At 45.7% G+C, this 60948-nt stretch overlaps 1 non-coding gene and 1 pseudogene across 1 annotated transcript; both read left to right on the top strand.

The window, feature by feature from the left end:
* The first annotated feature begins 246 nt into the window (after positions 1-246).
* Positions 247-31642, top strand: LOC141220299 (uncharacterized; annotated as a pseudogene).
* LOC141220326 (U5 spliceosomal RNA) lies at positions 26181-26298 on the top strand. Its single transcript, XR_012288638.1, has one exon. It is a non-coding gene; the product is annotated as a U5 spliceosomal RNA (small nuclear RNA).
* Positions 31643-60948: the final 29306 nt, after the last annotated feature.

Below are 60948 nucleotides of genomic sequence, written 5' to 3'. Positions count from 1 at the left end.
ACTTTTTGTATGTAAAAATGGCTGGAATCGAGAACGTACCCCATGTGCCTATACAGTGGCAACCCCCCACAAGGGACACCATTTTTGAAGATAGACCCCTCAAGGAATTTATCTAGTTTTGTGGTGAGCACCTGGAACACACAGGTGCTTCACATAATGTTATAATAAGCCGAAGACGAACAACTCCCATACAACAAACTATAATAATTATGTTATTGAACATATATTAAAAATACAACAATTAAAAACAAAACCAGAATTAAAAAAGGGAAATCTGCTGCAAATGAACAAGTAACAGGTAAAAAAGTTTTACTTATAGTTTATGCCAGATGTGAAAATACATATATAGATCCATATGGAGAAATATCTAATAAACACTAACTATATGATTACTTCATACATATAAATATAAAGTGCATAGTGCATGTATGAGCACCACATATCTGTTAGTAGGGTCAGTTCATTTTTTAATGTCTCCCCCGAGTGGGACCATATGGAATCTTATGAAGACTCCAGAAATAAAGATATTTGGTCTCATTCAAAATCCATCACGGCTAGTTGCTAAGGTTATGCTACACAAATACAAAATTATTATTATTATTATTTATATAGCTCCATTGATTCCATGGTGCTGTACATAAGGAGGGGTTACATACAAAATACAGATATCACTTACAGTAAACAAACTAACAATGATAGACTGGTACAGGGGGAAGAGGACCCTGCCCTTGTGGGCTTACATTTTACTGGATGATGGGGAAGGAGACAGTAGGTTGGGGGATTGCAGTAGCTCCGGTGTTGTTGAGGTGGCAGCAAGCAAGGTCATGGCAGACTGTAAGCTTGTTTAAAGAGATGTATTTTCAGGTTCCATCTGAAGGATAAAAGTGTGGTGGATAATCGGACGTGTTGAGGCACAGAATTTCATAGGATGAGGGATATTCGGACGAAATCTTGGAGGCGATTAACCTCCACCTCTAGAGCCGCCACCACATATATGGTTGGTAGAGACTAAATCCAAGTCGACAAAATACAACTAGTGCTGTGATAGGGTAACAAGAGGTACACAATGTATTCAGGTATATTAATAACTCCTACAGAGCCATCTATAATTGTTTAGCACAGGCTTTTGCAGAGTCTTTGTACTACCAGTAACGTGGAAGCCCCATATATTTCCATTGACAGAAGACGCACCTGAGCGGGGACTTGCATTTTTTGTAGATTGAATTGAAGCATTTTTTGAAAACATTTTACATAACATTTTCGATCACATTTATCCTGCGCTCTACGCTGAGCACTTACATTGGGGTTTCCATCTACAGTGGGGGAAATAATTATTTGATCCCTTGCTGTTTTTGCAAGTTTGCCCACTGACAAAGACATGAACAGTCTATAATTTTAAGGGTAGGTTAATTTTAACATTAAGAAATGGAATATACAAAAAAATCAAGAAAATCACATTGTATAAATTAGATATTTTTTTGCATTTGGCAGTGAGAAATAAGTATTTGATCCCTCTGGCAAACAACACTTAATACTTGGTGAAAAACCCTTGTTGGCAAGCACAGCAGTCAGACTTTGTTTGTAGTTGATGATGAGGTTTGCGCACATGTCAGGAGGAATTTTGGTCCACTCCTCTTTGCAGGTCATCTCTAAATCATTAAGATTTTGAGGCTGTTGCTTGGCAACTCAGAGCTTCAACTCCCTCCATAAGTTTTCTATGGGACATGAACCTATCTATCTTCCTTTCAGTAAGGTGAAGTCATCTTGTCCCCTTTGCAGAAAAGCACCCTCAAACTATAATGTTTCCCCCACCATGCTTCACGGTTGGGACGATGTTCTTAGGGTTTTACTCATTCTTCTTCTTCCTCCAAACATGGCGAGTTGAGTTAATGCCAAAGAACTCAATTTTTGTCTCATCTGACCATAGCACCTTATCCCAATAACTCACAGAATCATCCAGGTGTTCATTGACAAAATTCAGACAAGCCTGCACATGTGCCTTGCTGAGCAGGGGGACCTTGAGGGCACTGCAGGATTTTAAACCTTTAAGGTGTAATCTGTTACAAATGGTTTTCTTGGTGACTGTAGTCCCAGGTGCCTTGAGATCATTAACAAGTTCCAGCTCATGTAGTGTATAGCCTGATCTCTCACCTTCCTCATGATCAAGGATACCCCACGAGGTGAGATTTTGCATGGTGCCCCAGATCGATGTCGATTGACAGTCATTTTGTATTTCTTACATTGTCTTACTATTGCACCAACAGTTGTCTCGTTCTCACCCAGCGTCTTACTTATGGTTTTGTAGCCCATTCCAGCTTTGTGCAGGTCTATAATCTTGTCCCTGACATCCTCAGAAAGCTCTTTGGTCTTGCCCATTTTGTAGAGGTTAGAGTCTGACTGATTAATTAAGTCTGTGGATAGTAGTCTTTTTCAGGTGACTATATAAGACAGCTGTCTTTAATGCAGGTAATGAGTTGATTAGGAGCGTCTAACTGGTCTGTAGGAATCAGAACTCATAATGGTTTGTAGGAGATCAAATACTTATTTCTCACTGCAAAATGCAAATAAATTTAGCTAATTTATACAATGTGATTTTCTTGGATTTTTTATGGATATTCTATCTCTCAATGTTAAAATTAACCTACCCTTAAAATTATAGACTGTTCATGTCTTTGTCAGTGGGCAAGCTTACAAAAACAGCAAGGGATCAAATAATTATTTCCCCCCACTGTAAATCTCTGAGTGACATGATTCAGATAAAACCCATTCACTATAATGAGGCAGCAGAGTTACTGTGGACTCCATCTCGTCTGTGTTTAGCGTTGTCTTTTTTTCAGAAGTACACAAAACTTTGGTCTATTGCGCTTTTATGCACGCTTAAAAATATGGACACTGCCAAATCATAGGACAGACTTGAGTCCACAGTGTCTTAATCTGCCCTATTATAGGGAATCTTCCACCGGGGGTTCCATCTGAATCACATATTTCAGAGATCTACACGGAAACCCTGATGTAAGCGCTCAGCGTAGAGTGCAGGATAAATGTGCGCCAAGCCTTATTGCGATCTTTGGGAGGAAGAATGAACAAATCAACAGCAGGTGAAGAATAGTTTTTATTTATTTTTTATGCCATTCCTCATGTGGTATAAATGATTAGACGACTTTATTCTATGGGTCGGTGCGATTACAGCGATACCAGATTTATATTGTTTTTTATGTTTGGCTGCTGTCACACACTAAAAGATCCTTTTTTTTTTTAGAGCTATAATTTTTCATTATCTCTGCCTACAGAGTCATTTAAGGGCTTGCTTTTTGCAGGACGAGTTGATGTTTTTATTGGTACCATTTTCGGGCACATAACATTTTTTGATCGCTTTCTATTCCGATTTTTGGGAGGCAGAATGAACAAAAACAAGCAATTGTTTGGATTTTTTTATCTTGTTCCGCGTGTGCTAAAAGGCAGCTTTATTCTTCTGTTCAGTATGATTACAGCGATACTACAATTATATCATTTTTATGTTTTGGCGCTTTTACACAATAATAACAATTTTATAGAAAATTAATCATTTTTGCATTGCTATATTTTGACAACTATATTTTTTTTCTTCTCTGCTGACGGAGCTGTATTACAGCTTGCTTTTTGCGTGACAAGATGATGTTTTTTGTGATACAATTTTAATTTAAATTTAACTTTTTGATGGTGTTTTATTTCACTTTTTTGGCGGCTTCATGAAAAACCATAGTTTTTTGCCACCTTTTTTATTTTTTACACTGTTCACTGAAGGGGTTAACTAGTGTGACAGTTTTATAGATCAGATCGTTCTGGATGCGGTATTTGAGTACCAGGGGGTGACAGTACGAGAGACATAAACAGTCCGTGATGAAAGCACTGGAATTCTGCCTGATCAAAAATTTATTTTTATTCAATAAGGAGTACTTCCACCAGCTCAGTGGCACCGCGATAGGCAGTCCGTGTGCACCATCGTATGCCAACCTGCTCCTGGGCTAGTGGGAGGAAACTATTGTTTTTGGTGACACTTCGCAGTGCCCTGAGGAGAGTATTATCATGTGGCTCCGCTACATTGATGATATCTTTGTCATCTGGAAGGGCACTGAGGAGACGTTCAAGGATTTTGTCAAGAAACTCAATGTCAACAATATTGGGTTACATTTTATGTATGAGTTGAATTCATCTAGCCTGGCCTTTTTGGACATTAAAATTGAGATCAATTCCAAGGGTGAAATTATCACTAAGACCCTTAGGAAAGAAGCGGCCACAAATTCCCTCCTGAAGTGGGAGAGCAACCATCCGGCGCCCCTCAGGAGGGAAATCCCCAAGAGACAATATTTAAGAATGCACCAGAATTGCTCTACCTTGCGGTCCTTCAAGAAGCAGGCAGATGACCTCAAGATAAGGTTTAAAGACAGAGGTTACCCCGAAATAGCCTTGAGGGAGGCATACAACGAGGCCTTAAAAAACCCGATCAAAGTGAAACTACACGATTCGTCATGAGATATTGCAATAGAGAGGAGGAGATTAGATCAATCCTCCAAAGGAGCATTAAAGATGGACACAGACATGGATAATGAGATCACACCTTACCCACAAATCACATACCGAAAAGGTAAATCTTTGAGGGATAGACTAGTGCGTAGCCAGTATCAGCTGAGAACCACCCCAACTTGGTTGGACAGAGGAATCAAAGGGTGTTTCACATGTGGGGTAAGATGTAAGATGTGTGAATCGATCCAGTCAGGCAGAGTTCAGAAGCAATGTTACTGGTATCAGGTACTCCATTCGGCACTTCATAAATTGTCGCACTAAGGGCATCATCTATAACGGCACATGTGAGTGTGTGGTGGCGTATGTTGAAAAACAAGAAGAGAATTTCGTAGGAAGGTGGGGAAACATATACGAGATATATGGAATAAAAGAGACACACTGGTCGCTAATCACATCAACCTACTGCATCACGGGGATGTAAGGAAGATCCTATTTATGGGGGTCGAGAAAATTACATCTCCGGTGAAAGGAGGTAACTGGGATAGGTCGATTTTACAGAGGTAGACCCGTTGGATTTTCAACCTCAGAACGGTACACCCGAATGGCCTGAATAAGCAAATGTCCTTAACTCCTTTCTTTGAAATAGAGGTGTCATAGGGACATATAGTTAGGGACCGCCGCCGATGAGTGGGGGCGCCATTGCGCAGGACAGGGTGCCAACCTCCACGTTAGGTAGGTGTGCTGATAGAGAGGGAAACGCTAGGGCATTTATAGATCTTTTCCACCTATTCTTTGGCTGTTTGGTTTGGTAGGGCAGTTCTGTATTGACTAGACACACTTGCCCACACTGTAACAAAACCCTCACTGGCGACAACAGTCGCTGATGGATAGCACTCTCTCTAATGTCTCCAACATCGTTGACAGCCATCATTTCTGCTCATCATGAATCGATTTTAACCAATGAACAGCACTGAAGTCCACTGTTCCCTCGTCCAGCGTAGATGCTACCTGGTCCATGCAAGTCGATGACGCCTGTGCCTGGTGGTGTGGTCAGGTACCCTAGCAGACCACACTGATGTAAACTGTTTCGAATGGTCTGACATGACACTTGGGTGCCTCCAGTTGTGTGGCGTTCATCATCCAGTTCCGAAAGGCATTGTTCACAATGAAGCAGTCATCAGTGTGGAGTGTGGCCAAAGAATGTCCACTTCTCTGCCTTTCTGTGACTTTTCCACTCTCTCTGTATCTCTATTGCAACCTGCTGATGATGACACTCTGTGACACTCAAAGCTCAGTGACCACTTTCATCTAAAAACATCCTGCTTCAATTCTAACGCCTAAATTTTTTGGGCGATTCATGGATCAAACACTTGTTGTGAATTTTGCCATTAAGCTCCTTGTTAGAGAACAGCAAGTTGTGCAACAAGTTCTGTAGGGTTTCTACTCACTCAGCTGCGGTTGAGGAAGGCACCAGTTTCATTAAAATGTCCAGGCTAGTTTATTAGAACTTCATAAACCACTCAGCATAAGCTAACAAAAAGACGCCCTTTTCCGACACAGTGAAAAACAGAAAGTAAATAGTTCAGACAGTGCTGTGGGTTCGCCTACTCGGGTCAGTGTCCTTTAGCAAACAGCCTGGAGGTCTCCACAGTTCCAGTTACAGACACTGAATGAGACACTTGGTCTTCATTTTATCTGCCATACCACACCCCCAGCTGGGACTATGTGAGCCCCACTCTTTGACTGCTCGTAAACTCGGCCCTGATATGCCCTATTAACCCTCAGCACTATCTGTCCTTGAGTCTGCTTTCCAAGGCTTACATCACCAAAGCTACCAACCTCGATGATATATATCTCCCCTCAAGCACCTGTGTTACATGCACGCCGCCTAAGCTCAGATAGGGGCGAGACCGATTAAATGAATTCGTTGGAATTCTGGGGGAACAGTTATTCCGGGCGACCATAGGCTGCAGCTTCTCTGAGGCACAGGACAGATTAAATTGCTGACCAGACACATTTGAAAGAGTCCTCATAAACGGTAGAACAGTAACATTTAATGAGGCATGGCCAATGCAATGTACATGTCTCTTTGAGCAACAGGCTCCAGTAATAACAGTACAATCTTCTTTGCAGCACAGCAGTACACAGTCTATTATCCTGTAGCACAGTACAGCACAGTTTAAATGCATACACAACCACAGGCTTTTCCTTCACAAGGACTCAATTGTACACAGCATTCTTTATCCTGCATGGAGAGGGGGGGGGGTTTGATGAGGGAGACGATCCCTATGACAGGATTCCTTCCAGTCCTTATCTTCCTGGTCGACAATACTCCACACTGTTAGCTCAGGGAGTCTATCTGACCTGTGTTTAGCTTCCCTCCTGACCTGAATTCTGTTTTCTTGCCTTCTGTGAGATACAGATCATAAGCCACCTTTCTCTTTGGCTCTGGACAGACAGTAAACAACTTCCCCACAATCCCCCTGGAGCTTTCTAAAACACTCCCCTTCTCCTGTGACTGTGTTAACCCCTCTAGTTGCTGGATGCTTCTGGAGCACAACACTTCCTGTCTCCTGTGATTCTGTTACTTCTAATAGTTGCTGAATGCTTTTAAAGCAACAGCACTACTTCTGCACGTCACACCTGTCCGGCGGCCATCTTACAGTACTGAAACATTGAACAGTTGGACATGTGTATCAAAACATTAAGAGATGGTCACATTAAAGAGGTTATCCACTGCAATGTGTAGTTGTCAGATGGATTTAAACCTAGGAAATAAGGCTTTCTTCAAATACCTTGTGTTTCCAAATGTGCCTGTGAGCGGCGCTATCGTTGTCCTCTTAGCACCATCATGTGACCCCCGGCTGCAGTTGCCTCTGATGTCTGGTGACTTCACGTCAAGTTCCGGAATTGATTGACTGGGCTGTGGGCAGCGTTTCACCACATGTCACAGCCCAGCATCGTGTGCGCTCTCTCTTCACTGCTTTCATTAACAGAGTGCCGCAAGCCCACGAGATGCTGGGCTATGAAGTGATGAAACTTCGCCCACAGCCCAGTCAATCATTGAGACTGGGACATCGGTGATGTCGGGTCAACTTCCAGTTCTGGGAGTTTCCATTTTTGCCCAATCTCTTTCTTATGGTGGAGTCATGAACATTGACCTTAACTGAGGCAAGTGAGGTCTGTAGTTTTTTGGATGTTGTTGTGGGGTCTTTTGTGAGCTCTTGGATGAGTCGTCGCTGCACTCTTGGGGTAATTTTGATCGGCAGGCCACTACTGGGAACATTCACCACTGTTCCATGTTTTTTGCTATTTGTGAATAATGGCTCTCACTGTGGTTCGCTGGCGTGTCAAAGCTTTAGAAATGGCTTTATAACCTTTTCCAGACTGACAGATCCCAATTACTTTGTTTCTCATTTGTTCCTGAATTTCTTTGGATCGCAGCATGATGGCTAGCTTTTGAGGATCTTTTAGTCTACTTTACTTTTTTAGGCAGGTTCTATTTAAGTGATTCCTTGATTGAGAACAAGTGTGGCAGTAATCAGGCCTCTATATGGCTAGCGAAATTGAACTCCGCTTCCCAAAGATGTGATAAACCACAGTTAATTTATGTTTTAATGGGGAGTTGGGGGGGCAATCACTTTTTCACACAGGGCTCTGTAGGTTTGGATTTCTTTTTCCCTTAATAATAAAGACCTTCATTTAAAAACTGCATTTTGTGTTTACTTGTGTTATCTTTGTCTAATATTTAAATTTCTTTTGTGATCTGAAACATTTAAGTGTGAAAGAATAAGAAATCAGGAAAGGGGCGAACACTTTTTCACACCACTGTTGGTTTTATTAGTAGATGTAAAGGAATCTAAATACTGTACAATAATCTCTTCATGTGTTCCCCTTATTATTCCCAGTAACTGTATTACACAGGATTTTTATGATGTTAAATCGGCTCATCATCTTCTCATTCTGGTCTCTACAATATCGGATCCTCTTAGTGAATATCTTCTATATAAGAGAATTTTCCTGAATTACGCATCAAAGATGGATATGGACAGAGACAAGATGGCTGAGAAAATATTACACCTCACCCTAGAGATCCTCTTCCGGCTTACTGGAGAGGTGAGAGATTCTGATGACGTCACATTACATCATTCTTATCTATGGGAATAACAGATGGACAGAACTGGAGAGGTGAGGACTCTGGAAATGTCTGTAGTGAGATTTATTAATGTGTCTCTCTATAACCAGAATTACACAGTAGTGAAGAAGACCTCCAGAGAGCGCTGTCAGGACCCTGTGTCTGAGGGATGGGGAAGATCCCTGAGCCCAATCACAGAGCCTCCACCTCACCCCCTGATACATGAGGACATCAATGACCAGAAGATCCTAGAACTCACCTACAAGATGATTGAGCTGCTGACTGGAGAGGTGACACTGCTGGGAATGCTGGGACATTATACAGTAACGCTATGAAGGGATCGGGGGGATGACGGTATCATTGTATGTGTCAGGTTCCTATAAGGTGTCAGGATGTCGCTGTTTATTTCTCCATGGAGGAGTGGGAGTATTTAGAAGGACACAAAGATCTGTACAAGGACGTCATGATGGAGGTTCCCCAGCCCCTCACATCACCAGGTAATAGACAGGACTGAATACACACGGCCTATAATTATCTGTATGTAAAGAATGAATTCAGTCCCTGTATGTGTTTCCTCCAGATCTATCCAGTAAGAGGACAACACCAGAGAGATGTCCCCATCCTCTTCTTCCACAGGACTGTAAACAAGAAGATCCCAATTTTCCTCAGGATCATCAGGTAGATGGAGAGAAGGTGTCATGTGATCTCCCCTATGATGTGTAGACGGTTGTGAAGGTCTTGTGCTCAGTCTTGTTTTATCCACCAGTATTATATGTTTTATACTTGTGTAATGAGAACGGTGGAGATGGCAGGATTAGAGCTGATCATAGATGTGACTTCTCCATCTGTCTGTGACTTTTATAATATTTGTTTCAGGGTGAAGATCTGACCCATATTAATACTACAGAGACATATGTGAGGGGTGATGAGCGGTGTAAAGAGGAGATTCCTACATATGACTACCCAGGTGAGTAGTAACCACTAAATGCAGAGAAGTCACAGATTCTTCTCCGTCACCGTCTGTGGCTGCTTTATCAGTGGTGTAGTCCGGCCGTATCACAATCGTGTGATCACCATTTTGCCTCTAGACCACAACATTCTCTTCCACCCAAAACTGTTTGAATGGCTTTGAACATTGAAAGACCTTTTCCATAGAACTTACAACCTGGAGGATCCACCTACCCCCTGGGATTAGGAGATGCTGACCGTTACCTGCCCAGATCTGTAAACTACAAAGTAAAATGACAGCGTATGTAGAATGTGCTGACAAGTGAGAAAATCACTTGAAGAAAAATATTATGATGGGCCTGTAAGAGAAAGCGGAGGGTAATGATGCTGTTGGCTTCCTAGATCCCTGATATCTTATTGGATGAATCTACCTTCTCTCCCTTCTGTGCTGCTGAATGTGCTCATATGGTCCCTACAAGACCAGGTCCAGTCTCCCTGACCTAACTTAACTTTTATGATTGAAAATATTAAATGTGCAGTGAGGGCCAAGTGTGAATTTCTGTACAATAATAGGTGATTTACCCTTAATCCTGACTTTTCAATTTCTTTTAAAACCGACTAACTTCAAACCAGATTGTGATAAACTATACAGAAAACATTACACCTGTGCCATGATATATCTCTAAGCTGTGCGTGGCTGATGGCTGTAATATACATTTATTCACGTCTGCAGGAGATGTGTGGCCATGGCTCGAGCCCTGGTTTCATGGATTTGTTGAGGGAGGGCAATAACCCTTCACGGTTGACCAAGTGAGTGTCAAATTATTATGTTGATTGCAATCCACAGAAAACCATACGAAAACAATGTTCTGTATTGGGAGGATTCAAAGAATCTCTGATCCCGTTTATTTTGCTTAGCATTTTATATTGTTTTGAGCATATCAATAGCCAATCACCTACAGTCATACTACAGTACTACAGGCTGACCAATGTTAGTACAATTATTACGGAAACACATATATGGTCATATTAGTTCGAAGCACGATGGAATTTTACAAGGTCAATCCTGGCCTAAACTAGTTAGATAACAGGAGCGGAATGTCTGACAAAATACAAAATGTTATTGTGAGAAAAGTTAGTGTGGGAAAGATGAGGCGAGAGAAAAGAAGGAAAGAATGTATGTTATGCAAGGAGTGATAATAAATGATTTTAAAACAAGCAGACAAAATGGAGTTGCTATAGCATGAATATCAATATGTCCTTTACATTTTCCCCCCTAAAAATTATGTTATTATCAACATTAGAGGTGCTTTCCCAGGGTCATGCTTTGAGCCTGAGGGACATTGGTCTTCACTCAATTAGTGCCCTTGTTACCAATCGAGGCTATCGCGGCATGTCCATCCCCCCTTGTTGGTTGATATAATCATAAAGCTCTGATCTTCAGACGTGAGGTTGGTCGGGGCGTGCGGGTGAAGGTCATCATTCCCTTGCCGTCCAGGTCCTCAATGCTGGTCACATCTGGGAGGTCCGTGTACAGTAGCACTGGATGTCTGTTAACAGCATTCTCCTTGCTCTCTGATGACTGGCAGGTTTTCCTCATGCAAAATGGGATACAATAAAAGACTAGTTTTAGTAAGACATATATTAACAAGATGCAAGCAGCAATATGCAACACTCCTTGTAATATTCCAACAATCCATCCACCAATCCCTTTAAACCAATTAGCAGGATTTAAAAAGGAGAACATATCAGACCACCAACTGTCTTTGGTCAATTCGTTATGTTTGTTATATTCTTCCCTGAGTTTCCTAATGTCTTCCATTTTAGTCTTTAACCATATGGTAGAGCCGGGGTCAATATAGTGACAACAGGCTGGGCCTATAACCTGACACATCCCTCCTTGAGCTGCTGTCAAATAGTCCAGCACTAAAGTATGTTGATTAGCCTCTATAATAAGTTGATTCTGCACCTCAACAGTAGTATTAATTACTTCCAGCACACTCCAAATCTGGTCATCTAAGTAGTCAGTGACTTCCACTAATTTGTCCCACATTTGTGTTACTATAGGGTAGAGGAAGACAGTACTGGCTATCTTATTGGGCATACTCATTTGTACTAAATGAGGTCTTACTGATGGGCGTGGAGTGTTGTCCTTGGCACATTTATAGATGGTATGAAGAGGGATGGTTCTCATATCTACTTTACTATGGGGAATAAGATAAATGGCTGGAGTTAGCCGGGCCAACGTACAAGTCCCCCCTACTCTGACTAGGAGCCATTTATACGCATTATTCCCACAGACCCAATTTGTGGCTGATGGCAGATCCCATAAAGCAGAGTGCAGTAATACTAATTTATGTACCAAATCGATAAAAACTGTGTTATTTGATAACATACACCATGAAGGCATTTGTCCCAGGGGGCTACAGTATCCAATATCCGGATTGCCACATGTTGGATCACTAGGCTTATATTCAGAAGATTCATTGCAAGGGATGTTACCAGATATTTTATAACATGTATCATTGGTACCTTTTATAAACAGATTTGCATGTACCCATGAGTGATTATGAATGTATCTTTCCAACAATGACGGTTTAAAAGCATCTGCCGTACTAGGAGTAGCATTAAAACTAATTTGTAGACCTTCAGTTGGTATGAAGCCTAAATTAGTCAAGGAAGACTTGTTTCTGGGCACCCATTTGTTTCCTTTAAGGGCAAGACATTGTAGGTGTCTACTGGTGGCAGTAAGATTTCCTTGCCACCAGGGGAGATACAGTGGTGTTCCATAATCTACTAAACTTAGTAGCGTTATTAGCAAGGGCGTCGCTACAATTGGGCCAGTTTAGTATTTCTTCCAGAGTGACTGGGACCGCAAGAAAAGGCATACTAGTGGCTGAAACTGGTGAGTGAGTACATATCCAACAGTCACTGATCGGGTTGTTCTCTAATTGACTCAATTCTTGTACCAAAATCTGGTGGTGAGTAATGAACTTGTTATTAAAAGGGTCAGTACTCTGTTGTAGGCTATTCCAGGTATTGATTAATCTAACCATACATATTATCATAACACATCTCAGGATGGTTGACGTTTGCAATGTGAAGCATGGATCCATGTTGACCTCCCTTCAAGTTTTACTGCTGTTGGGGTTGTAAGGAGCACTTGGTATGGTCCGTCATACAATGGTTCTAGTCTGTGTTTCCGTACATGCCTCTTCACATACACATAATCTCCGGACTTGAGGGTTATGATAACCTTCTGCATCAGCTGGATCTGGAATAGAAGATGATACTAACGCATGGGTGTTAGTTAAGGCTTTGGCAAGCTGAATCACATATTGCACAACATGATCTGTTTCTTCTGATAATTGTTGTGGGGTAAATCGAGCTATAGCTGGTTGTGACCCAAATAGTATCTCAAAGGGTGACAGTTTGTTTCCCTATGGGGGTGGTGCGTATGTGGTATAGTGCAATGGGAAGGAGTTCAGGCCACTGGGCCGTATCCTCCTGCATCATTTTGGTCAATTGCCTTTTCAGTGTGCTATTCAATCTCTCCACCTTGCCGCTTGACTGAGGATGGTAAAGAGTATGCAGCGCCACTGTTGATCCGATCATGGTAAGTATTTCTTGATATGCGCATGAGGAAAAGGCTGGTCCCTGATCACTTTCGATAACTTCTGCGACTCCATACCGGCAAACATCTTCAGAGACCAGCTTCTTGGCAGTCATGTTTGGAACGGCGAATGCTTCTGGCCAGCTGGAAAACATATCCACTACCACTAAGCAGTATTCATATCGTCCTGCTTTAGGGAGAGTGATATGATCAACTTGCAATCATTGGAACGGATACTCTGGTTTAGCAATGTGTTTTGTCGGTACATTCTGTAATCTGCTTGGGTTGCAGCTTTGGCATATTGAGCAACCTTTCTTTTGTGCGCTCAACACGGTGGAAATTCCTGGGGCCCAATAGAGTTTCTGTACCAGTAGCAAAGCTTGATTCTTCCCTCGATACACCGGTCCATGGGCCCAGGCTGCAACGGCCTGATATAGGAGTCGAGGCAAACAATACAGTTGTCCCTTTTTCCATAGCCCATCTATCAATTTAGCACCCGCCTCCTTCCATGACTGGTGTTCTTCTTTAGAGACTTTTTGCTATGTGCAGCGTAGCTTTGTGATTGGAGGGACCGGTTGATGATTTTCTACAGGTTGATCCTGGGTTGGCACGGAATTTAGCTGTTTGGTCTGCTGCCGCGTAACAGCCATGGACATGGATGTTGGAAGAAGAGCTGCTTGCATAGCATGGAGATCAGCAAGTGCATTACCTCTTGCTTCAGGGGCATCTGGTCGGGTATGAGCTTTTACCTTTACAACAGCCAACTGTCTTGGTAGTTGTACCGCTTCCATCAATTGTCTGACGCTTTCAGCATTTTTCACAGGAGAACCTGCAGTCGTGACAAAGCCTCTCCTTGCCCAGATCTCCCCAAAGTCATGTGCAATCCCGAAGGCGTATCTCGAGTAAGTAAATATATTCACACGTTTTCCTTCGGCCTGTTGACAAGCAGCAATCAGAGCTTTGAGCTCTGCTTCCTGTGCTGACATACTGGGAGGTAAGGCTGCAGCCTCTACCAATGTATCTTCAGTTGTGACAGCATATCCAGTATGAAACCTGCCAGAGGTGTCAGCATATCTGGATCCATCCGTATATAACGTAAGTCCTGGGTCATCAAAGGGTACTTCCCCCACTAAAACAAGTGGAGTTGACTCCGCAGTAATTTGTTCCAGACAATCATGTGGTGGAGCATCTTTCCCCTCTCCTTCAGGTGCTGGTAGCAGGGTGGCCGGGTTGATGGTGGTGCACCAATGTAATTTCACATTTTCTGTCAAAATCAACGTACACTGCAGCCGTAGGTGTCTCAGTGTGCACCGATGTTTAGGTTGCTGTAAACCCAAAACAGCCGCAATATTGTGTGGAGCATAAATGTGAGTCTCATGTCCAAGGATGATGTCCGCCATTTTTTCAAGTAACTGCTGTGTGGCGTGAACCGCTCGTAGACAGCTGGGGGAGGCCCTGGCTACCGGGTCCAGAAGCGCTGAGTAATAACCGACCGGGCGCTGCTTTGTACAGTGTCTCTGCGTGAGTACTCCGGCTGCATGCCCTCCTGTCTCGGAGACATACAAATGGAAAGGTTGAACATAATCCGGGTTTCCAAGGGCAGTGGCTGTCATTATCCTTGATTTTAGTTGCTCAAAGGCTTGTTGCAGCAGTTCTTGGTGGTCCTTGTTGTTTACACCAGCCAGAGTGTTTTCTTTTAATGCATCATATAGGGGTTCCATCAGACGTGAAGCGCCTGGGATCCATTGTCTGCAATATGTACATAGTCCGAGGAACCATTGCAGCTCTATGGGATCTTTTGGGAATGGTAGTAGGTAGATGGTCTTTCTTTCTTCTGTGAGATGTCTGGCACCCTGAGTAAGGCAGTGGCCTAAGAAAACCACTTGACCGAGGCAAAACTGAAGTTTCGAGGCTGAGACTCGACAATTCAGTTTTGCTAGATGCTTGAGGAGGCTAACACTGGCCCTGATGGACACTTGCTCCGTGGGGGCACACAAAAGAAGATCATCAACGTATTGTAATAGTACTACCTCAGAGTTGTCCAGCTGCCACGGCAGCAGACAGCTAGACATGTTCTTTGCAAACTGATTAGGGCTATTCTGCGCTCCCTGCGGCATCACCGTCCAAGTCAATTGCCTGCCCTGATATGTAAATGCAAACAGAAACTGACAGTCTTTATGTAGTGGAATGCTGAAAAAGGTGTTTGCTAAATCAATTACTGTAAACCAGGCTGCGGTAGATGGTATTTGTGAGAGAAGTGTATGTGGGTTAGGCACCACAGGAGTTTCCAAGACTGTCGCTGCATTTACTGCCCTCAAATCCTGCACCAATCGATAAGCGGGCGGCTGCCCCGGTTGGGATTTATTCCTTATGGGGAACAACGGCGTATTACACGGGGAGACGCAGGGGATTAGTGCCCCTTTCTCTAACAAGGTGTGAATTTGCTGGTGTAGACCTTGTTCTTGTGCATGTGTGAGCGGGTACTGGCGAACCTTGGGAAAGGGCGCTCCGGGCTTGAGGTACACCTGTATTGGTTCTACCGGCAATCACCCAATGTCGTCTGGGCCTTGTGACCACAGATGAGAAGGGATTTCCTCTGTGTATGGAGCTAACCTGGGATCTTTTGGGAGATTTCCAATCGTATCTGATATGTTAATCATAACCATGGGTAGCGCCCGTAAGATGCAGACCTCCTCTGTGTGCATCAGAGTTTGGATCCTTTAAAGTAAGGATCATCTGACCATTGTCCTGGTATTGAATTCGGGATCGGAATTTAGACAAGAGGTCTGCTCCTAAAAGATTTACCGGGCAGATCAGGGATATGACAAATTGTGCCATTACTTCTGGAAATGGGCCAATCGGAATAGGTTTAGTGAGAGTGTGTTTGTTAGGTCTGCCATCTACACCGATCAATATTAGATTGTCGTTAGAAAATTGGACTGGGAGACCCTGGGGCAGTTCAGTGGATTTTAAAATGGAGTTGGCCGCCTCAGTGTCTACCATGAACTTCACCGGATTCCCTCCTATTGGGATAACTACAGATGAACAGAGCCCAGGGGTGGTTACGGGCATCACGATGGCAGACTCTGGTTGGCCCCAATTTCAGAATGGATGGTCTTGGAGGACATTTTCTCGTGAGTCTCGTGGGCCGGGCATCCTATTTCTAGATAGGGGGCTTGGGCGGTGCACTGGCTAGCAGGGGTGTGACAGTCCCTTTGGAAATGTCCCGTCCGGCCACACATCCAACACTGAAGACAGGAATTCACTAGTGGCCTTTTCCCGGGATACATTACTCGCTGATCAGGTACCGCCATGGGGTAATAGTGGGGCTGTAAGGGAGGATACTGTGTTGCGGGTACTGCAGGTGCCGCAACTGCCACTGCAGCGGGTTTAGATTTGGGCTTAACCGCAGAAGCGGTCCGGGCGACACTTTTCTGGAAGCTTTTTGCTACCTTTAGGACATCTCCTGGGGTGGCTGACTCAACATCTGGTCATACAGCCAATATCGCATCCTTGACTTCAGTCCGTAACCCCTGGATAAAGGCGGATACTAACAGCTGGCAATGAGTTTTAGTATGTAAGGAGAACCCAAGGTCCTTATAGACCTGCATAAGGCGCCCATAAAACTTCTCAGCCGACTCTCCCTTCTCTTGAGTGACATCTGTGAGGGTAGTGGATTGATCAGCCAACTTATCCTGAGCCCATATTTTAAGGGCTTGACAGAAGTCAACCCCACTCTCATACATATTGGTGTCTAATGCTCTATTATATGGGACAGCTGCCTCTACCATGGGATAATATCCTTCACCGGCTTTTACACGGAGCAGGTGTAAAAGATCTTGCCTTGTTGTTGAATATATCTCTCTATTTGCGGCCATGCCCCTGTAAAAAGCCACTGGGGAATGTTCGGGATCCGGGAGACGGTTACACAGAGTATCTGTCTGTACTGGGGTAAACGGGGTATATTTGGGTGGGCTGGTATTGTGGTCCGCTTCCTCCATTTCCTCCATCTTTGTGAGAGGGGGTGGAGCTGGAGGGAAATCAGCATGAGTACTGATTGTTGGGAGATCTTGGAGGTAGGGGAACACTGGGGGAGACCAGATATCGGGTTTGATTAGTTGAGCGGCATAATAAACGAGATCCCTGTCGATGGCCAAGAGTCTTATCTCTCTCAATTTAGTTGGATGCGTGGCGATGTATTACTTTATACCCCCGACTATTATTTTGGCTGCGTCTTGTTTTGGATATCCAAAAATACCGGTGGAAATAAATGGCAGGGCTAGGGTTGGGACCGCATGAAGCTGTGATGCATATGCTATGGTGTTTTGAATTGTTTCTGTAAGCAGGTGTTGTGACCTGGGTACATCCAGGGGATCATATTTTGTAATCGTTGGATGTAGTTTGTATTGTAGGCCCCCCAATATGACATATTTCTGCAGCTAGCCCTCCCCCCCCCCCCCATGCTGTAATTTTGCATTTGCTGCGTTTACAATGATCCCAACTTGCTGTTGCGGTGTACTCCCCATGCCTATTCTCAGTATAGTGGAAAATTCCGAAGGACCATTCAGCAAAACAGACGCCACCTCCTGGTACTCGTGTCCATGTTCTATTTCCCCAGTTCGGGAGAGGGTGAATAGGGTAGAGTTCAGAGGTCCCTGGGTCTCCCCGAATGGAGTGTGGACCATGGCGGGAGCAGGTGGGGGCAATGGTTCATAATACCCACCGTCAGCGTTAAGTAATGGGAAGGTTGGTGCTACAACACTGGGTCTGCGTGTTCCACAATTATAACACGTCTCGCGCCATCCCGGATTGGTGACCCAACACACTTTACAAAGCCAGCCATCTGGGTTATATGGTGGTGGCTGGCCACCAGTGGGAAGTGCAGGGTATTTAATCTCCTTAGGTATAAATTGCTCAGTTTCCGAATTCAGGGGCTGGGGTACGGCTACATTTGTGGGGGTAGGGGATGCTTCTTTAGGGGCTTCAGATTCAGTTTGTGGACACATAAGTTGGGAAGGGGAATCTACTTCCTCCTCTACCTTTTCCCCATCAGCTTCATTTTGTAGCACAAAACAGCCAGTCTTTGTCACAGTGCTAGATAATTTTACTTTCTTGACATAAAGATAATTGAAATAACCAGGCTCCTCCTCTATTTCAACATATCCATCACCACAAATCTCATGTGCAACTTTCTTAAACTTTTCAGCATCTTCCAACAATCCACAGTCAACTAATCTTCCCCTTTTCTGCCGGATTCCTTCGTCCCACAATGAAGGCTGAAGTCTCCCCTCCACGGGAAAGTTTAACAACTTAAACACTTTTGGTTCATTCTTAAATGATCTTTTCCCCTCTCAACCGACCATGATAGTCATCACATCCTCTCCCTCCTGAGGGGGAGACACTTTCTTTCTGCTCCACAGAAACATTGATTAATCACTGCACTGCTGCCTTTCGACTGACAAAGATCCTTGATTTGTGCACAGTATGAGTCCGGCCGGCCTCAACTGTTCCACTGACTCGCCCCTCCCTTCGGGGAAGTCACGTACGGTACTAGGTGAAAGGAGGAGAGCTCACGTCTGCAGCCCTCCGGACACTCAATATACTTATATCTGTGTGCGTGTCCTACCCAATCTTCGATCACCTGCCGCGACTGATACTAATAGTGTTCAGTCTCCTAAGAATCTTTGTCAGAAGTTAAGGAAGATTCATACAATATTCACTTGTCAATCCGAGGTGGTACTGCTTTAAAAGTTATCAATATCAGACCCCTAATGGGACTACACCCCTATAGTCTCACCTTTGACTATATCCAACCAAGACATCCAGACATACTGCAAACAACCACGCACCACGTGGAAACCACGCCAAATGGTCAGTATCACTAGTAAAGAACTCGGGCACTTACTGTGGCTTTTGTGGGGGATGATCAGTCCCAATTCCAGTGGGGGAGGCCGAAAGCAAGTCTCTCTTTGTGGACGTCCAGAGGTGGTGGGGCGTCCCTGGTTAGGGATCCGAGTCACGGCACCAAGCTGTTGAGGGAGGGCAGCAATGACCCTTCACGGTTGACCAAGTGAGTGTCAAATTATTATGTTACAAGGTTGATGTAAAGGACATATCGATATTCATGCTATAGTTACTTCATTTTGTGCTAGCTTCTAAAATGATGTTATTATTACACCTTGCATAGCATACATTCTTTCATTCTTTTCTCCTGCTTCACATGCAATTTTCTCACAAGAACCTTTTCTCTCAAGAACATTCTATGAAACACCCTGCTCCTGTTATCTATCTAGTCTGAGCCGGGATGTATAACCTTGTAACTTTCCATCATGTGCCGAACTAACGATAATATGACCATATGTGTGTTTCTGTAATAATCGTACTAACATTGGTTTAAGCCTGTAGTACGGCTGTAGGTGATTGGCTATTGATATACTCAAAACAATATATAATGCTAAGTAAAATAAACGGGATTAGAGATTCTCCGAACAGGAAACAAATACACAAGCCGGGAGCTGAGCACAGAGGACTGAACCAGAGGAGAACAAGGCTGTATCTGGCAGCTTCCGGCAATATGCTTCCAGCTTTAGTAGGGTGTGGTGCTTTCCAGTTGGCTGAAGCAGGGAGCAGATTACTCCAACTGGACAGCACACACACCCGTACTGCCAGACTGGATAGTACTAATGGTCCCAGGCACCCTAATCTTAGTGGCTTGACAGAGCCTGCGCCGCCCAGGGCTTCTGGTTCTGACGTCTCCTCCATCACCAGCGCCGCCTGCAGGATGAATAAGGCGGCTTCTGGAGAGAGAAGCAGACATCGCAGGAGCAGATCCCAGAGGAGATGGGACACACCATTTGCAGAAGCCCTAATGTGACCAAATTGCAGAAAACAAGAACAGTAGAAATCCTCATAAAGGGACACCATTTTGGAAATTATAGAGTAGTGACTATTTTGACTCCACAGGCACTTTCCGGAAATTAGCACGCAGTGGATGTTGGAGAGTGAAAATTACAAATGTATAATTTCATTACCCAACACATAGTGCCCAGATTGTGCTCCAGGAGACACACAGCATCAATTAAGTGGGTTCTTCTCACTATAGTAATGTCAAATACATGGATGCTAAATGTGGCTTGGGGGCACTGCAAGGCTTTGAAGTGAGGGTGAGATTTGACTTTGGGAGAGTGGATATTGCTGGATTGGTTTATGGAAGCCATGTTGCTTTTCAAAAGCCTTTGAGCCACTAATAATGTGGAAACCTCTGGTTATCCATTGACAGATGATGGATCTGAGTGGGGACTTGTTTTTTGTGAGATGAGTAGAAGTTTTTATTGGTATTATTTCACCTACATAACATTGTTTGGTGGCTTTTTATTGCATATTTGGGAGGCAGAATTAACAAACAGTTGGACACTACGATCCACTGGTTCATCCTATGAGGTTTTCTATTAGTCTGTGAACTGTTATTGTCTTGGTGAATAATAACGGCTAACATAGGGCAAAATAAAAAAAAATCACAGAAAAAGATACAGCCTTACCAACACAAATCATATAAGAAATGCACTAGCAGGATGCAGAAGACCCTAATGATAAAGGTGTGTGTGGGGGGGGGGGGCAGCGCAGGTGCTAAATACTGATGAAGCAACCATTCACAAACCTACCAATTCATGGAGGGGGTGGTTGCCTAGTATTAAAGATGCACACAGATGAAGCTTGCATAGGACGCCAGTCACACAGGTAGGTGTGATGCACAGTGTCTGGCTTAGGATAGTGATGATGCCCATACTATTACATCAGGAAGGCTGCCCAGCACTATATAAGTGCACCCCACATGGACAGACACCCCAGTACACCCAACCAACACTAAAATGCTAATGCATTTGTTATCTGATTTGGTGTTGGTAAGGCTGATTTTTTTCTGTGATATGTTTTCTTGGTAAATAATGATACTTTTACATAAAGTACATTTTAAGGGTATGTGCACACGATGCAGAAATGCTCAGGATTTTTTCCTGAGCGTTTCTGCATCTCTCTGGCAGGAAAAAACGCATGCGGATTGTACATGCGGTTTCCTGCCAGGGACATGCGGAAATGAAGCGGTCTTCACTTTCATTTCCGCATGCGGGTTGACAAGCGCTTCCCAAGCGATTTTAGCATCACTTGGAAAGTGCTTGTCAACTTTACACTATATAAATCCATGCAACCGGCATGGATTTATATAGTGTGTGATGTCAAAAAATAAAAAATAAATCTGTACTTTACCCTCTGATGGCCCCCGGTGTCCTGCTTCATCGGTCCCGGCTGCCGGCAGTGAAGACTTTAGGACCTTCCGACGTCAGCGTCACGTGACCCGTCACATGACTCTGACGTCAGCGAAGGTCCTTCTTCATTCAAACGCGAAGTGCCCGGGAAGCCGGCAGGACGCAGCGCGGGCCGTCAGAAGGTGAGAATATTATATTATATATATTTTTTATTTTATTCTTTTGGTACCTGGGTCTGGATGAGAGTCCTCTCATCCACACCCGGGTACCATCCGCACATTAGACCGCATGAAAAGCGCATCAACATATACAGTGATGCGGATTCCATGCGGTCTAATGCAAGTCAATGGCGGCAAAAGAGCAGCGTTTCCGCAAAATTAATTGACATGCTGCGGATTTTTGACCGCAGCTTTTACGCTGCGGAAAAATCCGCATCATGGGCACAGCACATGCGGATTTCCATTGGGGAACATTGCTGCCCTTCTACCATGCGTTTTTCATGCGTTTACGCAACTGCAAAAACGCCGCGGAAACGCATGAAAAACGCATCGCGTGAACTCAGCCTTATGGAGAGTTTAATTAGAAATATTCAACAATATAAATTTTAAGGATATGTTATTTATAAATAATAATTGGTTTTATCCTTGGCAGATGACTGTACCAGGAGATCAGAGGAACAGCTGACATCTTCAATTTTTAAATCAGATGATCTTGAGATCCCCCAAGATACAACTGAAGTGAATGCCATTAACCCAGATATACCATCATCCCTTCATAGCAAAGATCTGTCATCTGGTCATTTGAAACAGGTTCTGTCTTCTAATTCATTACCGACTACTAAGGAAAATCAAAGTCACAAAATAAGCATTAAAAAACAAATTGCTCCTAAAACAAAGAAGCCATTTTCATGTTAAGAATATGGAAAAAGTTTTTCCCTCGAAAAGTCTTTTCTTGGGCTGTGTGCCCACTATGCGTTTTCCAAGCGTTTATGCTGCGAAATTTCCGCAGCATAAACGCTTGGGAAACGCTTGGTAATCCGCCCCCCAGGGTCCCCAATGACAAGCCGCAATGTCAATGCCCATGCTGCGGATTTTTCCGCAGCGTTGATGCTGCGCTCAAAAATCCGCAGCATGTCCATTCATTTTGCGGACACGCAGCGTAATCGCCGCCATTGACTTGCATTGAAACGCATAATATCCGTGTCAGTACATTTGTACACACGGATATTATGCGTTTCTATGTGCGGATGGTACCCAAGTCTGGAGAAGAGGAGACTCTCATCCAGACCTGGGTACCATAGAAACTGTAAAAGAAAGAATTTAAAATAAAAAATGAAGTTTATACTCACCTTCCGATGTCCTCCCGGTGTTTTGTCTGCTCCGTCCCGTCTCTTGCAATGCTCGCGCTGTTGTGAAGGACCTGCCATGACGTCAGAGTCATGTGACCCATCACATGGCTCAATGACATCACCGCAGGTCCTTCACAACAGAGCGAGCTGCCCAACACACCGGACGCAGCGGAGATAACACCGGGAGGACATCGGAAGGTGAGTATAAACTTATTTTTTTTATTTTTTAACATTCTTATTCTTTTTTTTTTAACTAACTTGGTCACACTACTATAAATCCATGCTGGTTGCATGGATTTATATAGTGTGAACAAGTTGTCAAGCACTTTTCCAAGTGATGCTAAAATCGCTCGGAAAAGCGCTTGATAACCCGCATGCAGAAATGCATGCAAAGACGCTTGACAAACGCTTCTACCTGGCGGGAAAAACGCATGTAAAAAATGCATGCGTTTTTCCTGCCAGGGAGAAGCGTAAAAAATATGCAGCATTTCTGCATCGTGGGCACATAGCCTTAAACATGAAAACATTCACACAGCAGAAAATAGATTTTTTTGTTCCAAGTGTGGGAGGTTTTTTAACCAGTAATCAAATCTTGTTAATCACCAGAGCAGTCACACAGAGGAGAAGCCATTTACTTGTTCAGAATGGGGAAAATGTTTTACAGAGAAATCAAGTTTAATCAAACATCAGAGAAATCACACAGGGGAGAAGCCTTTTTCCTGTTCAGAATGTGGAAAATGTTTTAGCCGGAAATCAGGTTTGGTTAAGCACAAGAGAATTCACACAGGGGAGAAGCCTTTTTTCTGTTCAAACATGAGATCTAATGTGATAGAAGATTACAGTCCGGGGAAGACGGGAAACATTCATATAGACGGCTGGTGGAGATGTAGTCAGTGAAGAACTCTGGCTAAATATGTTTCAAGAGCCGTAGTAGAAGATGAAGATGTCTTCCTCATGAAGTAGTTATTTCTCATGTCACGTGTAATGAATATTTCCTGCAGTATTGCTAATGCCGATTGCAGTGTCTGTAAATGAGAGGAGAATTAGCTTTATGGCAGATGAGTCTTTGAGAAATGTGTTCAGCTACAGACTCCAAGGAAGAAACTGCGTGTTGTCTGTGTCCTAAAATATATAGGTTTTATTAGTATATGTAAAGAAGAAAACTAAATACTGTAAAATAATAAATCTCATATGTTTCCCTTATTATCTCCAGTAATTGTATTATTACACAGGATTTTTATGATGTTACATCTGCTCATCATCTTCTCATTCAGGTCCCTACAATATCAGATCCTCTCAGTGAAGATCTTCTATTTAAGAGAATTTTCCTAATGGACCCATCAAAGATGGATTTGGACAAGATGGCGGAGGGGATATTACACCTCACCCTAAAGATCCTCTTCCGTCTTACTGGAGAGGTGAGAGATTCTGATGACGTCCCATTACATCATTCTTATCTATGGGAATAACAGATGAACAGAACTGGAGAGGTGAGGACTCTGGAAATGTCTGGAGTGAGATTTATTTATATGTCTTTCCATAACCAGGATTACATATTAGTGAAGACCTCTAGTGAGCGCTGTCAGGTCCATGTGTCTGAGGGATGGGAAAGACCCCTGAGCCCAATCACAGGGCCTCCATCTCACCCCTTCATACATGATGACATCAATGACCGGAAGATCGTAGAACTCCCCTACAAGATGATTGAGCTGCTGACTGGAGAGGTGACCGTGCTGGGAATGCTGGGACATTATACAGTAACGCTATGAAAGGATCGGGGGGATGACGGTATCATTGTATGTGTCAGGTTCCTATAAGATGTGAGGATGTTACTGTCTATTTCTCCATGGAGGAGTGGGAGTATTTAGAAGGACACAAAGATTTGTACAAAGACGTCATGATGGAGGTTCCCCAGCCCCTCACATCACCAGGTAATGGACAGGACTAAATACACACGGCCTATAATTATCTGTATGTAAAGAATAAATTCAGTCCCTGTATGTGTTTCCTCCAGATCTATCCAGTAAGAGGACAACACCAGAGAGATGTCCCCGTCCTCTTCTTCCACAGGACTGTAAACAAGAAGACCCCAATGTTCCTCAGGATCATCAGGTAGATGGAGAGAAGGTGTCATGAGATCTCCCCTATGATGTGTAGATGGCTGTGAAGGTCTTGTGCTCAGTCTTGTTTTATCCACCAGTATTATGTGTTTTCCTTTTGTGTAATGAGAACGGTGAAGATGGCAGGATTAGAGCTGATCATAGATGGGACTTCTGCATCTGTTTGTGACTTTTACAATATTTGTTTCAGGGTGAAGATCTGACCCATATTAATACTACAGAGACATATGTGAGGGGTGATGAGTGGTGTAAAGAGGAGATTCCTACATATGACTACCCAGGTGAGTAGTGACCACTAATTGCCGAGAAGTCACAGATTCTTCTCAGTCACCGGCTGTGGCTGCTTTATCGGTTGTGTAGTCCGGCCGTATCACAATCGTGTGATCACCATTTTGCCTCTAGACCACAACATTCTCTTCCACCCAAAACTGTTCAAATGATTTTGGGCATTGAAACCCTTTTCCATAGAACTTACAACCTGGAGGATCCACCTACTCCCTGTGATTAGGAGACGTTACCTGCCCAGATCTGTAAACCACAAAGCCAGAAAATCACTTGAAGAATAATATTATGATGGGCCTGTAAGAGAAAGCGGAGGGTAATGATGCTGTTGGCTTCCTAGATCCCTGATATCTTATTGGATGAATCTACCTTCTCTCCATTCTGTGCTGCTGAATGTCCTCATATGGTTCCTACAAGACCAGGTCCAGTCTTTCTGGCCAAACTTCACATTTATGATCTACAACATTAAATGTGCAGTGAGGGCCAAGTGTGAATTTCTGTACAATAACAACAGAGTTTCCCTTTATCCTGACTTTTCAGTTTCTTTTAAAACCGACTAACTTCAAACCAGATTGTGATAAACTAAACAAAAAAACATTACACCTGTGACATGATATATCTCTAAGCTAAATTTAAGACACCTCAGCTCTGCACTATTATAAAAAGTTCTCTTTGAACGTCTAATATTTCTTCTTGAAACTCATCTGACAGAAAATATTGGCCCTTACGATAGTTTAGATTGCCAAGAGCCACCGAGCCCCATACTCTAATTACCCCAGAGAGGTTTCACCACTACTTACTCATTTTTCTTTGATGAAGACTGTTGAGTTTGATCATTTCAGTAGATGTGTTATTGTCTATACTCACAGTTTTTACTTTAGTAGTTAGTGCCCAAAATACTCTGATTTAACCCCTTCCTGCAGCCAATTTTGTGTTCCTATCTGGGCCCATTTTTCAAATCTATGGAAAAATACTCTGGCTTCTCTTCAGAATGTAAAAATCTTTCGCCTTTTGCTAAAGATTTCCATGGAGAGAAGCAAAACTGAGTTTTGTGAAGATATTTTTTCAATTTTTTTTTTTTTAAACACAAATTGAGAGATTACGGGGAATTTTACTTTGATTTTACAGAATGTCTGCAAAACTGCTGAATGGTTTGTGGTATCGGGGTATTTATATTCTGGGCGTTGACTAAATGCTTTTGCTTTTTTTTTTACCCTTAACTGAAGGATGCTCCAAAAATGGAAAGAAAAAAAACAACCACAAAGAGCTGAAAAATGGAGAGCTTCATCTGCTCCCCCAAACCCGCTATGTTATTAAACCACTAAACCCGTTAAAGAGGTTATGTACGGTTTGTCCTGAGGAAGGAGTCGGTGGTCTCTGAAACGCGTAGACAATTAACCTACATTTTTATCCATAATAATGCTTTGTCGTGACTCCAGAGAGCGCAGAAACAACTTCCTTTCCCAGCACCTATCTCTGACATTTTTCAAATCTGACGTGTGTCACTTTATGTGGTGATAACTTTGGAATTCTTCACAAAGGATAATAGGAAACAAATGGACCTTACAAATAATATTTCAACTTCTCTTGAATCTGACAATACCTTGTATGCAATTGTACACTACTGTCTGGGCACATGGCAGGTTAAGAAGGGAAGGAGCGCCATTTAGCTATTTGAATGCAGATTTTGCTGGGATGGTGTGCAGACACAATGTATTGGGGACACTGTTCGTTGTCACCTGACAGCTCAAAAGATGGCCACCACAAACAGGCTTAGCGCTATCTACTCCATTTTCCAGATCCCAGGGTTTGCCTTGCTCATCATCCTTTTACCCCCTCTACATGGATTTGGACTTAGACAGAGACCCCCCTAAGCTTGGGCCACAGTGTTACCTAATGTTCTGTGGTGTGAGATGGCAAGAAGAATAGTCAGATAGCCGGGTCAGAACCAGGGGGTCAGAGAAAATACAAAATCACACAAGAGTAGTCAGTAAACGGGCCGAGGTCACAACAGGAATCAAATACACAAGCCGGGAGCTGAGCACAGAGGACTGAACCCGAGGAGAACAAGGCTGTCTGTATCTGGCAGCTTCCAGCAATATGCTTCCAGCTTTAGTAGGGTGTAGTGCTTTCTAAATGGCTGAAGTAAGGAGCAGATTACTCCAGCTGGACAGCACACACACCCATACTGCCAGACTGGATGGTGCTACAGGTCCCAGGCACCCTAATCTTAGTGGCTGGACAGAGCCTGCGCCGCCCAGAGCTTCTGGTTCTGACGTCTCCTCCATCACCAGCGCCACCTGCAGGATGAATAAGGCGGCTCCTGGTGACAGAAGCAGACGTCACAGGAGCAGATCCCAGAGGAGATGGGACACACCATTTGCAGAAGCCCTAATATGACAAAATGGCAGAAAACCAGAGCAGTAGAAATCCCCATAGTGACTCCATTTTGGAAATTGTAACCCTCAGTGAATTAATCTATAGGAGTAGTGACTATTTTGACTCCACAGGCACTTTCCGGAAATTAGCACGCAGTGGATGATGGAGAGTGAAAATAACAAATATATAATTTCATTACCCAACAAATAGTGTCCAGATTGTGCTCCAGGAGACACACACCATCAATTAAGTGGGTTCTTCTCACTATAGTATTGCCAAATACATGGATGCTAAATGTGGTTTGGGCGCACTGCAAGGCTCAGAAGTGAGGGGGAGATCTGACTTTGGGAGAGTGGATATTACTGGATTGGTTTATGGAAGCCATGTTGCTTTTCAAAAGCCTTTGAGCCACTAATAATGTGGAAACCTCTGGTTTTCCATTGACAGGTGATGGACCTGAGTGGGGACTTGTTTTTTGTGAGATGAGTAGAAGTTTTTATTGATATTAGTTTTGCCTACATAACATTGTTTTGTGGCTTTTTATTCCATATTTGGGAGGCAGAAAGAACACCATGCTCTACTGGTTCATGCTATGAGGTTTTCTATTAGACTGTGAACTGTCATTGTCTTGGTGAATAATGACGGCTAACATAGGGCAAAATTAAAAAAAATCACAGAAAAAGATACAGCCTTACTAACACCAATAATCGTACCAATTCATGGAGGGGGTGGTTGCCTAGTATTAAAGATGCACACAGATGAAGCTTGCATAGGACGCCAGTCACACAGGTAGGTGTGATGCACAGTGTCTGGCTTAGGATAGTGATGATGCCCATACTATTACATCAGGAAGGCTGCCCAGCGCTATATAAGTGCACCCCACATGGACAGACACCCCAGTACACCCAACCAACACTAAAATGCTAATGCATTTGTTATCTGATTTGGTGTTGGTAAGGATGATTTTTTCTGTGATGTTTTCTTGGTAGATAATGATACTTTTACATAAAGTACATTTTTACGTAGAGTTTAAGTAGAAATATTCAACAATATAAATTTTAAGTAATTTTAAATAATAATTGGTTTTATTCTTGGCAGATGACTGTACCAGGAGATCAGAGGGACAGCTGACATCTTCAATTTTTAAATCAGATGATCTTGAGATCACACAAGATACAATTGAAGTGAATGACATTTCTCCAGATTTACAATCATCCCTTCACAGCAAAGATCTGTCATCTGATCATTTGAAACAGGTCCTGTCTTCTGATTCATTATCGACTACTAAGGAAAATCAAAGTCACAAAATAAGCAATAAAAAAGAAATTGATCCTAAAACAAAGAAGCCATTTTCATGTTCAGAAAGTGGAAAATGTTTTACAGAGAAATCAAGTTTAATCAGACATCAGAGAACTCACACAGCGGAGAAGCCTTTTTCCTGTTCAGAATGTGGAAAGTGTTTTAGCCGGAAATCGTGTTTGGTTAAGCACAAGAGAACTCACACAGGGGAGAAGCCTTTTTCCTGTTCAGAATGTGAGAAATGTTTTAACCAGAAATCAGATTTGGTTAATCACCAGAGAACTCACACAGGGGAGAAGCCTTTTTGCTGTTCAGAATGTGGGAAATGTTTTAAAGATAAATCAGATTTGTTTAAGCACCAGAGAACTCACACAGGGGAGAAACCTTTTTCCTGTTCAGAATGTGGAAAATGTTGTAGCTGGAAATCAGATTTGGTTAAGCACCAGAGAACTCACACAGGGGAGAAGCCTTTTTCCTGTTCAGAATGTGGAAAATGTTTTAGCCGGAAAACAGAATTGGTTGAGCACCAGAGAACTCACACAGGGGAGAAGCCTTTTTTCTGTTCAGAATGTGGAAAATATTTTAGCTGGAAATCAGGTTTTGTTACGCACAAAAGAATTCACACAGGGGAGAAGCCTTATTCCTGTTCAGAATGTGGAAAATGTTTTACACGGAAAACGGAATTGGTTGAGCACCAGAGAACTCACACAGGGGAGAAGCCTTTTTCCTGTTCAGAATGTGGGAAATGTTTTAGCCGGAAATCAAGTTTGGTTAATCACCAGAGAAGTCACACAGGGGAGAAGCCTTTTTGCTGTTCAGAATGTAGGAAATGTTTTAGCCGGAAATCAGATTTGGTTAATCACCAGAGAAGTCACACAGGGGAGAAGCCTTTTTGCTGTTCAGAATGTGGGAAATGTTTTGTGAAGAAATCATCACTTCTTAGTCACCAGAGAACTCACACAGACGAGAAGCCATTTTCATGTTCTTAATATGGGAAAAGTTTTACACGGAAATCAACTCTTAACAAACTTCAGAGAAGTCATACAGGGGAGAAGCCTTTTTCATTTTTAACCGAATATTGTATCTTCATAAAGGGGTTGTCCGCTACTAGGACAACTCCTTCTCATTCCTCATGTTTGGCCTTGTTAAAATAAAAACACTCATACGCACTTCCTGTTCTGGCGCCGTTCCATTGGTGTCACAACTTGCGTTTCTGTAAGGCTGTTACATCACACAATCCTGCTGCCAATCAACGCCACCTTCAGACGTATTGTACATCAACAGGAAGGACATGGCCTGGACATATCACCAAGAGAATGCACACACTGAGAGTACTCTCTTCAGACCGTGTTCTTGGCGGAATTATAAGCAATTTACAGCCTCAAACATGACTTTCGATATGGGAAAGAAAGAAGAGATCAGAGGTTAATCTGAGGTCCTCCACCTCTGTCAGCATGTCTGGTATGCAGAGTTTCTTATGGAAGGTCTTATCTTCCTGCTCCGGAGCTATTACTGCCTCACCTCAGCATGGAAAAAGAAGCAGTCTTAACCCTCATGATGCCAGACAGCTCCAGCCTGTAAGTGACCAAATTAAGACAAGTCGTCATTACTTAAACAAACTAAAATATTTTGCGGAGGACCTTATCACTGGAGGTGACTTTAATTTTGTCTTGGATCCTTCTTTAGACGCGTCCCTGAGCTGGAGTCACCAATCTAAAACACAAACAAAAGCTTTGCTAATTGTGCTTTGGTCTCAACCGGTCGATGTATGGAAGATACTACATCCAGACGTAAAGGATTATACCTATTATTCTCCTTTACATATTATGCATAGCCATATAGTCCTTTTCTTAATTAGCTGTCACTTGCCTACATGGCAACCTACATCTCAGGTAGGAACTGCTGTTTGGTCAGATCATGCTCCTGTATATTGTAACTAGCTATTGAACCCATTCTACGCCCGGGTGGTGAGCATTTTTATTGGTATATGGTCTCCCATGCTGGTATGTGCTGCCCCCCTCCTGGTATTTCTGCTGCCCCCATCCTGTCCCCACCATCCTATCCTGGTATGCATGGCACCCCTCATCCCCAATCCTGGTATGCATGGCACCCCTCATCCCCAATCCTGGTATGCATGGCACCCCTCATCCCCAATCCTGGTATGCATGGCACCCCTCATCCCCAATCCTGGTATGCATGGCACCCCTCATCCCCAATCCTGGTATGCATGGCACCCCTCATTCCAAATCTGGCATGTATGGCCTCCTCATCCCAGAAACCTGGTATGCATGGCACTCAATCCCTCATTCTGGTATGCAATGCACGCCTCATCCCCAATCCTGGTATATATGGCTCCCTCATCCCTATCCTGGTATGCATGGCACCCCATCCCCTATCCTGGTACGTATGGCACCACTCATCCCTATTCTGGTATGCATGGTACCCCTCATTCCTATTCTGCTATGCATGGTACCCCTCATCCTGGTATGAATGGTACCCCGCATTCCTATCCTCGTATGTATGGTACCCCTCATCCCTATCCTGGTATGCATGGTACCCCTCATCCCTATCCTGGTATGCATGACACCTCATCCCTCATCCTGGTATACATGGCACCTCTCATCCCAATTCTGGTATGTATGGCCTCCTCATCCCAGAAACTTGGTATGCATGGCACCCAATCCCTCATCCTGGTATGCATGGCATGCCTCATCCCCAATCATGGTATATATGGCGCCCTCATCCCTATCCTGGTATGCATGGCACCCCATCCCCTATCCTGGTATGCATGGCACCCCTCATCCCTATACTGCTATGCATGGCACCCCTCATCCCTATACTGGTATGCATGGTACCCCTCATCCTTATTCTAGTATGCATGGTACCCTTCATCCTGGTATGCATGGTACCCCGCATTCCTATCCTGGTATGTATGGTACCCCTCATCCCTATCCTGGTATTCATGGTACCCCGCATTCCTATCCTGGTCTACATGGTACCCCGCATTCCTATCCTGGTATGTAGGGTACCCTTGGTCCCTATCCGGTATGTATGGTACCCCTCATCCCTATTCTGATATGCATGGCACCCCACACCCCCCAATACTGGTATGCATGGTCCCCTCACCCACTAATCCTTGTATGCATGGCACTCCTCATCCCTATACTGGTATGTATGGCACCCCTCACCCCCCCAATCCTGGTATGTGTGGTACCCCTCATCCTGGTATGCATGGCACCCCATTCCTCATCCTGGTATTCATGGTACCCCTCATCCCCCAATCCTGGTATGCATGGTACCCCTCATCCCCCAATCCTGGTATGCTTGGTTCCCCTCATCCCCCAATCCTGATATGTGTGGCCACCTCACCCCCCTGGAAGGGGGTGATCGCTCTTGTACTATCTGTATTTGGGATACAACTTCAGTTGGAACCTAAAATCTGTATCCTAGGACTCCTGGGAGAGGACGTAGATCCAGACTCCCATATGGCAATAGCTAGCTCAGGAATATTATTCCAAGCCAGAAAGTTGTTGGCACTACATTGGATAGACAATTCTCCCCAAACGATAACAGAACTAAAATCCAGGAAAAATAACACTCTATGCTTGGAAAGTGGAGCTTATATTAAAGGAACGCTCTCAAGAAATCCATACAAATATGGGAACAATGGTTAATTACACCAGGTATTGCTTCAAAGAACCTTCACAGAAATACTATACTGGATCGTTTGTCCATTTCCTTATAGTAAGCCAGGAATTTATATCCTTATACCCAAGGTGTCAGCAAATAATAATTGTCTCAGTCCACACAATTGTCCCTTCTTAGATATATTCTTTTTCTTTTGCTGTCTCAATAGGGAAAAAAATAAGCCGTCATGAAGTATTCAGATATTTATGTGCAAATTACTGTTCCAAACCATTGTACTATAGAGCGATATTGGGATTTATATCATTGTATACCGGTTCTTGTATTGTTTACTGTTTTTTCTCTTTATTTTTTTTTGTCACAAAGTTTATTTAAAAAAAACAAATGTTGGTAATTCTTTGTTTTGTTAAATAAAAATGATCTGATTGAAAAAAAAGAAAGGAGCGAAGGTCTTTACTAGATCAAACGTATACAAAATGCCAAGATCACATGTGAAGATACTCGTACGAATTCACAAATAAATGTGGTCGCTCATTGGCAAGGAGGTTACATCCACACGTGTAAAGGACATACGTATCCAAAATAAAAGGGGCACCCGGGCCAGAAATTCATAACCCCATTGACATAGCGGAAGCATTTAGTTTCTTTTATAGTTCGCTATATAATATTCATGGACAATACCACGACATGCCATCTAATATTCTTGAAACTAGAAATGACAAGTATATTAAGGACACTGCCGTTCCTTCCTTACAGACCCCTGAGCAGGAGATACTAGACAAAGCTTTCACTGAGCTACAGATAGGACAGGCCAATAAATCATTCCCTATCGGGAAGAGCCCTGGGCCAGATGGATTCAATAATAGATTTTATAACATGTTTGCACCCCAGTTATTACCATTTTTAGCCAAAGTGTTCAATGATATCTCAGAAGACTCCCCCTTTTGCCCCCCAATCACTTAAGGCTCATATAATGGTTTCATCAAAGCCTGGAAAAGAACCAAATACCTGCCCTAATATTCATCCAATATCATTAAATAATGTAGATGTCAAAATATTCTCTAAAGTGATTACAACACGGCTCTCCCACTATCTACCCTCAATTGTCAGGAACGATCAGGTTGGCTTCATTAAGGGTAGAGAAGCTCGTGATAATAAAAATAAAACGTTGTTAATTTCACATGCAAAAAACAGGGGATCCCAATGTGCCTTGTTTCTGTCTACGCTAAAAAAGCGTTCGACACAGTGCATTGGACTTTCTTGAAGAGCACCCTACCACAAATTACGTTGACTCTTTCTTGTTATTTAAAATTCTATCCTTCTACACTGACCCTAAAGCGATAGGGTAAACGGCCTTCTATCTGACACATTTTCTATTAAAAAGGGGACGAGACAAGGGTGTCCCTTATCACCTCTCCTATACACATTGGTGATGGACCATTTTGCGGTAGCATTACACAAAAATCCAGATATTAGTGGAGTTACTATAGACTCACATCACTATAAACTAGCTCTACATGCAGACAACTTGTTGCTCTATGTTTCAAACCCAATGATCTCATTTCCCTCTATAATAAAGGAATTTGAATAGCTCGGCCATGTAAGGAATTTTAAAGTCAACTACTCTAAAACAGAAGCCATGAACATAACTTTTAACGCTGAACTGACACAATAACTCATTTCTAACTTTCCCTTTAAGTGGCAAAAAGACACAATTAAGTACCTGGGTATACAAATTCTGGGGAACTTGGATGATCTGTATTGTTTAAATTATATCCCCCATCCTTGAACAAATGGTTAAAAATTTAATGAATTATAACTTGAAACCCTTGTCCTGGTTTGGTTGTATTAGTGTGATCAAAATGGACATTTTACCAGATCTTCTTTATATATTTCAGACCGTTCTGGTTTGCGTTCCTCAGATTTCTCCCGTCTCAACAATTCTAAGAGCAAGTTTGTATGGGGAACATCGAGGCCTAGGATACGTGTTACAATATTGTGAAGAAACAGGAGGGAGGGTTAGGGAGCTACAACGCTGAATCCAAACAGGGTGAAGATAGTCCACTGAAGGGTGCCGGTCCGGCTGGTGAGCACAGACATATGAAGAAAACGAAAAGGAGAAAATCAGCACTCCAACAGGTAAAATATGAGAAAAATATATTGGATCATTTAAAAAAAAAAATATTTAAAATTCTTACACGTTTCTGGCGCTAGGGTTGCGCCCTTAGTCATAGCAGATGAGAAAAGGACAATGAAGTCATATATACAGTACAGACCAAAAGTTTGGACACACCTTCTCATTTAAAGATTTTTCTATATTTTCATGACTATGAAAATTGTACATTCACACTGAAGGCATCAAAACTATGAATTAACACATGTGGAATTATATACTTGACAAAAAAGGGTGAAACAACTGAAAATATGTCTTATATTCTAGGTTCTTCAAAGAAGCCACCTTTTGCTTTGATGACTGCTTTGCACACTCTTGGCATTCTCTTGATGAGCTTCAAGAGGTAGCCACCTGAAATGGTCTTCCAACAATCTTGAAGGAGTTCCCAGAGATGCTTAGCACTTGTTGGCCCTTTTGCCTTCACTCTGCGGTCCAGCTCACTCCAAACCATCTCGATTGGGTTCAGGTCTGGTGACTGTGGAGGCCAGGTCATCTGGCGTAGCACCCCATCACTCTCGTTCTTGGTCAAATAGCCCTTACACAGCCTGGAAGTGTGTTTGGGGTCATTGTCCTGTTGAAAAATAAATAATGGTCCAACTAAACGCAAACCGGATGGAATAGCATGCTGCTGAAAGATGCTTTGATAGCCATGCTGGTTCAGTATGCCTTCAATTTTGAATAAATACCCAACAGTGTCACCAGCAAAGCACCCCCACACCATCACACCTCCTCCTCCATGCTTCACAGTTGATACCAGGCATGTAGAGTCCATCCGTTCACCTTTTCTGCATCGCACAAAGACACGGTGGTTGGAACCAAAGGTCTCAAATTTGGACTCATCAGACCAAAGCACAGATTTCCACTGGTCTAATGTCCATTCCTTGTGTTCTTTAGCCCAAACAAGTCTCTTCTGCTTGTTGCCTGTCCTTAGCAGTGGTTTCCTAGCAGCTATTTTACCATGAAGGCCTGCTGCACAAAGTCTCCTCTTAACAGTTGTAGTAGAGATGTGTCTGCTGCTAGAACTGTGTGTGGCACTGACCTGGTCTCTAATCTGAGCTGCTGTTAACCTGCGATTTCTGAGGCTGGTGACTCAGATAAACTTATCCTTAGAAGCAGAGGTGACTCTCGGTCTTCCTTTCCTGGGGCGGTCCTCATGTGAGCCAGTTTCTTTGTAGCTCTTGATGGTTTTTGCAACTGCACTTGGGGACACTTTAAAATTTTGCCCAATTTTTCGGACTGACTGACCTTCATTTCTTAAAGTAATGATGGCCACTCGTTTTTCTTTACTTAGCTGCTTTTTTCTTGCCATAATACAAATTCTAACAGTCTATTCAGTAGGACTATCGGCTGTTTATCCACCTGACTTCTGCACAACACAACTGATGGTCCCAACCCCATTTATAAGCAAGAAATCCCACTTATTATACCTGACAGGGCACACCTGTGAAGTGAAAACCATTTCCGATGACTACCTCTTGAAGCTCATCGAGAGAATGCCAATAGTGTGCAAAGCAGTCATCAAAGCAAAAGGTGGCTACTTTGAAGAACCCAGAATATAAGACATATTTTCAGTTGTTTCACACTTTTTTGTTAAGTATATAATTCCACATGTGTTAATTCATAGTTTTGATGCCTTCAGTGTGAATGTACAATTTTCATAGTCATGAAAATACAGAAAAATCTTTAAACGAGAAGGTGTGTCCAAACTTTTGGTCTGTACTGTATACACAAGCACAATGGAGTCACATAATACAAAATGAGAAATCAATTAGACATGCAAAAGGTGTGAAGAAAATCCCAGCCACAGTTCACATTGAAGGCAACGAGATCAAATACAGACAAGGTGATTATTACAAGCGTCACACAACAAGCCAGAAATGCAAAACACCATGATGGTGAAAAATAAGATAGAATTAGACCTCATACTCTTATTCATGCATATCCGTATCCCCCTCTGTATATAAACTGTTTATTGCAGGACATTTGTGTGAAGACCACCCGTGTTAGCTGCCAGGGATTATCCCATATAGGAACACAACACCGGGATTAAGTGTACAGGTGTGAGACCACAGGGTCAGAACATCACAAATGCCATCAACTATAGCACCGGAAGGTGGGAGGATATACTGATTATAGAGGGACAGGAACATGTATACATGAGATGGAGGATAGATTCAGTATAAAGCATCGCAATAACAATGTCCAATAAACAGAGAAAACGCATCAATGTCTAAATTGTGAATAGAAATATTGTTCTTATCGATCTGACACACGTAAAAATATAATATAAAATAATATGCACAATAACCAGTATGGAGAAACTATAAACCTATAACAATGAACATATAAAGGGGGAAAAAATATGCAAATCAAAATTGATTATATAGTAGAAGATTTACAAGGAAATCCACCCGCATCTGATCTGGTGCAAAGTATAATATCCTGGCAAAGGATCATAAAGCCGCAGATATACCGAGCATTATCTGTCATATCAACGGGAGGCAAATAGATGCATCATTGTAAAACAGACGAGAACAAGTACAGAACACTGGTGAGATTACTGTGGAGCATTGTAATGGCGAATCAGATTACTGTGGAGCATTGTAATGGCGAATCAGATACTGTGGAGCATAGTAATGGCGAATCAGATTACTGTGGAGCATTGTAATGGCGAATCAGATTACTGTGGAGCATTGTAATGGCGAATCAGATTAGATGGAGCGTACAAATCCATGATATCCAAGTGCTGGATGTATAACAGATCAATGGCAATGGGAGACGTCTGCATAGAGTCTGATGGAGAACCTGATCGTGAGGCTATAGATGGAGCAAGCATTTCTATCTGTATCAACGAAAAACAGGTAATTACATTATAATAAAACTGACAAAAACAAATATCTGATGCAGAACTGAATCGTGAAGCTGTGGATGTAGCAGGAATTTCTATCTATCAACGAAAAACAAATCATTGGATTATATTGCGAAAAAACTGATAAAAATAAATATATGAGAAATGGAAGATAAATAAGCTGCAGAACATTGCAATGGAAATACTCCGTCATTGCTGAAAAATCTTTAAGATATTTGCATCATTTATGTGCGTTCTGCGAAGATGAATCAGTGATGATAGCGCAATATACAGAAAGGCAAATAAGTACACCGGCAAATAATAACTGGAAAAACACAAAATAAATTCAGAAAACCTGGAATGTCACCATATAGATGTCTGCTGGGAATAAACCAGTATGAATTTCATCAATAGATGTAAAACAGGTCATTGCGGAAATTCATTACCCGAAGGGTATTTAGTATTTACACGTCAGATCCAGAAGGCTTCACGCATATTAAGGGGTTTCTGTCTGTTTCCACCCCTTACCGGATAATTAACTTTTTCAAGACCAAAGAAAGAAAAATGTGTGAGATCATTATTCTCTATGGACACAATGTTTTGATGCCCCGGAGTATGTGCTATTAGAACTGTTGATATTGGAAATCTGCTCCGGTGGTCTCTATGAATCCTACCAATTTGTATAAAACAATGCTGTCCACTATTCTGGAGGAAGGCATTTATTTGTCGGGGTTTAATAACAAAATTGAGCGCTGGCAGTTACCCGATTATCCCATTTTTCATGGGCTCCCCAAAACACAAAAGGGTATCTCTCCCCCCCCCCTTCGCCCTATTATCTTGGGTATGGGTTCATTGAATGAGAATTTAAGCCAATGACTGGTGAACATTTGTATCCTCTGGTTATTCCAACACCAGGCTTTGGGAAAGATACTACGTCTATCCTGAGGGGTTTTGACAGGTTTGTGTGGCAGGAAGAATATAGGTTTGTCACCAGCAATGTTGTCAACCTGTATTCCTCCATCCCTCACGCATTGGCCATCATTGCTGTTCAACACCATTTAAATAAATATAGTGGATATTCTGTGAATTTACAAAGGTTCATTATGACATAAAATATTTGTTGTCCCACAACAATTTTATGTTTGATACTAAATATTATTTACAAGTACTTGGAGCCCCCATGGACTCCAAATTCTCACCATCTTTGGCTATTCTGTACATGTCGTGGTGGGAAGAAATCTACATTTTTTCTGATGATAATCCATTTTTTTAGCACATTTTTTGGTTTGGTAGATATGTTGATGATGTACTTTTGGTATGGAGAGGTGACCCCCAGCTAGTGTCACAATTTGTTTTGTATTTGAATTCCTATTCCTTAAATTTAAAATTCACTGTCGGCGAACCTTTGATTTCCACTCCATTTCTGGATATTTTCCTGACAGGGATAGTAACATCTCATAAAGTGGACACCACACTCTATAGAAAACCTTTGTCAGGCAACACATTACAGTAATGTGTCTTTCAATTCTCAACTTACTCTATACAGTTCGCAGGGGAGACTCAGTATAGTTGGAGGGAAGCACTACAATGCCTGTTCAGTGAATGTGACCCATACTACACAAAATATGTAACTTCCAACATAAGTTCTGATCCATCCTCCGTGGATGCTTTTATGCCTAAGGGGAGACCTGCCCACACAACCCCATGATGACATCACGGGGGCTGGTCTCCAGCCTTTATATTTTTATTAGATTTCTGGTTTTTGCGATAACTTATCGTGGGTTGATCGTAGAGGCCCGAAAGTGACTCCATATGTTCTGTTATGATTTTACCTTTCTCCAGAGACCACACACGGTATAGCTGCCGTCCATTTTGTTACTGTTCGCCACAACTCCCCGAAGGGACTTACAGCCACAGGAAAATATCCATATTGTTCCTTAGCTGACCCTGCCACCCAAAATATTATCTATGTGGTATTAGAGTCTGTATTGTCAGTTACCCTACCAGTTCTACGTGTGACTAAGTTGTAAAACTGCCTTAACCTCTCTCTGGGACTAGCAAGTTCACCATTAGCTGGGCCCTCTTGCTCCGCTCCTACCGGGGATCCTTCGTCCGGGGATACTTCTTGAGCTGGCTCTTCTGCAGCATTAGGCTCTTCTGTAGCACTTACAGGTTCAACTTGCTGTGGAGGGTCTTCTGGCTGTTCGAAGAATTGGAGTGTTGGAATGATTACTGCTCCTCCTATTTGAGGCCAATCTGCTAGGAAGTCTCCTAAGTCAGTGTGTATCACTGCTTCTTTAGGCTCCTCCGGGATTGTGAGAGGCACTTCTTCTTCTTGAGGCTTTAGCGGGTCTGGACACAACTTTAGGTGATCCCTGGACACTGTTGCAGTCGTCCTTCCTCCTCTAATTAAGTAGGTCTTCTTATTGTCAAATCTTGAATGTAACACAGCGTAGGGTTCTCTCTCCCACTGGTCATCAAGTTTATGATTTCTCTTTTTCCTTTTCAATACTACTTCACCAGGTGTGAAGGGCTCTGCGGACGCGTTTTTGTTGTAGTGCGCCTCCTGCTTATCTCTCACCCGAGTGAGACTGTCCTCGACACAGGCTTGTACCCTCCTGTACTGCTCTTGTCTGGTCATGTCCCAGTCCTCAGTGGTCATATCAGCTTCAGACTCAACAACACCAAGCTCCAGATCCATGGGCAGCTTTCCTGGCCTTGCCCGCATGAGATATGCTGGAGTGCAATTGGTTGAACTTACTGGTATATGATTATACAGATCTACTAGGTCAGTTAGTAGGTCTGGCCACTGATTTCTCTCCTCAAGTGGTATGGTCTTTAGCAGGTCGATGATGATGTTATTCATCTTCTCACAGAGACCATTTGTTTGTGGGTGGTACGGTGTAGTTCTTATCTTCTTACACCCGTAGAGATGGCAGAATTCCTTGAAAAACTCAGCCTCAAAGGCCGGGCCTTGGTCCGTCAGCACCTGCTCAGGATAACCATGGGGTCTACAGAAATACGCTTGGGACGTCTTTGCTGCTGTCTCTGCCGTCAGGTCTTTGACGGGGGTGACCACCAGGAAACGTGAGTAGTGATCCACCATGGTCAGAGCATAAGAGTACCCTGACCTGCTGGGGGACAGCTTGACATGGTCCAGGGCCATGATCTCCAGGGATCGAGTCGTCTTGATGGGTTGCAGGGGTGCCTTCTGGCTGCTGTAGTCTTTTCTTCTAAGGCCACAGGGCCCACAGTCCTGGCACCACCGCTCAGTGGAGCTGCGCATTCCTACCCAGTAGAATCGACACTTCAGCAGGGTCTCTAGCTTTTTCCAGCCAAAGTGCCCCGCCTGATCGTGGTAGGCCTCCAACACCATTTGGATGTCTGTCTTGGGGACCACTATCTGCCATACCATCTCATGGGTTTTTGGATTGACGTACCTTCGGCACAGCTTCTCACGGTAGATAAACAGCCGGCTTCTCTCGTTCCACAGCTGCTTTGCTTGCGGAGACGCTTCTTTTTCCAGGGAGGCACCTTCTTGGGTTATCAGCTCCTTGATGCGGCTGACAACCGGGTCACTGTCCTGGGTCTCTTTCCAGCTGTGGTGAGGCTGGGGGTTTAACGTCTTTCCACGCTGCCTCCTGGAGGCTCGTTGCTCGTGGATCATCCCATTCCGGTGACAGGCAGGTAGCTCAATCTCTTCCAGGTCATCCACTTCTTCTTCTGTGTCTGACTGGTGAGGCATCCTGGACAGGGCATCGGCGTTCTTGCGGCCCGCCCAGTATTTAATTGTGAATTGATAATTTGACAGCCGAGCCATCCATTGTTGTTCCAGTGCCCCTAGCTTAGCTGTTTCAAGATGGGTCAAGGGGTTGTTATCAGTGAAGGCAGTGAACTTGCTGGAGGCCAGGTAGTGCTTAAACCTTTCAGTGATGGCCCAGACCAAGGCCAGGAACTCCAACTTAAAGCTGCTATAGTTCTCCGGGTTCCTCTCGGTCGGGCGGAGCCTCCTGCTTGTGTATGCAATCACTTTCTCTTGGCGATTCTGCTTCTGACTTAAGACAGCTCCCAGTCCTTCGTTGCTGGCATCGGTATACAGCAGGAACGGTTGGCTGTACTCAGGGTAGGCTAGGATCTCATCGCCTGTCAGGATCTCCTTCATCTCCTGAAATGACTCGGCTTGCTCCTTACCCCAGTGGATTTCTGCCTTTGGGGGACTGCCCTACCAGGAGGTCTTGCAGAGGAGCTGTTTTCTTGGTGTAGTCTTTTACAAACCTCCGGTAGTATCCTACTAGTCCCAAGAACTGACGCACCTCCTTGAGGTTCTTCGGCTCCGGCCACTTCTGAATGGCAGTGACCTTCTCCGGGTCTGATGCTACCCCTTCCGGACTGACAATGTGCCCCAGGTACTGTACCTTTCTCTTGAGCAGGTGGCACTTTGAGGGCTTCAACTTCATCCTGTACCGGGACAGTGACTCAAATACCTCTGCCAGGTGCTTCAAGTGGTCCTCGTACGTTTTAGAGTACACTATCACATCATCCAGATAAAGTAACAGAGTCTCGAAATTGCGGTGTCCCAGGCAGCACTCCATCAATTTCTGGAACGCTCCAGGGGCATTGCAGAGTCCAAACGGCATACTGTTGAACTCGCAGAGTCTCATCGGGGTAGTGAAGGCCGTCTTCTCCCAATCCTCCTCAGCCACAGCTACTTGCCAGTACCCACTAGTGAGGTCAAGGGTGGAAAAGTAATTTGCAGACTTTAAGGCAGCTAGGGACTCCTCTATGCGTGGTAAAGGGTATGCATCTTTATGTGTAATGCGATTTACTTGTCTGTAATCTATACACATTCTTATGCTCTCATCCTTTTTCCTAACTAGCACTAGGGGAGCTGCCCAGGGACGACAACTATCCCTTACTACCCCCGCCTTTCTCATGTCGTGCAACATTTCCTTAGTCTTCTGGTAGTATGCTGGTGGTATAGGCCTGTAACGTTCTTTGATGGGTGGATGGTCACCTGTGGGGATATGGTGTTGAACCCCCTTAATCCTCTCGAAGTCAAGTGTATGTTTACTGAACACCTGCGCGTATTCTTGAACCACCCGGTGTACATCCTGTTTCTGATGGGCAGGAGTGGTGTCTGTCCCAACATGGAGCTTTTGACACCAATCCTCCACCTGGGTTGCAGGGTCATTATCCTCCACTTCATCTGGTGAGGTTAAGGACTCCGCCTTGTGAATGCAGTTATTTACAGCATGCAATTTGGCAACAGTGGAATAACGTGGCAATCTGACCTCATCTTCCCCACAGTTGAGCAGATGGACGGGCACCCTCCCATTGCGTAAATCTACCACTCCTCTGGCGGTTAAGAGCGTGGGTCTGTGCTCGGAGCAAAGGGGTTCTACTACCGCCTGGTAATTCTGTCCTCTAAGACCTATGGCAGCTCTACACCAGATAAGCATTTCACTCATTGGGGGGATCACAATGGGTATGGGGTCCGCCACCCGCACATTACCGATTTCACCATCTGTTAACCTTACTTGCTGTTGGTACATCAGGACTCGGATCTCCTTCTGCAACGCCCTCCGCTGTCCTGGTCTGGCAGTGTCAGCTATCTGTTGGAGCAAGAACACAACTTTTCCCAAACAGTTACCAACAATGTTAGTGCCTAGTACCATATACGGATTGGTATAATCAGGATTAGTCTCTACTACAATTAGTCCCTGGTCCTTCAGCTCCATTCTCCCCACCTTTACAGTCACATTCTTAACCCCGATTAGGTTAAGGGGGAGTCCATTTGAGGCATAAACCGAAAGATTTGGAGCTGGCGGGCTTAAGTCGTCCATGGACCAGAACCTCTTGTAGAGGACGTCAGGCATTATGGCTACCTGTGATCCTGTGTCCAGCAGAGCGTGCGTCGGGATGCCGTCCAGCACAATGGACAGGAAAGGTCTTCCTCCGACGAACCTGTTATACCAGTCTGATGGGCCTGGGGAGTTTACTCCTGGGTGTCGGCCCTCGGCCCCAGGGTTTTCTTGTTTAAAGGACAATTCTGGGCGGTGTGTCCTGTCTTGCGGCAGCGGTAGCAGGTAGGGTCCTTCTGTGGATGTCGCTGGTCACTGATCCTCGTAGAGGGTGGTGTTGTCCTCCTCCTCCTTCGCATCCAGGGGACATCCTCAGGGCTGTCGGCTAACAGGATTTTCCCTCCTTCCTCGGGCTCCGTCCGCAGCTGCAGAGCACTCAGCACAGTGGTCAGGGTTTTGCTCAACTGGCGCACTTCAGAGCGCAGACTGTCCAGCTCTCTAGGGGACGTTGCTGGAACCTTGGCTTCAGCAGCCACTGGGGAAAAGGTGGGTGTAGCAGGCACTGGGGTAGCCCCACCCTGGTAACATTGGATGGCATTTGTTTCCAGGGGCTGCAGTCCTTTTATAGCTGTAATGCACACGCCCGGGCTGAGTGGCATGTGCGTGTGATTCCACTGGACCGTGCCGGAGAGTGAATGCCTGGAGGGGCGTAACTAGGTATTCACTCGATCCGACCAGGGTCGCACGACGGCATACGACGCCAGTGCACCAAGGAGGAACCGAGCAGAGGGACCAGGTGCTACTCCAGGACAGACCCCGGACACGGCTGTTGACCCACACAGGGGAATACAGGAACAGACAGGTTAGGCTGGCACACAGACTGGTGGGTATGCAAACAGGGGGGTATGCAGGCAGGGGAGTACAGGCAAGCACGGCTAGAGTGCAGACAGGGAGGCACTAGCAGGTAGGAACACAGGTGGGATAGGACCCAGTACACACTGAGACTCAGGAACAGAACCACAGATGTGGCGGACAAACACAGCAGAGTGAGGCCGCCCAGAGAGGTGAGCGAGAGCAGGGCAGGACAAGACCGCCTGGAGCGGTGAGCAAGAGTAGAGCAGGACAAGGCCGCCTGGAGCGGTGAGCAAAGGGTCAGAGCTGAGCGAGACTGCCGGAGCAGTGAGCAAGGAGTCAGAGCAGGACGAGGCCGCCTGGAGCGGTGAGCAAGAGTAGAGCAGGACGAGGCCGCCTGGAGCGGTGAGCAAGAGTAGAGCAGGACGAGGCCGCCTGGAGCGGTGAGCAAAGGGTCAGAGCTGAGCGAGACTGCCGGAGCAGTGAGCAAGGAGTCAGAGCAGGACGAGGCCGCCTGGAGCGGTGAGCAAAGGGTCAGAGCTGGACGAGGCCGCCTGGAGCAGTGAGCAAGAGTAGAGCAGGACAAGGCCGCCTGGAGCGGTGAGCAAGAGTAGAGCAGGACGAGGCCGCCTGGAGCGGTGAGCAAGAGAAGAGCAGGACGAGGCCGCCTGGAGCGGTGAGCAAGAGTAGAGCAGGACGAGGCCGCCTGGAGCGGTGAGCAAGAGTAGAGCAGGACGAGGCCGCCTGGAGCGGTGAGCAAAGGGTCAGAGCTGAGCGAGACTGCCGGAGCAGTGAGCAAGGAGTCAGAGCAGGACGAGGCCGCCTGGAGCGGTGAGCAAAGGGTCAGAGCTGGACGAGGCCGCCTGGAGCAGTGAGCAAGAGTAGAGCAGGACAAGGCCGCCTGGAGCGGTGAGCAAGAGTAGAGCAGGACGAGGCCGCCTGGAGCGGTGAGCAAGAGAAGAGCAGGACGAGGCCGCCTGGAGCGGTGAGCAAGAGTAGAGCAGGACGAGGCCGCCTGGAGCGGTGAGCAAGAGTAGAGCAGGACGAGGCCGCCTGGAGCGGTGAGCAAGAGTAGAGCAAGACTGCCGGAGCAGTGAGCAAAAGGATAAGAGCGGAGAGAGACTGCCGGAGCAGTGAGCAAAAGGGTAAGAGCGGAGCAAGGCTGCCGGAGCAGTGAGCAAAAGGGTCAGAGCGGAGCAAGACTGCCGGAGCAGTGAGCAAGGCAGAGCAGGCTAGAACCGCCGGAGCGGTGAGCAAGGCAGAGCAGGCTAGAACCGCCGGAGCGGTGAGCAAGGCAGAGCAGGCTAGAACCGCCAGAGCGGTGAGCAAGGCAGAGCAGGCTAGAACCGCCGGAGCGGTGAGCAAGACAGAGCAGGGGGGACAGGGCTCTGTTCACACGGAACAGACAGGAAGGGAAAGGCAGAGCCAGATACCCACAGGGTACTTGCAGTGAAGTAGCGAGTGGACCACAAACTCACAAACGGGAGTACAGAGACAACAAGCAGGAGTTAGGTAGGAGTTCAGACTCTGCAGAAAATGGAAAGGAATGGACATAGAGAAAAAACAGGTAAAAGATAGGAGAGAGTTCAGACTGGAACTGAGTGTACGGAGGAGACCGACACTGCAGCGGGATACAGGAGCGGGTCTGGGAATACGGCCCCCAGAGAGGCGGAACGAACAGGCAAGGAGCGTGTTCAGACAGGACAGACAAGATACAGGAGCGGGTCTAGGTAATCGGCCCCTAGAGGCGGGAGGAACAGGCTAGAAGCGAGTTCAGACAGGCCTGGAAATACAGCCTCCAGGATAGGCAGACAAGAGAACACAGAACGGGACCTGGCATCTTCAGAGTGAAAGCACACACTGAATGAAACACAATGCTCAGGCAGGGATTGATTGGAGCAGCTGGGTTAAATACCAGGTGACAGACAGCAATAGGCTGAGGACGCACAAGGGGTGTGACCCACAGCAGGTACAAAAAGCAGGAAGTGATCGGGCGCCGCCCTTAAGCAGCAGAAACAGACACAAACAGAAAGCATGGAGGGAAGCCAGAGAGACATTCTGGACTGGAGATCAAGTGCGCACTCTTGCACAGTGGGAGATGGACCACTATGCAAGGACGCCGCCAGGTATGTTACAGTACCCCCCCCCCCTTACGCCCCCTCTTCTTCAGGCCTGCCAGAATCTTCCGCAGGGAATTCGAGGGCCAATCCTTCACTTCAAGGAGATCACTTCCACTGTCCACAGGAAAAACTGGTCTCATCTGGTTAGCTAGGATGCTACCTCCTATCCAGCCATCCTCAGCAACAGACGAAATGGGTGGAGTACCAGGAACAGCACACAAGGAAGTCTCTCTCCACATATTTTCAGGTGGCGCCCCAGAGGGTACAAGAGACAACTGGAAGTCCTCCACCGGGTTGGAAGGGGGCAGAGACTTGGGGATAATCTCTGCTTCGAGGTACATCTTGTCAAACTCACAGGAAGAAATAGACGGGTTATCAGGTACAGGGTGAGAAAAAATCACTGTCTGTTTGTTATCTGGTGGTACCCCGGAGGATTCAGGAAACAACTGGAGGTCCTCCGCCGGGTCAGAAGAGTGCAGAGGCTCAGGGAAAACATCTGCTTCAGAGTACACTAGGTCGGACACACTGGACGAAGCAGGGGAGGTATCGGGTGCCGACTATAGGAAAGTCTCTGTCCATTCACCACCAGGTGGCACCCCGAAGGGTTCTGGAGACAACTGGAGGTCCTCCGCCTGGTCGGAGGGGTGTAGAGACTCATGAATAACCTCTACTTCGGAGTACACTAGGTTAGACTCACTAGGCGAAGCGAGCAAGGTATCAGATCCAGGATATAGGAAAGTCTCTGTCCATTCACCACCAGGTGGCACCCCGAAGGGTTCTGGAGACAACTGGAGGTCCTCCGCCTGATCGGAGGGGTGTAGAGACTCGGGAGTAACCTCTGCTTCCGAGTACACTAGGTTGGACTCACTGGACGAAGCGAGCAAGGTATCAGGTACAGAGTATAGGAGAGTCTCTGTCCTTTCCCTACCAGGTAGCACCCCGAAGGGCTCAGGAGACAACTGGAGGTCTTCCGCCAGGTCGGAGGGGTGAAGAGACTCATGGGTAACCTCTGCTTCGGAGTACACTAGGTCGGACTCACTGGATGAAGCAGCCGAGGTATCAGGTACCGAGTATAGGAAAGTCTCTGTCCATTCGCTACCAGGTAGTACCCCGAAGGGTTCAGGAGACAACTGGAGATCCTCCACCTGATCGGAGGGGTGTAGAGACTCGGGGGTAACCTCTGCTTCGGAGAACACTAGGTCGGACTCACTGGACGAAGCGGGCGAGGTATCAGGTGCAGAGTATAGGGAAGTCTCTCTCCAATTGTCATCAAGTGGTATCCCGGGGGATTCAGGAGGCAACAGGGGGTCCTCCGGTGTGGATTCTGGGTGGGCAGCAGTCTCTTCGGGCAGGAGAACTGGTGCACTACCCACGCACATTACCCGTTGGGGCTTCTCCGGGATACAGGGAGACGAAGCTTCAGTAGGGACTTCAAGGTTGGGGTCAGGAGGTCTCAGGGAGGACAGACCCTGGCGTGACGGCTTGCCTCTACGTCTAGCACGTCTGGACTGTCTCTTGAGGTTGGGAGAAGTATTCCGGAGAGCGTAGTCACCCTGTGAGGATTCTGGGTGGGCAGTAGTCTCATTGGGCTGGAGGACTATTGCGCTACCCACACACATTACCCATCGGGGCTGCTCCGGGATATTGGGAAGTGAAGCTTCAGCAGGAGCCTCCGGGTTAGGATCATCGAAGACCATTAGAAAGGCCACCAGGAAGGCCATTATGTCCAGGACGATAGGATCCTGTGCGTCCCATAGAGGGGTGATCCAATTCAAGGCATCACCCGCTAGGTAAGACATCATGAATCCCACCTTAGCCCGATCTATGGGAAAACATAGAGGGTAGAACTTGAAGTGTAGCATGCATTGCTCCACAAATGCACGACTCTGTCTTGGATTCCCATAGTAACGTGGCGGATCCGCAGGAACGAGTGCAGAAAGATCCATCTGGACGGGTGCGTAATTTGCCTGGAACTCAGCTAAGGAATAAAATTTTTTACTTATTTATTTTTAATGCACGTATTCGCTGGAGAACGTCTAAGAGAGCGAAGGCCGTGGGGCTCAACGGGAACCATGGCCTGAGCATGCTGTAATGCACACGCCCGGGCTGAGCGGCGTGTGCGTGTGATTCCACTGGACCGTGCCGGAGTGTGAATGCCTGGAGGGGCGTAACTAGGTATTCACCCGACCCGACCAGGGTTGCACGACGGCATACGACGCCAGTGCACCAAGGAGGAACCGAGCAGAGGGACCAGGTGCTACTCCAGGACAGACCCCGGACACGGCTGTTGACCCACACAGGGGAATACAGGAACAGACAGGTTAGGCTGGCACACAGACTGGTGGGTATGCAAACAGGCGGGTATGCAGGCAGGGGAGTACAGGCAAGCACGGCTAGAGTGCAGACAGGGAGGCACTAGCAGGTAGGAACACAGGTGGGATAGGACCCAGTACACACTGAGACTCAGGAACAGAACCACAGATGTGGCGGACAAACACAGCAGAGTGAGGCCGCCCAGAGAGGTGAGCGAGAGCAGAGCAGGACAAGACCGCCTGGAGCGGTGAGCAAGAGTAGAGCAGGACAAGGCCGCCTGGAGCGGTGAGCAAAGGGTCAGAGCTGAGCGAGACTGCCGGAGCAGTGAGCAAGGAGTCAGAGCAGGACGAGGCCGCCTGGAGCGGTGAGCAAGAGTAGAGCAGGACGAGGCCACCTGGAGCGGTGAGCAAGAGTAGAGCAGGACGAGGCCGCCTGGAGCGGTGAGCAAAGGGTCAGAGCTGAGCGAGACTGCCGGAGCAGTGAGCAAGGAGTCAGAGCAGGACGAGGCCGTCTGGAGCGGTGAGCAAAGGGTCAGAGCTGGACGAGGCCACCTGGAGCGGTGAGCAAAGGGTCAGAGCTGAGCGAGACTGCCGGAGCAGTGAGCAAGGAGTCAGAGCAGGACGAGGCCGTCTGGAGCGGTGAGCAAAGGGTCAGAGCTGGATGAGGCCGCCTGGAGCAGTGAGCAAGAGTAGAGCAGGACGAGGCCGCCTGGAGCGGTGAGCAAGAGTAGAGCAGGACGAGGCCGCCTGGAGCGGTGAGCAAGAGTAGAGCAGGACGAGGCCGCCTGGAGCGGTGAGCAAGAGTAGAGCAGGACGAGGCCGCCTGGAGCGGTGAGCAAGAGTAGAGCATAACGAGGCCGCCTGGAGCGGTGAGCAAGAGTAGAGCAAGACTGCCGGAGCAGTGAGAAAAAGGATAAGAGCGGAGAGAGACTGCCGGAGCAGTGAGCAAAAGGGTAAGAGCGGAGCAAGGCTGCTGGAGCAGTGAGCAAAAGAGTCAGAGCGGAGCAAGGCTGCCGGAGCAGTGAGCAAGGCAGAGCAGGCTAGAACCGCCGGAGCGGTGAGCAAGGCAGAGCAGGCTAGAACCGCCGGAGCGGTGAGCAAGGGTACCCCACAGGGTACTTGCAGTGAAGTAGCGAGTGGACCACAAACTCACAAACGGGAGTACAGAAACAACAAGCAGGAGTTAGGTACGAGTTCAGACTCTGCAGAAAAAGGAAAGGAATGGACATAGAGAAAAAACAGGTAAAAGATAGGAGAGAGTTCAGACTGGAACTGAGTGTACGGAGGAGACCGACACTGCAGCGGGATACAGGAGCGGGTCTGGGAATACGGCCCCCAGAGAGGCGGAACGAACAGGCAAGGAGCGTGTTCAGACAGGACAGACAAGATACAGGAGCGGGTCTAGGTAATCGGCCCCTAGAGGCGGGAGGAACAGGCTAGGAGCGAGTTCAGACAGGCCTGGAAATACAGCCTCCAGGATAGGCAGACAAGAGAACACAGAACGGGACCTGGCATCTTCAGAGTGAAAGCACACACTGAATGAAACACAATGCTCAGGCAGGGATTGATGGGAGCAGCTGGGTTAAATACCAGGTGACAGACAGCAATAGGCTGAGGACGCACAAGGGGTGTGACCCACAGCAGGTACAAAAAGCAGGAAGTGATCGGGCGCCGCCCTTAAGCAGCAGAAACAGACACAAACAGACAGCATGGAGGGAAGCCAGAGAGACATTCTGGACTGGAGATCAAGTGCGTGCTCTTGCACAGTGGGAGATGGACCACTATGCAAGGATGCCGCCAGGTATGTTACAATAGCCATGTCCTTAAGATTGTCAAAGGTGGCATCTGGATGATCTAAGGACCACCATCGCACAGTCCTGTTCTCCTCTGGAGACCTCAGTCCCCGGACAAACTGTTCCTTCAGCATTTTGTTTTCATTTTCGATGCTGGTCGGACTAACCTGTTTCAGAGCCCGCAGGGCCCCTTGTAGACGCCAGGCATAGTCCCGAACATTGTCCTCCGGCTGTTGAGAACAGTTGTAGAACCTCATCCGGAGGTCCGTCTCAGTATGATCCTCAAAAACAGTCTGTAGCTTTTTAAAGATTGCGGACACTGACTCCTGGTCTGCGGCTGACCATGTTTCCACTTTCCTTTCCGCAGCACTAGTCAGTTGTCCTAATACAACAGCGGCTCTTTGCTTGCCTGTCATAGAGTACATGTCCAAGATACCGCATATCTTCTGTTTGAATCCAGACAGGGTATCTGGTTTGCCGTTGTACTGGGGGAGCCACTTTGCTACAGGAATGTACGGTAGAGTTATGAGGATGACAGGAGTTACAGGCGCTGCTGGTGGAGCGGCCGCTTCGGCCGTCTCAGCGCCGGGCGCGGGTTGAACATCAGGGCCGTTAACCGGTATTCCGGCGTTGTGCTGTTCGTCGGACATTCTGGCGCCCCCCTAGTGAACCGTGGCCTACCTTCTTTTCTTTTCTTCCGTTAGGCCGCAGCTCCGCAGGTGACGGTCGTCTTCAGGACCTTGCGTCGCTTGTGTCCTACGTCAGAGCGTTCGGCGACGCTCCTTCCAGGACCTGGCGCTTCCTGGTTTGACGTCGAGGCGTGGGGCGTGTCCGGGGCTTTGCGCGCTTTTGCAGGTACGCCCCTCAGTTTCCCGCGGTTACGCCTTTCTTCTCGCTCGACGGCCCAACAATGGCGGCAATCTTCACCACAGTTAAAACACACAGTTTTTAATTAAAGGCGCACAGTACCTGGTGGCAATGGGCATAACACTCTGTCGTTGCAGCGGGCACGCGATCCTGTTCGTGACGCCAGGAAAGATGACTAGCCCAGGGGATGGGGATGACTCAGTACCCGGGCCTTTGCCTGGCCTTGGGGATGTCGCGGTGGTCGGCTCCCGGGGCCGTACCCTGGGGTCAGCTTTAAAAAGGGATTGTTTGTTAGTTTTATGAAAGTTCGTGACGCCACCTGTGGTTTCTGGTGAGAATCACCAGCGCTGCGGCAGTCCACTGAGGCCGGTGATAAGGCATTTCGATGGTACAGCTCCCCACAGGTGGAGCTAGGCCTCAGGGCAGCGTACGGAGAGGGGGATGCAGGACAGGCGAGACCCAGCCGGGTCAGAGCAAGAACAGGGACAGACACGATATTCACTTCAGTACCTTTTACTGATGGAAATTCAGGCACGTCCCGGAGCACTGCAGGGTGAAGGGTGCATATCAGGATCCTCCCCAATGAGCGGGTGTTTCTTGCCTCTGCATAGTAAGTTTCTGACTAGGCCTAACTTTATCTCTGTCCTGCACCGGCTGACGTTGTGGTAGGGCCTTCTCTTGGAGTGCACGCTCCCAGCTTGCGGGGCCTATGCGTCTCCTGGCTCTGTTACATATCAGCTCTCTGGTGAACCTGGGACCTGTAGTTCTCCAGGGATTCCGGTTATGCCTTACTGGGTCGTAGAGATCCCGGTAAGCTCGGACCCGGTGTCCGGTATATGTTTTGGGGTGAGCTGGGTAAGCTCCTCTGCCCCCACAGCTACTCACTTTCCACTCGCCTTCGGCCACGCTCGGGCCCTCACTAGGCTACTCACACTAACGGCAGCTTGCTGCGCTTTACCGATCTTATGGTGCTGGCACACCTTAAGCTCACTATTCTGAACTACAACTGAGTCTTAGTCTGGATGAGCTCCACTGCAGGCTAGCAACTTCAGGAGCTGACATCACTCTGTCCTCTGAGGTAACTCTTCTCAGACTGTACTGGACTAGACTGCGAACTGAAACTAGACTAGACTGAGCTTGACTTTGTATTGAGGTCTGTACTTTCTGAACTCTCCAGAGGAACTCCTAACTGCCTAGCTCCACCTTCCCTATTTATATCCCTAACGGGCTCCCTCTGCTGGTCTGAGGTGGAAGGTGGAGATGTGTGAATGTTTATGGGGGCCTCTTGTGGAGGAATCCATCAATGCACTCTTCTAGGATCTGTGATACCAAGCGCAGCTGGGCGTCACAATTCCTTGTATGTAGTATTATTCGGTCACTATGTGGTGATATGTGGTCTAGTCATGGTGTGTCGGTATTCTTTGTATGTGGTATTATTCGGTCACTATGTGGTGGTAATATGTAGTCCGGCCATTGTGTGACAGTTTTTGTCCATTTGTATGTGATATTATTTGAAAAAATGTATGTGACACATTCCCTTAAAGAAAAAAAAAGAAAAATATACCTAAATAGAGTACTGGATATTTTAAGAAATGTTTAATAGGTTAGAGTAGAGTAGGGCCCGGCCAGAAGAGTCTACCTTGTCGTGGCGGCGGCTTACAAAATCTTTTGGTCAAAAGAAAAGCTGCTGGCTATGTATGTGATATGGTGTTCTATGGGAACTGTTAGGGTATGTGCACATGGTCAGGAGCCGCTGTGGGTTTGGCACTGCAGCTTATGCAGCATCAAACCTGCAGCAGCCAGGTGTTACAGCATAGTGCATGGATTTCTAGAAATCCCATGTCCACTATGCGACTTTGTGCACTTATGGATCACAAACGGAAACTGACATGCGTCGCGTCTTTCAGACCCGCAGCATGTCAATTTCTCTTGCGGGTCCACATGTGGACTTTCTCCACAGACTAACATCTATGAGGAAACTCCGCATGTACAAAAAAAAAAAAATCGCGCCACTCAATTGCATAAAATGAGGGCAGAAGCCGCACAGCTATCCCGCAGCTTCGGGGCCGCAGGCTCCTCCTGAGCGTGGGCACATACCCTTAATGTGTGATAAGGATGTGGTGCAGAAGTGGAGTTTTTCCAAGAGTGGGCGGTGTGACTATGGAAGGTTTGAGGAGTGGAGGTGGAGCTGGGGTGGAGCCTGGGCGGAGACTCAAGGGTGCCCGAAATTTTTTTGCCAGTATGGGGCCTGAAATTCCTGGTGGCAGCCCTGCCCACATATACATACTCATATAATCTTTTATGATATAGGGGTCTTCTGGAGAGGGCTGCAGAACCCACTGTGGAGGAGGGGACACAGCAGACAGGACTGATTTCAGCTTCCTGCCCCTGCGTGCTGTCCCATGCTGTGGACTCTCCTCCCCCACACTCTACTATTTGAGGAAATGCTGCTGGGAAAGGAACCGCAGGAGGCAGAAGACCCCCTGTAAGACCCTGCAGGAGGACAGACAGCAGTCAATGAGCGCTCTCATCAGTCTGATGGGGAAGCATTCATAGGCCAGCGGCCTCTCTCCTGCATGACATGTCCCCTTTTTCATTGTCCACACTCTGCCCAGGGTATCAAAAATCATTACGGATGGGAGTGGACGGGGTTAAGCAGCATCAGCCCTCAGTCAAGGGGCCCCATAGCAGCTGCGTGATCTACTGCCTGAGCAGTGCGCCCCTTCCTGCATGGGCCCCCCTTCACCTCTGGGCCGGGGTGCGGCTGCATCGGCGGTGTGTCCACCCCTGGCTGAACCCCTCGCTGCAGCTCTGAGCAAATATAATATTATTTACACACAAACGAGAGGTAAAGAAATCAGTGTCACACCTGTGGGAAAAGAACGTAAGAACGCTCATTACACCCTCAGATGACTTCCCTCGTGGGTACAGTGTCCGAAATGGGGTCATTTTAGGGGGTCGTATGTTCTTCACACCTCGAGGGCTTTGCTATTGGCTGCTCCGTACACCTCGTACACACACGGCTCCTCTCCGTACACCTCGTACGCACGCGGCTCTGCTACATCCACACTGTAAACCCCTCCTGACCCCACACATAAACTTCAGCTCATCCAGCACCATGACAACCAGCACAGCAGAGTCCTGCATCCACGGAGGCCCCTGATCATGTGACCCCTGACTCCTCCCCTCCTGTGACCTCATCACAGCTCCTGTGCGCACAGAGCAGCCATATATGTGGAGGCGGCTCTGCAGGTGGAGGTATGTGGAGACCCCCATTACTGGGCGCAGGGGGCATTAACCCCTTCAGCACCGAGACTCTTTTGGGGTCTTGTGTTGCCCCTTTATAAGAATCAAGGTTTTTGTTCTGTTTCCTGTAATAGATACATACGACCCAACTATGGAGACAGAAAGGGAGGAAACGTATTGTTCTCGTAGTACAGGACCCCTTTACTGGCCCCACAGTGTAATGCCCCCATTATGCCCCTTATACAGGATGTATGATGCCCCCACACAGTATAATGTTCCCCCAGTAGCGCCTGACGTCCTGTAGTTGGAATAATCCCTCTGGGAAATGGTTTTCCCTCTGCCTGCTCCCCTCCATGTAGACCTTCGAGCATGTATACTTGCATGTAGGGGAGCAGGCCTTACTAGATATTGAGGCTTTGTACAGTAATATACCGCATGAGGATGGTATCAGAGGAGTAAGACATTTCTTGATATCGAGATCAATAGAGTGTAGCAGACATAATGACTTCATGGAGGATCTTCTAAAATTCACTCTTACTCATAGCTACTTTCTTTTTGACAGTAAGTATTTCCACCAGCTCAGGGGTACTGTGATGGGGAGCCCCTGTGCCCCCTCGTATGCTAACCTATTCCTGGACTGGTGGGAGGAAACCACAATATTCAGGGATGATCAAGGTGTGGCTTCCATGTATTGGGGTACAGTATAGATATATTGATGACATTTTTATCATCTGGTCGGGACAAGTGAACAATTTCTTGAATTTGTCAGGGAACTCAACATCAATAGAGTCGGCCTTAGATTTACATCTGAGTTTAATTATTACCAGTTGTCTTTCCTGGATGTACTAATCTAGAAAGAACTTGAATGGGACCCTAGGGACACTCAACTACCATAAACCTACAAGCACTAATAAACTATTGAAGTGGGATAGCCACCACCCCATCCTCCTAATAAAATTTGTCCCTTGGATATTCCTTTTATGGTTGAGAAGGAACTGTTCTAGTGTCACAGATATTAATATACAGGCAATGGACATGAACACCAGATTCAGGGAAAAAGATACCCACAGTACATTTTGGATTCCACACGATTATTTGCAGAAAAATGGAAGAGACAGACAATCCTCCATTCCAAACCAAGAGACCAAGAAAAGATGGAATAACACAAGTAATAGGAACTTACAACAATCAGAGTGACCATATCTTTAAAGGGGTTGTACACTACTTTATATTACCCCCCCAATGTATCCCCCCGGGGCCCCTAAGACTTTTTGTAAATACCTTAATTTGCAGATGATACCTGTGAGCGGCGCTATTACTGGCCGCTCACAGGCATCACGTGAACCCAGCTGCTGCCGACTCTGACATCCGCTGATGTCACGACAAGTGCTGGCAGCGGCCGGAGGTCTTTGTCTTCCGCGTTCTGCATTCCAGGTGGATGCCAGGCTGTGGGTGGGGTTTCCCCCCCGCGTCACACCCGGCATCCACCGCGCCCTCTGCCATTCCCTATTCATTGGGAAAGCGCGCGGTGGATGCTGGGTGTGATGCGGGGGGGTAACCCCGCCCACAAGCCAGCGGCCACCGCGGGGAGCCCAGCGCTGAGTCACGCCTCACTTGTGACGTCAGCGTGGAGTCACGTGCTGCCTGTGAGTGGCCAGTGATAGCGCCGCTCACAGGCATTATCAGCAGCATAAGACTTTTTGTAAATATCTTAGGGGCCCCGGGGGATACATTGGGGGGGGGGGATATAAAGTAGTGCACAACTTCTTTAATATCCTCAGAAAACACTGGTATATACTTGTGGACGACTTGGACCTTTTGGGGTGCTGTGGGATCTACTTCTACAATAACTTTCAAAAAGGGTTGGTCAATTAGGGACCATTTAGTGCATAGTTTATATAAAAAACCTGGACCCCAGGGGACTTGACTAGATCGAAGAATCTGTGGTTTCTTTAGATGTGGAGAACGTTTTACATTTACTTGGCTGAGACCAAGTAAATCGAGTTTCTCTACAGCTAAAACCTTTTTCCAGAGGGATTATTCCAACTGTAAAAGCTCAGGACTTGTATATATGGCCACAGTCACCTGCCCCCTAGATAATGTAGGTAAAACCAAGAGGGAGTTTAGGAGGAGGATGGGGGACTATTTGGGCGATATACGCCATAGTCGCGACACCCCATTAGCAAGACAAATGAACAGTGCACATCGAGGAGAAACTGGAGACCTCGCCTTTTGTATCATTGAGGTGGCATGGAAATTGAGGAGTTGGAGGCGGAGGTTTGGCTTACCGACTTCACAGCTCTGATAATTACTTCACATGATCTAGACTGTATGCTTCTGTTAATACATCCCAGAATTGTGTTTGCCTTTTTTCATCACACTGTTGACTCATGTTCAGTCTGTGATCTATTAATATACCCAACTCTTTTTCACACGTGCTGTTGCCCCTGTGTATTTGCTTTTTTCATTATTCTTGCCCAGATGTAGGACTTTGCATTTAAAAAACTTTATTTTAGTGACTGCCCACAATTCCAGTGTGTTTAGATCTTTTTGAATGCTCTCTCTCTTCTCTAGTGTTAGCTATCCCTCCTAGCTTTGTATTATCAGCAAATGTAATCAGTTTATCCTTAATTCCTTCATCTAAACCGTTGATAAAGATGTGGAACAACACAGGGCCCAGTACATGGCCTTGTGGTACATTACTTGAGACATTCTTCCAACTGGATGTGCAACCATTTATGACCACTCATTGGGTCCGATCACTAAGCCAGTTATGAATCCACCCAACAGTTGCCTTGTCCATTTCATAGTTGGTCATTTTTTTAATAAGTATGGTATGAGATACTTTGTCAAATGCTTTGCTGAAGTCAAGATATACTATACTGTGTTTCTCTGATCCACCCAGTCAGTGATTCTGTCATAGAAGGAAATTAGTTAGTCTGACATGACTTATTAGTTACAAACCCATGCTGGCTCTGGTTAATCACGTCATTCTCATAAAGATACTTGCATACATGTCGTTTAATAATTTGTGAAAAGATCTTTCTCGGTATAGAAGTAAGGCTCACAGGCCTATAGTTCCCTGGGTTCACCTTCTTTCTTTTTTGAAGATCGGGACAATATTCACTCTTCTCCAGTCTTCTGGGATTTCTCCTGTTCTCCATGAATTTTCAAAGATTTTGGAGAGTGGTTTAATAATTTACTCTATCTCCTTCAGTACCCTAGGATGTATTTCATCTGGATCTGGAGACTTGAATTAATTTATGTTAGATAAATATTCCCTCACTATCTCTCTTTTTATAGATAGTGTGGATTCTTCTATTACTTCAATAGTACCGAGAAGATCAATTGATGTTACATTTGCTTTCTTAGAGAACACAGAAGCAAAATAGGATTTTAAAAGTTTGGTCTTCTCAGCATTATTTTTTACCACTTTAGCATTGTAAAAATCTTATAGCATCCTTGACTTTTGCATTTAGCCTTTTAGGAATATACTGTGGGCTATCATCCCATATTTTTTGTAGTGGTCTAGTATATTTACATGCCTATTGCATGATGGGACTATGTGCAATACTTGTTTTCAGTCTCCCATGACGCTGATCTCAGAGATAAGACTTTCTATACTGGTGGAATGCAATCCAAATCCATTATGCGCTCTGGCGTGGAACGCATGCTTGCAGACATGCGCAGCCGCAGGTAGGAGACTTTTGATGATCTCCAGCGTGGATCGCACACATCCGGTTATGCGCAATCATAGACAATGATGCAAGATGCACTCTGGCGTGGAACGCATAACTATGGGCATGCACAGTAAACGGGTACGAGTGGAGCGGCAGCAATCAGTTTCTTTGGTGTTTCAGTCTAAAGCACGTCACTTCCGAACATGCACACTAGGGGATGGACATTATCTGACCTCTAGCGCATGAGAAGTAGCGCAGGCGCAGTACATTATTGAACCCCCTGACGTGAACCCCAACCGCATTACCCCACTCGCCACCGCTACAGGGCAGTGGAAAGAGCGGAGGCTAAGCACCAGATTTGGCGCATCTTATGGATGCACCATTTCTGGGACTGCTGAGGGGTGATATTAATAGCTGCGGAGGGGTCTAGTATCTATGCACCCTTCCCTGGCTATTAATATCAGGCCGTAGCTGTCTAGTTTAGCCTTTTCTGGTTAGATTTTATAGAGGGACCCCACGTCAACTTTTTTCTGGGGTCCATCTGTAATCTAGCCAGTAAAGGCTAAACAAACAGCTGTGGGCTGATATTAATAGCCAGGGAACTTTTTTGGCTAATGGCCCCTTCCGCAGCTACTAATATCAGCCCCCAGCGGTCGGCTTTCCCTTTGCTGGTTATAAAAATGACGCGGGAGCCCACGTCATTTTTTTTAAAATAAATTTTAGGCTCTGTGCCCACGATCTGGACGTAGCAGCGGTTGGATGCATATTTTTTGCTGAGTCCAAAACGTTGCATTCTATACTATTCTATTCACTGAACCATGCGTATTTACCGCATTTTATACTTTCTAGTGGTCAATTTTCTGTTGCGCAGACTGGCGACTCCGCAAGAGAATTTGACATTCTGCGGTACTCAAAGACACACTGCATGTCGGTGTCCGCAGGTGATTCTCAGCCTCTGATGCACGCATAGTGGACATGGGATTTCTAGAAATCCCATCCACTATACTGTAACAGCTGGGCGCTGTGGGTTTGATGCTGTATAAACATGCAGCATCAAACCTGCAGTGGCTCCTGTTCGTGGCCACGTACCCAAACTCACCCGCAGCATGTCAATTTCTGCTTCAGACACGCTAGTCTCAGCTGCAGATTTTGACCGATTGAAGTGTCATTATATGCAGTGGATTCACATGTACTGACAACAAAAGTGCTGCTTTAGAACACCTAATTTTGGACGCTACAAAAATACGCTGCATCCAAATCGCTGCTGAGTGCTGATCGTGGGGACGTAGTGGCTAGTGAACCAGCTGTGAGATGTTAATAATGGCCAGGGGCCATGTTTGCAAATGGCACCTTCCCAGGCTAAAAATAGCAGCTCACAGCAGCCGCATAAATTACATGAATAGAAATGCTAATGAAGTTTAGGTGAATGGGACTAGCTGACACCTAGCTCTTTAATTTGGTTACGACAAGGTGTCAATCAGACCTTTTCATGACCAAACTTAATTAAAGTAAACTAAAGAGAATAAATAAACACACAGACACAGAGTAAACACTTTATTGGAAATACAACAGGCACATTCTTTAATCATTCAAATTAACCAATATACTCACCCCAGTTCTGATGGTAATCCAAGGTTTAAGCAATGTCCCACCAAATAACTTTATTTAGCTCCAAAAAGCATTCATTGATGTACAAAACCGCGTCAAAAACGCATGTAAAATCTGCATGCGTTTTCCATGCCAAGGATATGCAGAAACGCTCAGGAAATTTCTGCTTTAAATATGCATCATGCGCCCATAGCCTTAAAAATATATATATCATGAGCATTTCACAATGACAACACCTAATTTTCTTTGCCTGCTAATCATGATATCACGTTTCATTGTTTTCAAAATGTGGTTCACTCACCAATCTCAGATAGGATTGTCTTTAGGAAAAACTGATCTAGTTTTCAGCATCAATTTTAGCTCTATTTTTTTATTTCTTATTTTGAAACTATTTTTACATTAGTCCCATAATGGCACTTTGTTCACTCTTAAACCGAGCATTAGGTATATGTGATATGTGGCATTTGAATATTTTAATTTACAATCTTGTTTTTATATATACACTGCTCAAAAAAATAAAGTGAACACTTAAACAACAGAATATAACTCCAAGTAAATCAAACTTCTGTGAAATCAAACTGTCCACTTAGGAAGCAACACTGACAATCAATTTCACATGCTGTTGTGCAAGTGGAATAGACAATAGATGGAAATTATTGGCAATTATCAAGACACCCTCAATAAAGGAGTGGTTCTGCAGGTGGGGACCACAGACCACATCTCAGTACCAATGCTTTCTGGCTGATATTTTGGTCACTTTTGAATGTTGGTTGTGCTTTTACACTCGTGGTAGCATGAGATGGACTCTACAACCCACAGAAGTTGCTCAGGTAGTGCAGCTCATCCAGGATGATACATCAATGTGAGCTGTGGCAAGAAGGTTTGCTGTGTCTGTCAGCGTAGTGTCCAGAGGCTGGAGGCGCTACCAGGAGACAGGCCAGTACACCATGAGACGTGGAGGGGGCAGTAGGAGGGCAACAACCCAGCAGCAGGAGCACTACCTCTGCCTTTGTGCAAGGAGCAAAAAAGAAGCAAGACAAAAATATATCTCATACCCTACCATAATTATATATAAATGTAAAGCAAAGTTGCATAATAAATATAGGGTACTTAGT

This window comes from Phyllobates terribilis, unplaced genomic scaffold (assembly GCF_046119375.1).
Source record: "Phyllobates terribilis strain yellow unplaced genomic scaffold, ASM4611937v1 Scaffold_280__1_contigs__length_2496652, whole genome shotgun sequence".
NCBI lineage: Eukaryota > Metazoa > Chordata > Amphibia > Anura > Dendrobatidae > Phyllobates > Phyllobates terribilis.
This window is presented reverse-complemented; position numbering and strand designations above follow the sequence as displayed.